The sequence below is a fragment of the Rhinoderma darwinii genome, chromosome 5, assembly GCF_050947455.1.
Source record: "Rhinoderma darwinii isolate aRhiDar2 chromosome 5, aRhiDar2.hap1, whole genome shotgun sequence".
Classification (NCBI taxonomy): domain Eukaryota; kingdom Metazoa; phylum Chordata; class Amphibia; order Anura; family Rhinodermatidae; genus Rhinoderma; species Rhinoderma darwinii.
This window is the reverse complement of record NC_134691.1, coordinates 194799184-194871272: the sequence shown is the minus strand read 5'-3', so window position 1 is coordinate 194871272 and position 72089 is coordinate 194799184.

Genomic DNA, 72089 nt, shown 5'->3' with positions numbered 1-72089 from the left:
CCCGATTACCTCAGCAAATTAACAGCTAGAATGCCAAAGGTCTGCAATGCTGTAATTGCTGCAAATGGAGCATTCTTTGACGGAAGCAAAGTTTGAAGGAGAAAATTATTATTTCAAATAAAAATCATTATTTCTAACCTTGTCAATGTCTTGACTATATTTTCTAGTCATTTTGCAACTCATTTGATAAATATAAGTGTGAGTTTTCATGGAAAACACAAAATTGTCTGGGTGACCCCAAACTTTTGAACGGTAGTGTATATATATATATATATATATATATATATATATATATATATATACATATACACTGTATATATACACACATATACACACACACACACATATATATATATATATATATATATATATATATATAGGGACACTTCCCTTTACAGCACATATATACACACAGGCACATATACACACACATGCACTATATACAACTCATAGGCACACATCCACACACTAAGGCACATATGTACATACAGACACATATACACACATACAGGCATATGTGTACAATACACAGGCATACATACACACACACACTTAGGCACACATATACACACAGGCACATATACACACACATATAGGCACTATATTCAACACATACACACAAACATACACACACTAAGGCACATATATACACACAGACATATATACACACACACTAAGGCACATATATACACGCAGGCACATATACACACATACAGGCACATATATACACTACACAGGCACACATACACACACTTAGGCACATATATAAACACAGGCACATATACACACACATACAGGCACTATATACAACACATAGGCACACATACACACACTAAGACACATATATACACACAGACATATATACACACACTAGGGCACATATATACACACAGGCACATATACCCAAATACAGGCACTATATACAACACATAGGCACACATACATGCACTTAGGCACATATATACGCACAGGCACATATACACACACACATACAGGCACATATGTACAACACATAGGCACACATACACACACTTGGGCACAAATATACACACAAAGGCACATAAAGTATATAGATCAGATAGTTAAATATACGCAATGAAACAACAGACAACTTCTACAGCAGGCACTTACCTCCTTTCTTGCTGCACAGGCTCATATTTTTCTTGCAGATGTGGATTGTGGGCAGAACCTCTCTCCTTCAAGAGTTTATGTTTTGCTGCCTATTCTGCTGTTCCCCTCATGTCTGGACAGGAGCAGTGAATATAGAAACTGTAGGAATATGTTCCTACCCTGGCCAGCTTGCAAAAAAGCGAGAGATGAACTAATGGCAGGGTCGGCCAGGTGGCACCCCTTTTATGCCGGAAGAGTGCATTGCCCTGTGCAGTTGCACAGGTCGCAAACCCCTAAAGCATTAACTTTATCAGCAATTTGTGTCACAGTAGCTGCTCTGTGGGGTGAGATTGGACCAGACGGCTTGCCTTTGGTCCCCACGTTCATTAATTAGCCTTGCTCACCGATTGTCCTTAATTGGACCACTTTGGTAGGTACTAACCACTGCATACCGGGAACACCCCACAAGACCTGCCATTTTGGAGAAGCTCTGACCCAGTCGTATAGCCATCACAATTTTGCCCTTGTCAAAGTCGCTGAGATCCTTACGTTTGCCCATTTTTTCTGCTTGCAACAAATCAACTTCAGGAACTGACTGTTCACTTGCTGCCTAATATACCCCACCCCATGACAGGTGCCATTACAAAGAGATAATCAATGGTATTCCCTTCACTTGTCAGTGGTTTTAATGTTTTAACTGAATGGTGTGTACAGTATAAAAATTCAATAAAAAAGAAAGTGAGCCCTCACGACACAAGCCTACCATCTATAGGGTAACATGGTGTTGTTAGCCTCCATTCAGTGATGCACTTGCTACATTGATGATTACTTGCATATATATATATATATATATATATATATATATATATATATATTTTTTTTTTTTTTTTTTATATATCTTTATATTTACATGTGTAGAATTTCTGGGTAATCAGCAAACTCTGACCTTTTTAAACTATGTTTACAATTTTTTTCCTCTCTCTTCACTATTACAACATTAATACGCTTGCACTTTACTGATTATCTAAAATAAGAAAGAACAAAAGCCTTTTTATAGGTAAAAATCATTATATCCAACTTATACATGAGTCATACAATAAATCAATAAAGTCTCATTTACCACGCAATTGTTTTAATTGTGATGTCCCTGAATGAATATTTAAAAAAAAGATGTCATATGATGCTCATGAATTTGTTGTATTCCAGACAGGGTTTTCTCATCTTTTTTTCATTATTGAATGTTCTGTTTCAGTATGTGCCAATTCTATGTTTTTCTGCTTCCTCTATTTGTAATGCACAATATGTTGGTGCGTTACATCTATGTTAAATAAAGGTTACTATTATTTTTATCCTCTTTGAGTTTAGAACAATTATTTTTGCTTGGATACACAGTCAATGGCAAGTTACTGGCTATTAGAAATACACTTCTTTATACTTTGTGGTTATTACCATCTTTGTATCTGTAAATGATGGAAACTTGCTATCTATCAGGTTGAGACATAATTCTTTGCTTATGAAAACATTGCATTGCCATCCCTATTTGGAATTACTTTTGCATGCAATTAGTAACAAAATCCAACAGGTGGCACAAATGTATTTGAATTTTACATCAACTCACAAAACCTTCCCAATAACAGAAAAAAGAATATATATTTTTTCTACTTTTATCCACCATCTGACACATTAAACTGAGCACAGAGTACAGATAATCTAACGACTTATATTCTAAACAAGATGTTCGTTTGTCTTTATTACATCTATGTTACAATTAACTACAACCCACATATTGAATAATGGTAGGAATTAGCATAAATTAAACTACATAAAGCATTTATGGGAATTTTTTCCTTTAGAGACAAATCAGGCTGGGTTCACACATTGCGAAAAACCCCATGTTAAAATCCCATTCACTTACATTGTATTGTTCACTGTTGCGGAATTTTGATGTGCGGACTCTGCAACCGAAATTCTGTAACAAATATGCGATGTGAACATAGCCTTATAGGTAAAGAATTAATCCCAATTGACTAGGTTTAGTAGTAACAATCTATTACATGCAGTATTATAATCAAACATAATACCTAAAAAGTATAAACTTACCACTTGCATAAATTGAGTGAAAACATAATTGAAACACAGACATTTTGATACAGCTGTATGACCTGTTTATGACAACCACATAATTCAATTACAGCTCAGGCGAATAAGTTTAGATTCCCGTGGGTATTGTTTTCTGCATTTACTTCATAGGTGGAAATTCAGTGACAGCTATGTTGTAATAAATAAATGCTTTTCATTTCCTATGATAAGCTGCATTAAAGTTTGTAGGGCAGTTATCCTAACTGTGCCTAAAAACCATAATACCGTTTAAAAGAAATGATGTGGATTGGAAAAGTGCAATTCAGACACATTTTCTAAAACCGTTATGGTATATTTCAGGTTAATTTATACATAAATTATGAAATTATGGATGAAATTGCAATTTGACAGTATCTAAATTAGAAATAATTCTATATGCTCTTTGTTCTGAAGCAGGTAAGTCTTGGGTTAAAAACTATAATTTGCTTCATTTCTTTATCCTAGTTGTGCATACGCCCTCTGGTGTTAGAATGCCAGACTTCACATGTTTGACATTGCTGGAATAATATTTTTTATCAGAGCTGAAGGATTTTTAACTCAGATATAAAAAGTTGGAATGTGAAGATTAAAAAAAAATATAAAGAAAAATCAGGTTTTTCTTATCTTTTTCTGGTCCTTGAGATATATATATATATATATATATATATATATATATATATATATATATATATATATATATATATATATATGTATATATATATATATATATATTTATATATATAGTTTGTTTTTTTTTGTCATGTTACAAAAACCAGTACTCAATAAAAGGTCAGTGGTAACGTACGGTGAAATGTATTGCATTAACCACTTCCAGTCAGTATTGCTTTAAATGCTTAAGCTGGAGTTAAGAGAACCAGAAAAATAAAAAATAAATAAATTATTCTTAGTGCAAATTATTCAATGATCCATATACCATGTGTATTTTGTCATTCTAATATATCTTACTCATTAAGCAGTATGCCTACTATTGCTCTCTCACAACCTTCCTCTCTCTGCCTCTTTTCTTTTTTTCTCCTCTTCTCACACCTCTTATTCTTTCTCTCACATCCTCCCTCTCTTTCTCTCCTTCTGCTTACTTCTCTTTCCATTCATCTTCTTTCTTTCTTTCTTTCTTTCTTTCTTTCTTTCTTTCTTTCTTTCTTTCTTTCTTTCTTTCTTTCTTTCTCTCTCTCTCTCTCTCTCTCTATCTATCATCTATCTATCTATCTATCTATCTATCTATCTATCTATCTATCTATTTATCTATCTATCTATCTATCTATCTATCTATCTATCTATCTATCTATCTATCTATCTATCTATCTATCTATCTATCTATCTATCTATCTATCTATCTATCTATCTATCTATCTATCTATCTATCTATCCAAGGCTGCTTTATCCATAGGGAAAACAGTGCAACTGTACAGGCCCTCCTGTAGTACAAGTTTTTCCAGTCCTAAGCATACCACACTCATAACCACTCCCAGCCTCCTCGCTGCTCTGCAAACTACAGATTAATTCTCCTCTCTGTTGCAGGCACCCTGGGGGGTGTCTGAGGCTAAGTCACTGTACAGGGGTATTTGAGTCTCTGGTGCTTATAACAATGAGAACATTTTTACGTTGAACTATACACATTATCTTGAACTATTATCTTACGCTATGTGTGCATCACATTTAGTAAGTTCTGGGTTCTAGATTTCTGGAAATGAATCGTTAATCTTGGAATTTATTCTGATTGATATATTTTGAGTCGGGAAGAGATTTTTTTCCATAAAATGAAGAAAATTGGCTTTTGCCTCATGGGGTTTTTTCTTCAACTAGATCAACATTGCAGTAAAAATAGATGAAACTAGATTGACTTATGTGTTTTTTCAACCTTACTATGTTACTACAGTATGTTACATAATGGACAATATTTTACCGTGGTGTGTATTTTTATGTGGACCTAATATAACATCTTATACAAATTCAATTTTTTCTTTTTCTTTTTAATTTACAGTAGGGTATATAAAATTAACAGCCTGAAAATTATTATTTTTTTCTAATGGGAAAAAATATCTTTATAATTTAGTGATTTTAGTAATTGCCATGTATCCTGTTTAGGGAAATTAAGTAGAGTAGGTGTCTTAAGGGTGGATTTACGCGTTGCAGATTTTGTAGTAGAAATTTCTGCGACTCAAAACCAGTTAAATTCATGTTATATGTGTGATAGCACTTTCAAATATCAAAATGACATAATATTGTAATGATGGGGGTAGGGAAACGGACAAGTGAGCCCTAATCTACCCGCCACTCTGTCCCTGCCTACATGCAACGACCCGCCCTAGGCGACGGGGTACAACTGGGCGGCGGTCCCTACGCTCAGTAAGTGCACGAGACAAACAGACAAGGGTACACCAAGCTAAGGGAAAAGGGCCAGGAGTGAATGAGGTACCAAACGCAGAGAAGGAGAGTAGTCAGTAAGCCAGGGTCAGTATGGAGCAGGAGCAAATAGTCAGAAGCTGTAGCTGGCCAGGAAACCACACGAGAAGAATCACAAGCAAAGGAGGAACAGGAAAGGCAGGTATAAATAGACAGAGGGCAGGAGCTAGCTCCGTCTGGCCAGGCTGCGATAGGCTCTCCCACTCCTAAGCCTGCCATCCTGAGTGGTGGAAGATGGAGTCAGTCTCAGAGGCATAGACTCAGGTGCAGACTGATTACCTCTGGGCGTATACACAGAAGTTGTGCCTGGCAGATCCTTTACAAATATATAGTGTAAACACTACAAACCCAGCGAGTCCACCCCCCTTAAACCCTCCCCCAACCAGAGAGAGGGAGAGAGAAAGAGAGATGAGATGAGAAAAAAAAAGAATGAAAAAAGAAAAACTGAGAATATTAACCCTATTGTATATTTTGTGGAGATCTTATAAAGATTTCAAATGTTAACATTATGCAAAGCTCAGGTAAACACTGTTGCACATCTAAAAAAAATGACACTTTTGTTATCATTTTTGTTAAAGAGACTTTTAAAATAATCTACGGTTGTTGATAGCATATTTGCTCAAGTATGAGCTCTTTTTCACCTTCCTCTTCTTCCCTGCTGGTGGCAGACGGCATACTTATCTGTAAAACGTTATAACTCTATTGCTGTAGAGAGTGTTTACTGAGGACAGATTTATACAACTTCTCTCTGTGGCGTTATTCATAATATTTAAAAAAAATTGTTTTGTTAATAACACATTCTGCATCATGGCACCCAAAAGGGTTCCAGTTGGGTCATATATGAACACATTCTGCATCATTTCACCCAAAGGGGTTCCTGTTGGGTCATATATAATGGGCCACATACTTGTGTGGCCGACATCGATCTCCTTGTCCCACCCCCCTCTCCATAGTGTTGGGCATGTGAGCACTGCTGCATCCTAAATGGACAGGCCTATGCCAGTTGATCACCTTTGATTATTTAAACCTACTCAGCACTGTCCTACTTTGCCTGAGTAACAAGGTTCTTTGGATCCTGTCCATTTGTGAAAGTGTTTGTTTTTTTGCTATTTTAAATTTGAACTGGACATTTTCCTGACTCTGCCTTGGTATTGCTTTCTTCCCTGATCTGTAACTGTCTTATCGTGTTTCTTGAACTATGCCAGTCCCCAACCCTAATCTCAGACCAAGCTTCTGATTATCGATTCTGGTAGCTCACTTCAGAAAAACCATCTGCAATCCATCAGCGGATACTATTGGAGACTAATCCAGGGACATGAGCTGAGTATATTCTGCACAAAGTCCATGCACCTGTGAGGGGTGTTTTAAGGTCAAGATTCAAAAATCACTTAGACTCCGCCTCCAGGTTTAGTCCAAGCCAAATCTCATAGTGACTCAGTGCGTTCATGCAGGGGAGTTGCTAAGACATGTCTTGGATTTCTTAACTTCTGCACCATTCAGTTCAAGGTTTTGCACAGCAGTTTGCCATAGATCAAGTAAAGGTGGCGTACATTGTACCACCCCTATATTATATTCACTCCTGTATCATATTCTAAAGTATGGCCGATTGAAGCTGTGGAAGTTTTTGAAAAGCTAAAAAAAAACCTTTGCTACAACCCCAGTTCTTCTGCTCCCTGACTCCAGCCATCAGTTCATTATTGAAGTCAATGTTTCATTCATGGGAATTGATGCAGTCCTTATGCAAAGGAACTCTTTTGGAAAATGATGAAACCGTCACTTCTGCTTGAACAAAATAATTCCATTGGTGATTAGAAGTTGCTCGCCATTAAATTTGCGTTACAAGGGTGTTGACATCTACTGGAGTAGCTATCTCCACTGATCACAAAAATGTATTGTACCTGCAAACTACCCGTACACTAAATCCTCGCCAGTCAAGATGGTCTCCAATCAAATAATCATGTGAGTAAATCTTCTTGGAAGTTCACCTTTCTACATTGTGGATTCACATTTGTTCTCCTTTGTCCTGCTTCTAAAGCACCCTTGGACAACACTTTGCATTCCCAGTATTTGAAGATTTGAAAACAGACACATCAGTAGCTTTTTCAAACCACCACTTGCTGCTAGAAATTAGCCAATAGGAAACGTTGGACTCCTCACTAGTATCAACCAGTAGACATTGTGAAAAGTGTGGCTGTTATCCAGGATACATCCATCCAGTGGCGTAACTACCGCTATGGGGACTGCGGCATGAGGGAACTGTGCCGCCCGCCGGGACAGCATATGGACATTATAGAGCGGAATCCACCACTCGGTAGTCCCTTCTTGAGCCAGAGCAGAGAGCTGCAGCAAAGAGCAATTCCCACTCTGGTGCTGGAGTACTCAATGAGATCATGTATTGCATGATTGCCCATTAATTTGAATGTGTGCCATGTAATACTTAATTTACCCTAAAATGGCCACATCGAGTTCCTCCTGCAATAACAGCTGATTGCTGGGGGATAAAGAAGCTGGACCTGCCCGGATCAGTGGATTATCAGGGTCTCTTTAGGCCTAATGCAAACAACTGTATTGGTTTTGCGGTTCTTTTGGACTGCAAAAAACTCCTGCTGTGCATCTGTGTGTCATCCGGACACACGGATCCACAACAATTCACCAGTATTGGTGAATCCGCAAATCCGAACCATAAGTCTTAGAAATGGTTGTCAAGATAGAACAACCCCTTTAAAGTAGATCTGTCTCCCAAATATGCTGACCTCTTTAAGGGTGGCATATTATAATAATAGGTCCACTCGACTATTAGACCAAATGGAACAAAACATATTGTGCTGATTCTTAAATAGCAGCCAAGATAGAATAAAGCAGACTCATAATATACTTTCTTAGGTGCTATTTTTGTGCCGTTTGTTCTTTTAGTCCCTATAACATGCTGCCCTTAAATAGAGAAGCATATTCTGGCGACAGATCCGCTTTGCTACAAAAGGGAAAATTCAGTTCTATACTACATATGAGTAAGGCTGGTAAAAACGCAAGCTGAGATAGAACTGACTTTTTAAAATCTAATATTTAATGCAATTAGATTCCACTAGTTTACTAGGACCCTACATAACGTACTTGCAAAAATGCATTTAAAAAAATGTTTGCACTCAGGACTTTATTTAATCTTTATCTCACACCAAGTTCTATCATCACAATGGAAAAATATACTAAAAGAAGATAATGCACTGATGAAAAGAAGCACCAATCTGCTTACTAAATATAATAAGGTTGCAATGTTAGTGCTTGTTATTGTTTATTCATTTTTAGTGTTTCAACGTAGATAATGAAATTTTGCAATTGTGCCTCCTTTTTGTGCTGAATTTAAATGGAAAATTCTGATGACATAATGATTGATGTTTCTTCAAATGACTGACAGTTAAAAAAAGCTTCCTCTTCATATCCCATATGGAATGATGATCAGTTGGTCTCCAGTATGACCCCCTATTCATTTGTTTAATGTATTTAAATGAAACACATAGCATAGCAGGGAGGGTTGTTTGTAAGTCTTCTTTGACTTGTACAGATGCTTAGAAAATATATCAAAGGGGGTTGTGTTTAAACAAGCAGGTTAGCTCTGACAAAATTATTTAATGTTTCTCAACATCCAAGTGTTATAAGAGCAAAAAATTTAAAGTACAAAAAATACCATGTAATTAGCTAAGATCAATCATTAAGCTCCAGCCGAGCAAAACATCCTCCAGAGCCAAAACTTTAAGAATTTGGAAATATGAGATGCAGTATTAAAACACCACCTTTTACCGGACTAAACCCAAATCTCGATATAACATTTAACAGAAGCATAAAATAATTATGTCCTAATAAGGTCATACATGGATCATGTGATTACAACTATTAATCAGTTACACATATGGGCTTTAAATACAGATGTAGCCGTCTTTATCTTGACTTTTAACACATTAAATACACAGTGGCAAGATCCTTTATCTTGACTTTTCCAATGACTTTTCAATGGCTTTTGTTGTGTGATATCACGCTGCAGCAAGTTATCAGAGTCAAGATAAAGATTGTTAAATCCGTAGCCCTGTAATTAGAAGGTTACTAAAATGTTGGAAACATACATTTTATATACCTATATTCAGCCATGTTCACATGTTAAGGCTGATCAAGTCTCTAATTCTGCATCAAATCCACTCTCAATTTGCTGGCATTACAAATTAATGGGGTTTTTGAAACCCCTTTCACATGCTCTGGAAAATATCTGCCAGGATTTTTCTCCGCTCCAAGGAAAAAAAAATCCAAGGCATGCTTATTTTTCTTAAGGATTACGCATAGGTTTTCTGCATATTTTCTCTATTGTGTTTAATAGAACCTCCAAAATCCATGGCTAATCTGCAATGGTCCCAAAAACATGCGGATTTACATCAGGATCTGTGAAAGAGAGGAACATCATCAAATGAGGAGGGAACTGTTCCTACACTGAGAGTGGAGGCCCCAGAACAAGGGAAGCTTCAAGGGTGGCCACACCACCTGCAGCAGCTCCAATGGACACCCAAGCTGTGCGTCCCGTCTCCTGCAACGCACTCGTCAACCCTGTACTCAGAGCAAAAAAAGAAACCCCAGGCAAGGGAAAGGCAACTCCTCCTCCAACCACTGCTGGTTCCCAATTTTTTCCCCCTTATCCCCCACCCCCCACACCAGCAGTTTGCCTAGCCAGCCCCCTTGCACCTACAGCTCCCATGATTCACGCCACCCATACTTTTCCCAAGTAATTTTTTTTTTTAAATTTAGCGTTAGTTTAGGTTTATATATATATATTTTTTTTAACTACATTTTTTTAAATATATTTTCAATATTTTTCTAGGGTGGGTGGCAAAGTAGAGGAGTTTACATAGGGCATTGACTGGTGGGAGGGGGCAACAGATATTTAATAATCATAATAATAATAATAATTATACTAATAACTAAAACAATAATTTATTCTAATTTTTTCACTTTGCATTTAATAAAATATTTTTTTTCGATTTGCAAACCTTGTGTGTATGTCTCTTTTTGAATATTTTTTTTTTTTTATTATAATGGGTATTAACAATTTTTCCATTGTCCATCAGCATACAGTTAGTCAAATGGACAATATTGACCAAGACCATACAAGGTGTAGCATACAGTAGGGGCAACACCGATACAAATTGTGTTGCCCCTGAGCTACTCCATGCATTTCATAACATTACAATTTAGTACCATTTATTTAAATTAAAGGAGGGACAAAAAACAATCCATTAGCAATTTAAAAAAAGTCTTGAGCAGCAAACTGACAATCATTGCAATTTATTGAATGCTAAAGAATGTATACTTCTCAGGGCATACTTTTTTGAAGTAATGTCTGTGAAATTATCGACTTTCACAGCTGTAATAAATAAAAGATAGACATTTGATTCAAGAGGCCAGTAGTAATAGTTCGATCATCATATAAGGTTGAATTATGATTTCTGGCCTCCTGCTATAAATGTCTATTTAGTTATTGTGACACCACATTTTATACATCTATCAAATAAAGGCAATGTTTTTTTTTAAACGGAAGAAAAATGGATACAAGTGTCTTGCTGTATAGTCTTGATGAAGACTTTAGTTCGCCGTCTTCATGATTCTGGATTACACAATTGTTTTTTCACATATTGCCAGGGCACGGCATATTTGGGACTCATGAAGTAGTTCCCAAAGGCTTCTCTCCCCTGTTCACCATGATTGGATGGCCCACCAGAGCCCCATTTGATGTCAGAGTTACCGAAAGCTAGCTGTGACTCCTATTTCATGTCAGGACTGTGTTATGTAGCAGACACAGACAATCAAGGGCCCCTGTGCAAAAACAGTGAGTGGGCCCCCTTCAACCATCACACTTGTAACTTATATCTTCTCATATTTAAATGAATAATGACTGCTGGGTTCCCTGCATAAAGCATAATGTTAATTTCCTTTCTAGTGATGGGTAGCATTCTTGGTTATCTTGGGCAGTAAAGAGGTTGATAATTCCTGGTGGTCTAGGACAGTGAATAGATTATTGATAATATCCCTGGTGGTCTAAAGCAGTGAAGGGGTTTATGGTTTAATTTCTGTTAGTCTAGAGCAGTGAAGGGGTTAACGGTAACATCCTTGAGCAGTGAAGGGGTTAATAATATAATTTCTGTTGTTTTAGGGCAGTAAATGGATCAATAATAACATCATTGGTGTTCTAGGGCAGTTAAGGGATTAACATCCCTGGTGGTCTAGGGCAGTGATGAATTAACTCCCTGTGAAGATGTTGACTACATGTACTGAAGGCTACAGGATTTCTTGCGCTTGCTTCTTTATCTGTGGTTGTAGACTACTCATAATCAGCTATCAGCCAATCACAGACCAGCTCAGGCAATAATAGAGTGTCTGAAATCGGCTGGCTGATATAATGCAGTGCAGTGTAATTAAGGGATAAGTGGGAGTAGGGTAAGGGGGCTAGATAAGCAGGATACTTGTTTTAAAACCTGCTGTTGCCAGAGTGGGCCATCTCCCCTGACTGGGTCCCTGTGCAAATGAACAGGCTGCTCAGGCTATATGTCTACCCCTGGCTGTCTATCAAGATCTGTAGAAGATTCAGAGTGCAGTGGCTTAAACGATTAGGCAGGAGGGTGATAATAGCAAGAGTAATCCAGTAACAGTACAGGTTCAGTACACAGAAAAGCATGAACAGGTTGTAGCATGAGTATGTAGCAGAGACGTGGTCAGGAAACAATCCAAGCTTGGTATGCCAATAAGCAGCAGCAGGTTGCAGCATGAGGCAGAGACGTGGTCATAAAACAATCCAATTTTGACACACAGATGACAAGCAACAGTTTGCAGAGAGGCAGAAAGGAACTAGACTACAGTGAGGATGCTCAATAGTCTTGCAATCAGGAAGTGAAAGGGCCAGTTAGCCAATGTAGTGAGACTAATCACGCAATCAAGGAAAGGAAGCCTTAGATGCAGGGACCAAGAGAACCTGGACAATAGATTCAGCAGCGAAGCTGGTCAGCATTTCAGATCCCTCAATGAGAAGAGCTACTGCCTGAGCCGTTCAGTACTTTGGCTTTGACGTTAAGTACCAAGTGGAAACCGCCTGGCAATACTGAGAGCCACGGTTCACTGGTGTGTAAAAGAGTCAGTTCTGCTATCCTTGCCGCTATGGCAAGTGCAAATAGGCATGCAAGTTTACTACCCTTATTCCTAAGGGAACATTAACTATTTGGCATAGTACTAAGGAACTATAGGAGGGGTTTCACCTTCGATGTGGCCGAGTACTTAGGAGTACTAGGTCCACCAGCAGATGTACCCTTGATTAGTTTGAGGTATACCTTGCTTTCTGTGAAATTTGGGATTAACAGGTTTAAGGCTGAGCCTAATGAATCGAATGTGCTGGATGCCATACCAGAATGGAATTTTTGTGCCAGAAATTATAAGGCTGCATTCAGCTTTGTTAGACTGTCTGAAATTCTGCAATGACCACCCTCTATCTGTTGCTTGTCTTAGGGTTGGTTGATAAGGTCATAGGTGTGCTCAGATAAGTTTAAGAATGACTAAAGCCGAAAAAAGCCACTTTCCATATTAATAGTGGCGGCTGAGGCAGTAGCTCCTGCAACCCTTGGAACCAGTCCACTGTCAAGCCAAGAGGTATCTTTATTTGTAGATCAATAAATACAACGTTCTGGAAGGACACACTGTGCAAAACTAGCACTATTTCCTCCACCTAGTCCACCTGGATCTGTGATAACAATAATAATAATAATAATTATAATAATAATAATCTTTATTTATATATATAGTGCCAACATATTCCACAATACTTTCCAATTTAGTAGGTAGATGTACAGACAAAATCAGACATTACATAGTGACAAAACTAATGAACAATTCAAGCAAGAGGAGTGAGGGTTATGCAAAATGAAATGAAGGAGGTGGTTTTCTTTTTCTCTTCATTTCTTGAGCAACTGTTGCGCGAATTACGCACAGCACACGGATGTGTGTCTGTGTGATGTCCGTGATTTTCACGCACCCATTGTCTTCAATGGGTGCGTGATGCGCAAAAAACGCTCAAGTATAGGACATGCAGTGAGTTTCACACAGCAGACACACGCTGCATGAAAAACACGAAATGTCTGAATGGTCCCATTGACTTACATAGGTCCGTGCGACGTGCATGATTTTCACGCGCCTATCACGGACGTGAAATACGTTAGTGTAAATAAGGCCTTAGACAGCATGAAAAGCAGAACACCAACTGTTTCTGTTATCTTTATCTGCACTTGTCTAAGTGTTTGGTCAGTAGCGTCATTGGTGTAACGGCAGCCGCTCTCCGTGCCCGCCATATACTTACCTTTTGACAGAGTTCTTTCACTACTGGCCATTCTTCTATCACTTCGGGCTGGTCACAGTATTTATCGCATGCACGCCAGGGCACTTTCTAGTGTGAATGCGCGCTGACCCTCCTAGTCTTAAAAGGTCAGTGCGTGCCTAATTATCCACTTAGCTTTTCCAGGGTATAAAGGGATCCTCCCTGATTTAAGCATTGCCCGAGCAATTTTGTTTCTTCTAGCTTGCTAGTGATATCATGATGATCGTTTATTTGTAATTCCTGTGTTTTACTCTGCCTATATCTTTGACTATCCTTGCCTCCCGCCTGCACTGACCTCTTGCTAGTGACCCGTGAGGATCCTCTGCTGCCTGCCCTGACCTTTTGCTTGACCAAACATGAGAATCTGAATGTCCACCTGCCCTGATCTTTGTTATACCTGACCCTGAATTCTGTCTGCCGATTTTAGTACTATGCTTGTTTACGATGACTGTCAACAATGGAGACTACTCTTGGGGTTAAATACCTGGGGTACCCCAAGACTCTGCTTCCTGGCTTAGCCCTAGATACAATCCCTTGGTGACAAAGTCGTTCCACACCATCCTTTGCAGGCTTGTGACAGTCTCTCTATCCACGGACCCTGTAACAGTTGGAAACGATCGTCCCAATAATAGAAAGCAAAGCCACGTCTACTTCTGGAACAATGAGGACTGGAACATCAGGAATCCCAATAAAACTTTTGAGAACTAAGTCGTCCTCCCTCACTAATGTTAAATGGAAGGCGAGCTGAGAGAATTCCCGCACTTCTGAGGAGTTCACTATTTAGATGGAGGGGTCCTGCCTGTGAGACCTACCCTCAACATTGTAGCTCATGCAGGGGCATAACTAGGAAACACTGGACCCCATAACAAACGTTTGACTGGGCCCCCCTCCCCTGGGTGCCACACACAGCCTGGCCTTGTAGATAGTGCTGCCCTGTAAATAGTGCCTTACAGCCCCCTCCTGTAGACAGTGCTATACAGCCCCCTGTAGACAGTGCTTTACAGCCCCCCCATAGACAGTGCTATACAGCCCAACCCGTAGACAGTGCTATACAGCCCCCCCTGTACAGCCCCCCTGTAGACAGTGCTATACAGCCCCCCTGTAGACAGTGCTATGCAGCCATCCCTGTAGACAGTACTACACAGCCCCCCCTGTAGACAGTGCTTTACAGCCCCTCCTGTAGACAGTGCTATACAGCCCCTCCTGTAGACAGTGCTATACACCCCTTATTGTAGACAGTGCTATATAGCCCCCCTGTAGACAGTGCTATACAGCATCCCCATACAGTGCTATACAGCCCTGCCTGTATACTGTGATATTCTTTCAAGTATCACAAAGAGGGACCATCGATGTGGCGCGCAGTGTCAATTTTTTTTAAGCCACACCTCTAATCCCACCCAATCCTTGCTCATGCACACCAGGTTCAGCCCACACAGTATAATGCCCCCATAGCTGCCACCATACGGTATAATGCTCCCATACAGTATAATGCCCACACAGATGCCCCATACAGTACAATGCCCACACAGATGCCCCATGCAGTATAATGCCCACACAGATGGCCCCATACAAAATAATGCCCCACAGCTGCCCCCATGCAGCATAATACCCCCATAGCTGCCCCACACAGCATAATGCCACCAAATCTGTCCACGCAGTATATTGCCCCCATACAGTATAATGCCATCCATAGCTGCCCCCACAGTATAATGCCCCCATACAGTATAATGCCCCAATAGCTGTCCCCACAGTATAATGCCCCATGCAGTATAATGCCCGCATAGTTGTCCCCACAGTATAATGCCCCCAAAGTATAATGCCCCCATAGCTGTCCCCACAGTATAATGCCCCAATAGCTGCCCCCCACAGTATAATGACCCCATACTGTATAATGCCCCCCATAGCTGTCCCCACAGTATAATGCCCCCATATAGTATAATGCCCCCCATAGCTGTCCCCGCAGTATAATGCCCCATAGCTGCCACCATGCAGTATAGTGCCCCATACAGTATAATGCCCCCCATAGCTGTCCCCACAGTATAATACCCCCTATAGCTGCCCCCACAGTATAATGCCCCCATATAGTAAAATGCTTCTATAGCAGCCCCTCTTCCCTACCCAGTATAATGCCCCATAGTGCCTAATAGAAAAATAATAACAGAATTTTTTACCCATCCCCGTTCCCACAACGGGTGACGGATCCGTCTCCTCCGGTCTGTGCTGTGAGTGACTCGGTGCAGACAGGCGATGACGCCACTACATTTTGCCTTCCTGCGACAAGCCCGGTCGCAATTACAACCGTTGCGATCCCTAGAGCTATGCCACTTTATACAGTAACCTATGGCAGAGCAGGGAGATAACTCCCTGCTCTGTCATAGTGTTCAATAGTATCTGCATCCGAAGGACGCAAACTATTGAATGTGGTGTCGCTACCGCTGTAGCAGCCATTGCGGCTGCTAGCAGAGCCTCCGGACATGGAGACCCGTAGCAACCGCTATGGCTGCTACAGAGGTGGTTACGCCATTACTAAGGCATAGTATTATTACACCGGTACCCACCGCCACCAGGACCAAGAGCCAGGTACAATCCAGTTCACTACAGGTCGGTATTATACAGGCTGCTATTATTAGCCTGGGAAATCCCAAAAACTGTGGCCCTTCCCACCCTGGTAATACTAGCCCATGTTGTTTTTTTTCAATTATTATTATTTTTTTCAAAATGACGTGGGGTCCCCCCCATTTTTTATAACCAGCCAGATGCAATAAAGCAGCAGCAGCCTAGCATTACCAGGGTGGGAGGGCCCATTGTTTTTGGGCTTTACCAGCCTAATAATACCAGCCTGCAGCTGCCCCAGTGCCCGGTCATCATTTCAGATGGTCGGGTACTGGATAGTACCAGGCTCTTCTCAGCACCCCTGGTGGCTGTGGGTACCGGGTAATAATGGAGGGATTAGTGCTAGCCTCTTCACCGGCTAACACTAAGCCCCGTCTTAGTAATGGACACTGTCTATCAGACAGGCACCATTGCTAAGGCAGTAGTAATAAAGTTAAAAAAAACAGACACACAGAAAATAATTTTTATTAAAATAAAAACCTCCACACAACCCTTTTTAACCAATTTATTGAAAAAAAACAAACGCCGTCATCGAAGTAGTCCTCTAATCTGACGTAGTCCAATGACCGAAAAAAAACACACAAAAAAACCATTAGTAAGACTAATAAGTAAAAAAGCAAAACCATTATTATACTTACCTTTCTGGGTCTGAGACAGTAAACTAAGCTCTAAGCTGTCATTAGTTAGTTTACATCACGTGGCCCCAGGTTACCTCAGTAAACTTGGCTAACCAGCCACCACGTGTAAATGTGTAAATTAACCATGTCACTGCTTAGTTACTGAGCCTTATAAGTGGCGCAGTATCACCCGAGATAAGCCAGAATTTTGGCGCATCTTGGGTGCGTGTGCCACTATAAACCTAGTGCAGGGACTCCTTCAGATACAAAGGAGTTCCCGCGCTAAGAGTTACTAGCATTGGCGGGGCTCATGATAAAGTTTTCGTTGATGCAGGCCTTGTCTTTTCTGATCAGGCCTGCTCCAGCAGAACGACGGCAGATGAGGAAGGGAACTAATATTTCTCTTGCTTCACCGGCGCTTTCAATTGTGTCAGCTTCCTAAGGACGCGGATACACTTGAAGATTGTACATTACATTACGGTTGTCACGATACCAGAATTTTGACTTTTTATACCGATACTTTGTGTAGTATTGCGATTCTCAATATCAAAACGATACTTGCAAACAATAATAATAATAAAAAGTTCTTCCGTTTACTGATGTGAGGCACGTGGTGTGATGAACTTTGAACCTCCATGTGCCTCACATTAATAGTAATTAACCCCATAGTGTTTCTAACAGTCATAATGGACAACATTAGGTTAATGTGTGAGGTACATGATGGGGTTAAATACTATTAATGTGAGGCACATGGAGGTTCAAAATTCATAACATCTTGTGCCTCACATTAACAAGTGAAATATAGCAGTTTTGATATTTTTTTTTAGTTTTCGCATTATAAATGCCGCTATAATTTTTTTGTGCAGGATATTACGGTCACGACAATACCGAATGTGTGTATATTTTATGTATTGAGACTTATTTTAATGTTTATTGTAAAAAATAGCTGTTTTTTTTTCCATTTTTTTTATTTACCATTACTTTATTTTCACTTTTTTTTTATCCCCTTCCATCTTTATCCACTTTTGACCTTCCTGACAGAGCCTGATTTTTCAAATCTGACGTGTTTAACTTTATGTGGTAATAACTTCGGAATGCTTTAACCTATCCAAGCGATTCTGAGATTGTTTTCTTGTGACACATTGGACTTTATGTTACTGGCAAAATTTGCTCGATACATTCAGTATTCAAATGTGAAAAACACCAAAATGTAGCGAAAAATAGCAAAAATTTGCATTTTTCTAAATTTAAATGTATCTGCTTGTAAGACAGTTATACCACACAAAATTGTCGCTAATTAACAACCCCCATATGTCTACATTAGATTGACATTGTTTTTTGGACATCCTTTTATTTTTCTATGACGTTACAAGGCTTAGAACTTTAGCAGCAATTTCTCACATTTTCAAGAAAATTTAAAAAGGCTATTTTTACAGGGGCCAGTTCAGTTGTGAAGTGGCTTTTATATATTAGAAACCTCTAAAAAGTCACCCCATTTTAAATACTTCACCCCTCAAAGTATTCAAAACAGCATTTAAAAAAGTTTCTTAACACTTTAGACGTTTCACAAGAATTAAACAAAAGTAGAGGTGAAATTTACAAATTAAATTTTTTTGTTGTTGCAGAAATTAATTTTTAATCCATTATTATTGTAACACAAAGTTTTACCAAAGAAACGCAACTCAATATTTATTGCCCAGGTTCTGTAGTTTTGGGAAATATCCCACATGTGGCCCTAGTGTGCTAATGCACTGAAGCACCGTCCTCAGAAGCAAAGGAGTACCTAGAGGATTTTGGGCCTCCTTTTTATTAGAATATATTTTAGGCACCATGTTGAGTTTGAAGGGCTCTTTCGGTGCCAAAACAGTTGAAATCCACCAAAAGTGACCCCATTTGGGAAACTACACCCCTTAAAGAAATTATCTAGGGGTATAGTGAGCATTTTGACCCTACAGGTTTATTGCAGAAATTATTGGAAGTAGGCCGTGAAAATGGAAATCTACATTCTTTCAAAGAAAATGTAGGTTTAGCTAATTTTTTCTCATTTCCACAAGGACTAAAGTAGAAAAAGCACCACAAAATTTGTAAAGCAATTTCTCCCGAGTAAAACAATACCCCATATGTGGTAATAAACGGCTGTTTGGACACACGGCAGGGCTTAGAAGCGAAAGAGCTCCATTTGGCTTTTGGAGCCCAAATTTAGCAGGAATGGTTTTCGGAGGCCATGTCACATTTGCAAAGCCCCTGAGGGACCAAAACAGTGGAAACCCCCCATTTTGGAAACTACACCCCTTGTGGAAATTACCTAGGGGTATAGTAAGCATTTTGACCTTATAGGTTAATTGCAGAAATTATTGGAAGTAGGCCGTGAAAATGAAAATCTACATTCTTACAAAGAAAATGTAGGTTTAGCAAAGTTTTTATCATTTCCAGAAGGACTAAAGGAGAAATAGCAACACAAAATTTGTAAAGCAATTTCTCCCAGAGTAAAACAGTACCCCATATGTGGTAATAAACGGCTGTTTGGACACATGAAAGAGCTTAGAATGGAAAGAGCTTTATTTGGCTTTTGGAGCCCAAATTTAGCAGGAATGGTTTTCGGAGGCCATGTCACATTTGCAAAGCCCCTGAGGGACCAAAACAGTGGAAACAGTGGAAACCCCCCACAAGTGGCCCCATTTTGGAAACTACACACCTTGTGGAAATTATCTAGGGGTATAGTAAGCATTTTGACACCGCAGGTTTTTTGCAGAAATTATTGGAAGTAGGCCGTGAAAATGAAAATCTACATTCTTTCAAAGAAAATGTAGGTTTAGCAAAGTTTTTATCATTTCCACAAGGACTAAAGAAGAAAAAACAACACAAAATTTGTAAAGCAATTTCTCCCGAGTAAAACAGTACCCCATATGTGGTAATAAATGGCTGTTTGGACACATGGCAGAGATTAGAAGGGAAAGAGCGCCATTTGGTTTTTGGAGCTCAAATTTAGCAGGAATGGTTTGCAGAGGCCATGTCACATTTGCAGAGCCCCTGAGGGGACAAAACAATGAAAACGCCCAAAAAGTGACTTCATTTAGGAAACTACACCCCTTGAGAAATTAATCTATGGGTGTAGTGATCATTTTGACCCAACAGGTGTTTCATAGAATTTATTAAAATTGGGCAGTGAAAATAAAAACAATTGTTTTTCCTCAATAAGACGTAGCTTTAGCACAAAATGTTTTTTTATCAACAAATAAAGGAAAAAAAGAACCACAACATTTGTAGAGCAACTTCTCTAGAGTACGGCTATACCCCATATGTGGTCATAAACTGCTGTTTGAGCACATGGCAAGGAACAGAAAGAGAAGGATTGCGCAAAATTTTTAATTTTCTCTTAAAATAAAGCAGAAAAAGAACCCCAACATTTGTTAAGCAATTTTTCCTGAGTATGGCAATACCCCATATGTGGTTATAAACTCATTTTTGGGCACATGGCAGGGCTCAGAAGGGAAGGAGTGCCATTTGGCTTTGCTGGATTGGTTTCTGGTCGCTATGTAGCATTTGCAACACCTGTGGGACCAAAACAGTGGAAACACTCCAAAAGTGACCCCCATTTTGGAAATTGCACCCCTCAAGGTATTCACCTAGGGGTGTAGTGAGCATGTTAACCCCACAGTTGTTTTGCATAAATTAGTGTGCACTTGATATTGCAAAGTGAAAATGGGATTTTTCAATAGATATGTCAATATGTGGTGCCCAGCTTGTGCCACCATAACAAGACAGCTCTCTAATTATTATGCGGTGTTTCCCGGTTTTAGAATCACCCTACATGGGGCTCTAATCTTTTGCCTGGACATTTGACAGGGCTCAGGAGTGAGAGAATACCATGCGAAATTGAGGCCTAATTCGGCGATTTACACAGAATTGGTTCACAATTGCAGAGGCTCAGATGGAAAATAATAAAAGAAACCCCCCAGAAGTGACCCCATTTTAGAAACTACACCCCCTCAAGGCATTTATTAAGGGGTGTAGTGAGCATTTTCATCCCACAGGTCTTTTCCATAAAAATATGCGCTGCGTATGGTGCAAAGTAAAAAATTGTTAAAAGGGTTCTCCTGGGTATGACAGTGCCTTATATATGGAAGTAAACTTCTGTTTAGGCACGCTGTAGGGCTCAGATGGCTGGGAGCGCTATTTGGCTTTTAAAGGGTAGATTTTGATTGGTAGTAGTTTTGTTTGAGTATTACTGGTGTTTCCGTTTATAATGTGGGGGCATATGTAAGCTGGGCAGAGTACATCAGGGGCATAGTCAGGTGGTATAATAATGGGGTAAACAATAAAATAATCCATAGATATGTGTTACGCTGTGAAGCATCATTTTTGCACAGGCCGGTGTCGCACTGATAAACGGTGTTTTTACTTACATAGTTACATAGTTAGTACGGCTGAAAAAAGACACATGTCCATCAAGTTCAACCAAGGGAAGGGAAAAGGGAAGGAAAAATTTCTACACATAGGAGCTAATATTTTTTTGTTCTAGGAAATTATCTAACCCTTTTTTAAAGCCATCTACTGTCCCTGCTGTGACCAGCTCCTGCGGTAGGCTATTCCATAGATTCACAGTTCTCACTGTAAAGAAGGCTTGTCGCCCCTGAAGCTTGAACCTTTTTTTCTCCAGACGGAGGGAGTGCCCCCTTGTTTTTTGAGGGGGTTTTACAAGGAACAGGATTTCACCATATTTTTTGTATGTACCATTAATATATTTATATAAGTTAATCATGTCCCCCCTTAGTCGTCTTTTTTCAAGGCTAAATAGGTTTCATTCTTTCAATCTTTCCTCATAACTTAAATTCTCCATGCCCCTAATTAGCTTCGTTGCTCTTCTTTGTATTTTTTCCAACTCCAGGGCATCCTTTCTATGAACTGGAGCCCAGAACTGAACTGCATATTCTAGATGAGGCCTCACTAATGCTTTGTAAAGTGGTAATATTACATCCCTGTCCCGCGAGTCCATGCCTCTTTTAATACACGACAATATCCTGCTGGCCTTTGAAGCAGCTGATTGACACTGCATGCTGTTATTGAGTTTATGATTTACAAGTACACCCAGATCCTTCTCAACAAGTGAATCCGCCAGTGTAGCTCCCCCTAGGACATATGATGCACGCAGGTTGTTGGTACCCAGATGCATAACTTTACATTTATCTACATTAAACTTCATCTGCCAAGTGGACGCCCAAACACTTAGTTTGTTTAAATCTGCCTGCAATTCATGAACATCTTCCATAGACTGAACTATATTACATAGCTTGGTGTCATCTGCAAAAATAGAAATAGTGCTATTAATCCCATCCTCTATATCATTAATAAATAAGTTGAATAATAGTGGTCCCAGCACTGAACCCTGGGGTACACCATTTATAACTGGGGACCATTCAGAGAAGGAATCATTGACCACAACCCTCTGGACACGGTCCTTGAGCCAATTCTCAATCCAATTACAAACTATATTTTCGAAACCTATAGTCCTTAACCCCTTCACGCTCCTTGACGTACTATTACGTCATGGCAGCTCTATCGTTCGCGCTCCATGCCGTAATAGTACGTCTTGCAGTTAGAACAGCGGTGCGCGCGCCCGGCGCGTTCATGCGCTGTGATAGCTGCTGTTTCTGACAGCAGGCTATCACGGCATAATGGGACGGGACCATTTACTATGGTCCCGCCTCGCCGATCGCCGCTATTGGCTAGTCAGTGAGTAACTAGCCAATAGCAGCGATCGGTCTCATTCAGCACAGCAGTGCTCGAGCCCGGCGTTCCTGAGCTGTGATAGCTGCTGTTTCTGACAGCATGCTATCACAGCATAATGGGCCGGGACCATTTACTATGGTCCCGCCTCGCCGATCGCCGCTATTGGCTAGTCAGTGAGTAACTAGCCAATAGCAGCGATCATTCTCGTCACTTCCTCTCTCTGACCTCACATCCTGCTGCAACCGCCCTGAACGCCCTGTTGGAGTTAGCGAGGCGTTGAGATCGGTTGTGAGCAGAGAGTCAGAGAGAAAAGAAGTGAAAAAAAGTGAAAAAAAGTTTCTAAAACAACGTTTTTTTTGCTTCCCACCACCCCATCCACTACCCACTCCTGTTCCCTTCCTCTTTGAGTTCTACCCACGTTTTTTGGTCAGTGATCTCCTATCACTGACCACTTTTCAGTCTTCAGGACCACATTTCTTGGTCCCTGGGGATTTTTTTTTCATTTTTTTCTATATAAAACATAAAACAAAAAAAAAAATATAAAAAGAAAAAAAAGAAACAAAAAAAAATAGTTAGTTTAGCCAATTTTGAAAATTTAACTGGTTAGTTTAGTATTAGCCCCTTCCCGCTCCTTGACGTACTATTACGTCATGGCAGCTCTATCGTTCGCGCTCCATGCCGTAATAGTACGTCTTGCAGTTAGAACAGCGGTGCGCGCGCCCGGCGCGTTCATGCGCTGTGATAGCTGCTGTTTCTGACAGCAGGCTATCACGGCATAATGGGACGGGACCATTTACTATGGTCCCGCCTCGCCGATCGCCGCTATTGGCTAGTCAGTGAGTAACTAGCCAATAGCAGCGATCGGTCTCATTCAGCACAGCAGTGCTCGAGCCCGGCGTTCCTGAGCTGTGATAGCTGCTGTTTCTGACAGCATGCTATCACAGCATAATGGGCCGGGACCATTTACTATGGTCCCGCCTCGCCGATCGCCGCTATTGGCTAGTCAGTGAGTAACTAGCCAATAGCAGCGATCATTCTCGTCACTTCCTCTCTCTGACCTCACATCCTGCTGCAACCGCCCTGAACGCCCTGTTGGAGTTAGCGAGGCGTTGAGATCGGTTGTGAGCAGAGAGTCAGAGAGAAAAGAAGTGAAAAAAAGTGAAAAAAAGTTTCTAAAACAACGTTTTTTTTGCTTCCCACCACCCCATCCACTACCCACTCCTGTTCCCTTCCTCTTTGAGTTCTACCCACGTTTTTTGGTCAGTGATCTCCTATCACTGACCACTTTTCAGTCTTCAGGACCACATTTCTTGGTCCCTGGGGATTTTTTTTTCATTTTTTTCTATATAAAACATAAAACAAAAAAAAAAATATAAAAAGAAAAAAAAGAAACAAAAAAAAATAGTTAGTTTAGCCAATTTTGAAAATTTAACTGGTTAGTTTAGTATTAGGGTTAGTTAGTGTCAGGGAACCGTCAAAAAGCGTAGTTAGGTATAGTGTCAGGGAATTTAGCGTCAGGAATCGGTCACCGTAGATAGGCTTAGCGTTAGGGATCCATCACCGTAGTTAGGTTTAGCGTCAGGGAAGCTCGGAATAATTAGATAGGTTTAGTGTCAGGCACCCGTCACCGTAGTTAGGTTTAGTGTCAGGGAAGCTTGAAATAATCTAGATAGGTTTAGTGTCAGGGAATCGTCGCCGTAGTTAGGTTTAGCGTTAGGGAAGTCCACATAAAATTTAGTTAGGTTTAGTGTTAGGAACCCTCGCCCTAGTTAGCTTTAGTGTCAGGGAAGTCCACTTGCTCTCTAAAAACAAAACACACATTTGTGCTAGTTGTGCTATCCTATTGCTCCCAGTTAGGGATTTATTTTTTTGCAGTATATAAATTTTGTCTTCGCACAACAAGCATGTCCCAACGGACATTTACTGCTGAAGAGGCGTATGCATTTCTGGCCTCCGACACAGACTCGTCGGATGGCGATACACTATTTTATTTGTCTACCTCCTCATCCAGCGATGAAGAGGAGGGACCCCCTAGGAGACGCCCCAGGACCACCACCATAGTAGAAATCCCTGAGAGAAGTGACCCCACAACAAGTGATACCCCTGAGCGAAGTGACCCCATTTGGACGCCCACACCAGACCATTATGAACCCCAAATCCCTGAGTACACGGGCAGCCCAGGCATCAAATTTAACACGGCAGGGTTCAGTGAGATGGACTTTTTCAAGTTCTTCTTCACTGATAACTTTATAGAGCTAATGGTCACCCAGACTAATTTATATGCCCAACAGTATATCACCAAGAACCCCAACTCATTTTATGCCCAATCCCAGAGGTGGACTCCTGTAAACGCAGCAGAGTTGGGCAAGTTCTGGGGACTGCTCTTGAACATGGGGCTTCTAAAAAAGCCATCCATTAGGACCTACTGGAGCACGGACATCCTATACCACACCCCGATGTACCGTATGGCCATGTCCAGGATGCGTTATGAGGCAATACTTCGCTTCCTACATTATGCCGATAATGAGCAGTGCCCACCCCGAGATGACCCCAGTTTTGACCGTTTATATAAACTGAGACCCCTATTAGACCATTTCAGTGCCCGGTTTGCCCAAGCATACACCCCCGAGAAGTGTATTTCCATTGATGAGTCCCTGGTACATTTTAAAGGGAGGCTTCAATTCCGCCAATACCTGCCAAGTAAGAGGGCAAGGTATGGCGTGAAGTTGTATAAGCTGTGCGAGAGTGCATCAGGGTATACATATAAATTCAGGATATATGAAGGGAAGGACAGCAGTATTCAGCCCCCAGAATGCCCCCCCTTACTGGGAATTAACGCAAAAATTGTGTGGGATTTGGTGCACCCACTGCTGGACCAGGGTTACCACCTCTACCTGGATAATTTTTATACCAGCGTCCCGCTCTTCAAGTGCCTCGCTTCCAGAAGGACTGCGGCATGCGGCACTGCTAGAAAAAATCTTAGAGGCCTCCCTAAAACACTGCTTGGGCAAACACTCAGAAGGGGTGAGAGCAGGGCACATTCTAGTAGCAACATATTGTGTGTCAAGTACAAGGACAAGAGAGATGTCCTTGTATTGACAACAATACATGGCCACACCAGTACCCATGTACCTGTACGAGGTACCAGTACAGAGACCCCCAAACCAGATTGCATCCTGGACTACAATAGGTACATGGGAGGGGTGGACTTGTCAGATCAAGTCCTGAAGCCCTACAGCGCTACGCGGAAATCGAGGGTGTGGTATAAGAAGCTGGCCGTGCACATCATACAGATGGCATTGTACAATGCGTACGTGCTACGTCGATGTGCAGGCCAGAGGGGAACTTTCCTGGAATTTCAAGAGGTGGTTATAAAGAACCTAATTTTTGGCGACCAGGAAGGAGGGGCACCCAGTACTTCTGGAAGCGAGGCCACACGCATCGTACCAGGGCAACACTTTCCAGGAGAAGTTCCCCAAACTGGCAAGAAGGGAAAAAGTCAAAAGAGGTGCAAAGTGTGCTATAAGAGGGGGATAAGGAAGGACACAACATACCAATGCGACACGTGTCCCGAAAAACCAGGGCTCTGTATGAAAGATTGTTTTAAAATGTACCATACATCCCTTGATTTTTAATTTACCCTGATGCACTCCGCACAGCTTATCCCCCTCATCTTTCCCTTTTGAGCCCTGCCATGTGCCCAAGCAGCAAATAACAGCCACATGTAGGGTATTGCCGTACCCGGGAGAACCCACATTACAATTTATGGGGTGTATGTCTCCGGTGGCACATGCTGGGCACAATATATCGGACACTGAAATGGCATATATGTATAGGAAATTGCAAATCTCACTTTGCACCATCTACTGCGCATTACCTTTTACACAATAACTGTTGGGTCAAAATGCTCACTACACTCTAGATGAATGTCTTAAGGGGTGTAGTTTTTAAAATGGGTTCACTTCTCGGGGGTTTCAACTGTACTGGTACCTCAGGGGTTCTGCCTACATGACTTAGCACCAGAAAAGCTCCAGTAGGCTAAATGGTGGTCCTTCCCTTCTGAGCCCTGTCGTGTGCCCAGGCAGCTAATAACAGCCACATGTAGGGTATTGCCGTACCCGGGAGAACCCACATTACAATTTATGGGGTGTATGTCTCCAGTGGCACATGCTGGGCACAATATATCAGACACTGAAATGGCATATATGCATAGGAAATTGCAAATCTCACTTTGCACCATCTGCTGCGCATTACCTTTTACACAATAACTGTGGGGTCAAAATGCTCACTACACCACTAGATGAATGTCTTAAGGGGTGTAGTTTTTAAAATGGGGTCACTTCTCGGGGGTTTCAACTGTACTGGTACCTCAGGGGTTCTGCCTACATGACTTAGCACCAGAAAAGCTCCAGTAGGCTAAATGGTGGTCCTTCCCTTCTGAGCCCTGTCGTGTGCCCAGGCAGCTAATAACAGCCACATGTAGGGTATTGCCGTACCCGGGAGAACCCACATTACAATTTATGGGGTGTATGTCTCCAGTGGCACATGCTGGGCACAATATATCAGACACTGAAATGGCATATATGCATAGGAAATTGCAAATCTCACTTTGCACCATCTGCTGCGCATTACCTTTTACACAATAACTGTGGGGTCAAAATGCTCACTACACCACTAGATGAATGTCTTAAGGGGTGTAGTTTTTAAAATGGGGTCACTTCTCGGGGGTTTCAACTGTACTGGTACCTCAGGGGTTCTGCCTACATGACTTAGCACCAGAAAAGCTCCAGTAGGCTAAATGGTGGTCCTTCCCTTCTGAGCCCTGTCGTGTGCCCAGGCAGCTAATAACAGCCACATGTAGGGTATTGCCGTACCCGGGAGAACCCACATTACAATTTATGGGGTGTATGTCTCCAGTGGCACATGCTGGGCACAATATATCAGACACTGAAATGGCATATATGCATAGGAAATTGCAAATCTCACTTTGCACCATCTGCTGCGCATTACCTTTTACACAATAACTGTGGGGTCAAAATGCTCACTACACCACTAGATGAATGTCTTAAGGGGTGTAGTTTTTAAAATGGGGTCACTTCTCGGGGGTTTCAACTGTACTGGTACCTCAGGGGTTCTGCCTACATGACTTAGCACCAGAAAAGCTCCAGTAGGCTAAATGGTGGTCCTTCCCTTCTGAGCCCTGTCGTGTGCCCAGGCAGCTAATAACAGCCACATGTAGGGTATTGCCGTACCCGGGAGAACCCACATTACAATTTATGGGGTGTATGTCTCCAGTGGCACATGCTGGGCACAATATATCAGACACTGAAATGGCATATATGCATAGGAAATTGCAAATCTCACTTTGCACCATCTGCTGCGCATTACCTTTTACACAATAACTGTGGGGTCAAAATGCTCACTACACCACTAGATGAATGTCTTAAGGGGTGTAGTTTTTAAAATGGGGTCACTTCTCGGGGGTTTCAACTGTACTGGTACCTCAGGGGTTCTGCCTACATGACTTAGCACCAGAAAAGCTCCAGTAGGCTAAATGGTGGTCCTTCCCTTCTGAGCCCTGTCGTGTGCCCAGGCAGCTAATAACAGCCACATGTAGGGTATTGCCGTACCCGGGAGAACCCACATTACAATTTATGGGGTGTATGTCTCCAGTGGCACATGCTGGGCACAATATATCAGACACTGAAATGGCATATATGCATAGGAAATTGCAAATCTCACTTTGCACCATCTGCTGCGCATTACCTTTTACACAATAACTGTGGGGTCAAAATGCTCACTACACCACTAGATGAATGTCTTAAGGGGTGTAGTTTTTAAAATGGGGTCACTTCTCGGGGGTTTCAACTGTACTGGTACCTCAGGGGTTCTGCCTACATGACTTAGCACCAGAAAAGCTCCAGTAGGCTAAATGGTGGTCCTTCCCTTCTGAGCCCTGTCGTGTGCCCAGGCAGCTAATAACAGCCACATGTAGGGTATTGCCGTACCCGGGAGAACCCACATTACAATTTATGGGGTGTATGTCTCCAGTGGCACATGCTGGGCACAATATATCAGACACTGAAATGGCATATATGCATAGGAAATTGCAAATCTCACTTTGCACCATCTGCTGCGCATTACCTTTTACACAATAACTGTGGGGTCAAAATGCTCACTACACCACTAGATGAATGTCTTAAGGGGTGTAGTTTTTAAAATGGGGTCACTTCTCGGGGGTTTCAACTGTACTGGTACCTCAGGGGTTCTGCCTACATGACTTAGCACCAGAAAAGCTCCAGTAGGCTAAATGGTGGTCCTTCCCTTCTGAGCCCTGTCGTGTGCCCAGGCAGCTAATAACAGCCACATGTAGGGTATTGCCGTACCCGGGAGAACCCACATTACAATTTATGGGGTGTATGTCTCCAGTGGCACATGCTGGGCACAATATATCAGACACTGAAATGGCATATATGCATAGGAAATTGCAAATCTCACTTTGCACCATCTGCTGCGCATTACCTTTTACACAATAACTGTGGGGTCAAAATGCTCACTACACCACTAGATGAATGTCTTAAGGGGTGTAGTTTTTAAAATGGGGTCACTTCTCGGGGGTTTCAACTGTACTGGTACCTCAGGGGTTCTGCCTACATGACTTAGCACCAGAAAAGCTCCAGTAGGCTAAATGGTGGTCCTTCCCTTCTGAGCCCTGTCGTGTGCCCAGGCAGCTAATAACAGCCACATGTAGGGTATTGCCGTACCCGGGAGAACCCACATTACAATTTATGGGGTGTATGTCTCCAGTGGCACATGCTGGGCACAATATATCAGACACTGAAATGGCATATATGCATAGGAAATTGCAAATCTCACTTTGCACCATCTGCTGCGCATTACCTTTTACACAATAACTGTGGGGTCAAAATGCTCACTACACCACTAGATGAATGTCTTAAGGGGTGTAGTTTTTAAAATGGGGTCACTTCTCGGGGGTTTCAACTGTACTGGTACCTCAGGGGTTCTGCCTACATGACTTAGCACCAGAAAAGCTCCAGTAGGCTAAATGGTGGTCCTTCCCTTCTGAGCCCTGTCGTGTGCCCAGGCAGCTAATAACAGCCACATGTAGGGTATTGCCGTACCCGGGAGAACCCACATTACAATTTATGGGGTGTATGTCTCCAGTGGCACATGCTGGGCACAATATATCAGACACTGAAATGGCATATATGCATAGGAAATTGCAAATCTCACTTTGCACCATCTGCTGCGCATTACCTTTTACACAATAACTGTGGGGTCAAAATGCTCACTACACCACTAGATGAATGTCTTAAGGGGTGTAGTTTTTAAAATGGGGTCACTTCTCGGGGGTTTTAACTGTACTGGTACCTCAGGGGCTTCTGCCTACATGACTTAGCACAAGAAAAGCTCCAGTAGGCCAAATGGTGGTCCTTTCCTTCTGAGTCCTGCCATGGGCCCAAACATCAGTTTATCACCACAAATGGGGTATTGCCGCACTCAGGACAAATTGGGCAACAAAATGGGGTGTTTTATTCCTTGTGAAAATAAGAAATTTTGAACAAAAATTACATCTTAATGGAAAAAAATATCATTTTTTTAATTCACAGCCCAATTCAAATAGGTGCTGTGAAAAAACGGTGTGGTCAAAATGATAACAACAACCATAAATGAATTCCTTGAGGGGTCTAGTTTCCAAAATGGGGTCACTTCTGGTGGGTTTCCATTGCTTTCATACCTCTGGGGCTCTGCAAATGCGACATGGAACCCGAAAACCAATCCAGCAAAATCTGGACTCCAACAAACACATAGCGCTCCTTTCCTTCTGAGTCCTCCCATGGGCCCAAACGGCAGTTTATCACCACAAATGGGGTATTGCCGCACTAAGGACAAATTGGGCAACAAAATGGGGTGTTTTATTCCTTGTGAAAATAAGAAATTTTGAACAAAAATTACATCTTAATGGAAAAAATATCATTTTTTTAATTTCACAGCCCAATTCAAATAGGTGCTGTGAAAAAACGGTGTGGTCAAAATGATAACAACAACCATAAATGAATTCCTTGAGGGGTCTAATTTCCAAAATGGGGTCACTTCTGGTGGGTTTCCATTGCTTTCATACCTCAACACCTCTTCAAACCTGGCATGCTGCCTAAAATATATTCTAATAAAAAAGAGGCCTCAAAATGCACTAGGTGCTCCTTTGTTTCTGAGGCTTGTGTTTTATTCCACGAGCGCACTAGAGCCACATGTGGGACATTTCTAAAAACTGCAGAATCTGGACAATACATATTTAGTAGTATTTCTCTGGTAAAATCTTCTGTGTTACAGAAAAAAATGGAATAATATTGAAATTCAGCAAGAAAAATGAAATTTGCAAATTTCACCTCCACATTGCTTTAATTCCTGTGAAATGCCTGAAGGGTTAAAAAACTTTCTAAATGCTGTTTTGAATACTTTGAGGGGTCTAGTTTTTAAAATGGGGTGTTTTATGGGGGTTTCTAATACATAGGCCCCTCAAAGCCACTTCAGAACTCAAGAGGTACCTTAAAAAAAAGGCTTTTGAAATTTTCTTAAAAATATGAGAAATTGCTGTTTATGTTCTAAGCCTTGTAACGTCCAAGAAAAATAAAAGAATGTTAAAAAAACGATGCCAATCTAAAGTAGACATATGGGAAATGTGAACTAGTAACTATTTTGGGTGGTATAACCGTCTGTTTTACAAGCAGATGCATTTAAATTCTGAAAAATGCAATTTTTTCAAAATTTTCTCTAAATTTTGCAATTTTTCACCAATAAACACTGAATATATCGACCAAATTTTACCACGAACATGAAGCCCAAAGTGTCACGAGAAAACAATCTCAGAATCGCTTGGATAGGTTTAAGCATTCCGACGTTATTACCACATAAAGTGAAATATGTCAGATTTGAAAAATGGGCTCTGAGCCTTAAGGCCCAAACTAGGCTGCGTCCTTAAGGGGTTAATTTACCCATTAGGCGTCTATGGGGGACAGTATCAAATGCCTTTGCAAAGTCCAAAAACACTAAATCCACAGCGGCCCCTCTGTCTAGACTTCTGCTCACCTCTTCATAAAAACAGATTAGGTTGGTTTGACAACTTCTGTCCTTAGTAAAACCGTGCTGGCTGTCACTTATAATGCTATTTATTGTCACATAATCCTGTATATAGTCCCTCAATAGCCCCTCAAACATTTTCCCCACGATGGATGTTAAGCTTACTGGTCTATAATTACCCGGGGAAGACCTAGAGCCCTTTTTGAAAATAGGCACCACATTTGCGCTGCACCAGTCCCTTGGCACTATACCAGTCACGAGAGATTCTCTGAATATTATGAAAAGGGGGACAGAAATAACTGAACTAAGCTCTTTAAGAATTCTAGGGTGTAACCCATCTGGTCCCGGGGCCTTGTGCACATTTATTTTATTTAATTTAGCTTGGACCATCTCTACATTCATCCAATTCAGTATATCAACTGATATATTAACAGCACTGGCACCGGCTACATCAGCTGCTCCTTCTTCTGTTGTATATACAGAGCGGAAGAACCCATTTAGTAACTCTGCTTTCTCTTGATCCCCTGTGATCAACTCCCCATTACCATTATCTAGGGGTCCTACATGTTCAGACCTTGGCTTTTTAGCATTTATATACTTGAAGAATTTTTTGGGATTTGTTTTACTATCCTTGGCCACCTGCCTTTCATTTTGTATTTTTGCTAATTTTATTAAATTTTTACAGATTTTATTAAGCTCTTTATATTTTACAAAGGCTACAGCTGTACCCTCAGATTTGTATTTTTTAAATGCCCTTTTTTTGTCATGTATTGCCCCTTTCACAGAAGGTGTAAGCCATGTGGGGTTTAATTTGAGTCGTTTATACTTGTTACCTATAGAAATACATTTTGCACTATAATAACTCAAAGTAGATTTGAAAATCTCCCATTTATCATTTGTTCCATTATTTGACATTAGTTCTTCCCAGTCCATATCCTGAATTGCAGCCCTCATCCTGGGGAAATTGGCTTTCTTAAAATTAAATGTTTTTGCCCTCCCACCCTGCGTTTGTTTTTTACAGTATAGGTAAAATGTAACTATATTATGATCACTGTTACCGAGGTTTTCACGAACATTGACATTCCCAACAAGATCTGCATTATTAGAAATGACCAGATCCAACAGAGCTTCACCTCTAGTCGGGTCTTCCACAAACTGGCACATAAAATTTTCCTGCAACAGGTTGAGGAAATGTCTCCCCTTTGTAGTTGAAGCTGAACCATGACACCAATTAATATCCCTGAAATTAAAATCTCCCATTATCACTACAGTACCCGCCTGTGCAGCCCGCTCCATCTGTTTATATAGCTGACATTCCATCTCCTCAGTTATATTGGGGGGTCTATAGATTACACCAAAAGTAATTTTTTCAGTGTTTACCTCCCTTTCTAGTTCCACCCACAAGGTTTCAACCTCCTCACAGTATTCACCCACTATTGTCTCTTTCACACTCGCCTTCATATCACTTCTCACATACAGACATACACCACCGCCTTTCCTATTTGTCCTGTCTTTCCGAAAAAGTGTAAAATCCTGTAGATTTACAGCCCAGTCATGTGAAGAGTCCAGCCATGTTTCAGCAACACCAACTATATCTATATTTTCTTCCAGTATCAAGGCCTCCAGCTCCCCCATTTTGCTTGCTAGACTTCTGGCATTTGTGAACATACACTTTAACTTGCCTGTCAGTTTTTCATTTTTATTATCAGAAATGTGATTTGACATTAATCGGGCCTTTTTATTTACACTGATGTTTTATAACGAAAGGATCTCCTTATCTTGTTGTCTAGTCCTCTCCCCACATTCTGTTTCTCCCCCCACCAATATAGTCTGACCCCTCTCTAACCTGGCTACCCCTTTCTTTCTACATTGACCTCCCTCCTCAGCCCTAGTTTAAATACTCCGCCACCCCAGCTAGAATTCTCTCCCCCAGCACAGCGGACCCCCTTCCATTTAGGTGCAAATCATCTGCAGAATACAGTTTGTACCCCAATGAAAAGTCAGCCCAGTGCTCTAGGAACCCAAATCCTTCTCCTCTACACCAAGACTTCAGCCATGCATTTAACTCCCTGAGCTCCCGCTGTCTTTTCTGTGATGCGCATGGCACAGGCAGTATTCCTGAGAATACTACTTTGGAGGTCCTTCCCTTCAGCTTGTAGCCTAGTTCTTTAAAATTATTCTTAAGGCTCCTCCACCTACCATTTATTCTGTCGTTGGTACCGACATGGACCACGACAGCTGGATCATCACCAGCCCCTCCCAGCAATTTGTCCACCCGTTCCACCACATGCCGAACCCTGGCACCAGGGAGACAGCAAACCATTCGGTTGAGGTGGTCTTGGCGACAAATTATTCTATCCGTCTTCCTGATTATAGAATCCCCTACGACTATCAATTGTCTTGGCTTACCTCCATTACCATCCCGCCGACTACTAGCTGAGCTGTTCTCCCGGCTGTTAGGGAGATCAGTATCCACTAGGGCTGCCATTTCTGAGACTGACACCCTCGCATCATCACCCAACTTGGCAATTTTGCCTGGAATGTCAGAAACTGGATCGGCCTTCCTTTTCTTTGACCCCTTTCTACTGCCCCTAACTACATTAACCCAGCTACTTACCTGATCCTGCTCACCCATGTCTTCACCCTCCAGTTGTAACCCACTAACTGCATGCTCCGTGAGCAGCAAGCTCAGCTCAAGATTGTCTATCCTCCTCAGTGTTGCATGCTGCTCCTCCAGATCTCTAATACGAGCTTCCAGGTGAACAACATGCTCACATCTGCCACAGAGATATTCACCCTGGAACTCCGGCTCCAGTCGTGCATACATATGGCAAACTGTGCACTGAAGAAAACCTCCAATCTTGCTATCCATTATCCAAGTTACAAAAAAAACAGCGAACAGTTGTTAATCAAAAAGAAAAAGAAGTAGAAGAGCACTTACTGGGGCTTTAACTCCTCTTTTCAACTCCGGTTTTTGGAACTCCACTTGATCTACAACCCACTTGTTTTTTCAAGCCACTTATCCCCCTTTTGGCCCACACTCCGCACCTTTGCAGTTTGGGGAATTTTGCTAGGAAGTGTTGTCCTGGTATAATACGGGCACCCTCGCTTCTAGCAGATATGTTTGGGTCCTCCCCTTCCTGGTTCCCTAATTTTAGGGACATGATAAATCGCCTCTTGAAACAGACGAAATGTTCCCCTGTGATCTGCACAACTGCATATTTTTTATTTCCTGACTTATGGAAGCCTTAACTAATTTAATTTTTTCATAGACGTAGTGGTATTAGGGCTGTTTTTTTGTGGGACGAGCTGTAGTTATTATTGGTACCATTTTGGGGTACGTGCGACTTTTTGATCACTTTTTATCCTATTTTTTGAGAGGCAAGGTGACCAAAAAACAGCAATTCTGGCATCGTTTTTTTAGGGTTTTTTTTATACAGCGTTCACCATGCGTTATAAATTACATGTTAACTTTATTCTGTGGGTCAGTACGATACCTAATTTATAGAACATTTTTATGTTTTACAACTTTTTGCACAATAAAATTACTTTTGTTAAAAGAATGTATTTTTATCCAGCGATCGTTTTTGACGGCTGCATTTAAGGGGTAATGGCGGGGATTGAAGCTAACTTCGATCCCCGCCGTTACAGCAGGATGTCAGCTGTCAGATACAGCTGACATCTGGGGATAATGGCACAGACTCAGCTTCTGAGCCGGTGCCATGCATTTGTCGTATGTATACGACATTTTGCAGGAAGCACTGGCTTTCCATGTCGTATACTTACGTCAAATGTCGGGAAGGGGTTAATGTACTGTCATATATCTATTTGCCAGTACTTTAGCCTGTGTACTGATATCTCAGTATGCCCTAACAACAGGAAATATGGTTAGACAGCCTTGTGGTCCTTCAGTGGACCCTGGATTGTCTGCCCATATAAGGTTTGATCGAAGCATTCAGGGGAATAATGGCGGAGATCAGAGGTTGCCCCGCTGCTGACCAACAAGTGGCGGTGCTGGCACTGAAGACAGAACATGAGGGTATTTTGCAGTGCGCCCACCATGTTCTGTCTTCAGTGCCAGTGCTCATTAGTGCAGCGCTGGTCTCATCACATCATGCTGCCCGCGCAAGCACACTTGTCAGGACTCAGGAGCTGGGCAATGGCTGTATTACACAGCTGCAGCCCCGCTGACTATATTCATGCATTTCCATACAAAGCTGCGCGACTGCACAGCTTAGTATTGACATACATGATGCAAAAGAAGAAAAATTTCGAATTTAAGCAGGTAAAAGTTCTAGTGTTGATTCCAGGTGTGACATTTGCATTTGGAAGCTGTTGCTGTGAACCCACCACATGAGGTCAAAGGAGCTCTCAATGCAAGTGAAACAAACCATCGTTAGGCTGAAAAGAATGAAGAAATCCATCAGAGAGACAGCACAAATGTTAGGAGTGGCCAAATCAACAGTTTTTTACATTGTTGAAAAAAAAAAAAGAGCGCACTGGTGATCTCGTGGACGTCCACAGAAGACAACAGTGGTGGATAATCGCAGAATCCTTTCCATGGTGAAGAAAAACTCCTTCACAACATCTACCCAACTGAAAACACTCTCCTGGAAGTAGGTGTATCAGTATCTAAGTCTACCATAAAGAAAAGACTTCATGAGAGCAAATACAGAGGGTTCACCACAAGGTGCAAACCATTAATCAGCCTCAAAAATAGAAAGGCCAGATTAGACTTTGCCAAACAACATCTAAAGAAGCCAGCCCAGTTCTGGAACAGCATTCTTTGAACAGATGAAACTAAGATCAACCTGTACCAGAATGATAGGAGGACGAAAGTATGGAGAAGGATTGGAACGGCTCATGATCCAAAGCACACCACATCTTCTGTAAAACATGGTGGAGGCAGTGTGATGGCATGGGCATGCATGGCTGCAAAAGGCACTGGGTCACTAGTGTTTATTGTTGATGTGACTGAAGACAGAAGCAGCCGGATGAATTCTGAAGTGTTCAGGGACAAACTTTCTGCTCAGATTAAACCAAATGCAGCAAGGTTGATTGGACGTCGCTTCACAGTACAGATGGACAATGACCCAAAACATACTGCAAAAGCAACCCAGGAGGTTTTTTAAGGCAAAGAAGTGGGATATTCTGCAATGACCAAGTCAATCACCAGATCTCAACCTGCTCGAGCATGCATTTCACTTGCTTAAAGAGGCTCTGTCACCACATTATAAGTGGCCTATATTGTAAATGATGTGATCGGTGCTGTAATGTAGATTACAGCAGTGTTTTTTATTTAGAAAAACTATCATTTTTTACGGAGTTATGACCTATATTAGCTTTATGCTAATGAGTTTCTCAATGAACAACTGGGCGTGTTTTACTATATGACCAAGTGGGTGTTGGGGAGAGAAGTGTATGACGCTGACCAATCAGTGACCGATCAGCGTCATACACTTCTCTCCATTCATTTACCCTGCAGAGCGCTTTAGCTATATCGCTATGTGCAGCCTCATACACACACACTAACATTACTGCAGTGTCCTAATAATGAATATACATTACCTCCAGCCAGGACGTGATGTGTATTCAGAATTCTTACCACTTCTGTAGTGTCTCTGTGATTTACAGCACAGCACAGCGAGATCTTGCTGTGAATGACAGCTTACAGCGTAATCTTGCGAGACTACGCCTGCTATGCTGTAAATCACAGAGACGTGCAAAGAAGTGGTCAGGATTTTGAATACACATCACGTCCAGGCTGGAGGTAATGTATATTCAGTGTCATGACACTGCAGTAATGTTAGTGTGTGTGTATGAGGCTGCACATAGCGATATAGCTATATCGCTATGTGCTGTGTAAATGAATGGAGAGAAGTGTATGACGCTGATTGGTCAGCGTCATACACTTCTCTCCAGAACGCCCACTTGGTTATATAGTAAAACACGCCTAGTTGTTCATTGAGAAACTCATTAGCATAAAGCTAATATAGGTCATAACTCAGTCAAAAATTATCGTTTTTCTAAATAAAAAAGCACTGCTGTAATCTACATTACAGCGCCGATCACATCATGTACAATATAGGCCACTTATAATGTGGTGGCAGAGCCTCTTTAAGACAAGACTTCAGGCAGTAAGACCCACAAACAAGCAACAACTGAAGATAGCTGCAGTAAAGGCATGGCAAAGCATCACAATGGAGGGAACCCAGGGTTTGGTGATGTCCATGAGTTCCAGACTTCAGGCAGTCATTGCCTGCAAAAGATTCTCTACAAAGTAATAAAAAAACCATTTTATGTATGGTAATGTTAACCCCTTTAGGACCAGGTCTATTTCGGCCTTAAGGACCAAGCATTCTTTTTTGTTTTGTCCTACCCAATTTTTGTGTGTATATATTATATTGCTAATCTTTTATTCATTTTATTAGGGAATGAACAAAAAAAAAAAAACAGCTATTCCAGCATTGTTTTTCACGTTATAAATTTACGCAGTTTACTATGCGGTGTAAATAACATGTTAACTTTATTCTGTGGGTCAGTATGATTACGGTGATACCAAATATGTATAGTTTTTTTTACATTTTACTACTTTTGCATAATTAAAACACTTTTAAACAAAAATTGTTTGTTTTTGCATCGCCGCTTTTCAAGAGCTGTAACTTTTTATTTTGTCAGTCGATGTCGCCATATGCGGACTTGTTTTTTGCGGGATGAGATGTGGTTTTCATTGGTATCATTTTGGGGAACATGGGACTTATTGATTAAGTTTTAATACATTTTTTGGGGGCAAGAATGGAAAAAATATATTTTTGCGCCGTGGTTTTTGGGTGTTTTTTTGTACCGCATTCATCCGGCAGCTTAATTACTGAGTTAACTTTATTACTTGGGTCGTTACAATCGCGGTGATACTATATACGTGTGTGTTTTGTGGTTTTTTGCACTTCTAGTAAATAAAACCACATTTTATGGAATATAAGTTTTTACTGTAATATTTTATTTTTTATTTTTAATAAACTCTATTTAACTGTTTTAATTATTTTTTTTATGAGTCCCAATAGGGGACTTTACCATGCAAAATTCTGATCGCTTATATAATGCTTTGGTATACTCAGTATACCAAAGCATTATTGCCTGTCATTATTGCCTCTGGCACGGCCTGATAGGCATACAGCCAGGGCAGGCCTGGTGGCCTTTGTTAGGCCCCCGGCTGCCATGGCAACCCGTCGGCGGTCGGCAAATGCATTCGCGGGCTACCGATAGGTGACAGAGGGAGCTTCCTCCCTATTGGCGCGGCATTTAAGGTTTCAAACTGCCAGGATTTTAGGTTTCTCCAATCCTAGCTGTTGCAGCGGGAGCCCGACTGTCAGTCACATCCGGGCTCCCACGGCAATCGTGCGGGCTTAGCTTCTGTGCCCTCACTATCTCCTACACGCACATGCACGGCGGAATGCGCTAACGGCTGGATTCTATGCCGTGCATGTACGTGATTCTGCGGAATAATTTTTCCAATTACTTTTGAGCCCCTAAAATGAGGAGGCTGTGTATAAAAATAGTTGCAATTCCTAAATGTTTCACAAGATATTTTTGATCAACCCCTTGAATTAAACCTGAAAGTCTACACTTCAATTGCATCTCAGTTGTTTCATTTCAAAACCAATGTGGTGGCATACAGAGCCCAAATCATGAAGATTGTGTTACTCTCCAAATAATTCTGGACCTAGGTAGTTCACCCTCAGTACATAAAATCTTTCAATAGATTTTGATTTTTCGAAGTATTCGCTGATTATTTGCTTATAATGTTTTTCATTGCACTTTCTTTTAAATTATTCATTGTTAGGTACTTCCTTCTCAGTTTAAGGTGGTACTATCTAGATATTTGTCACAGTATTAGAGACATTTATTATGAAATGTCTCTTTAATAATATATTTTAGAGATCAAAAAAATCAATGGTAATTTGACATAATGTCAAGATTCCTCCTAGAGACATTATTGAAACATGAGCCCCACACTGCAGGGGGTAGCTAAAGGCTCATTGTGAAAAATTTAGCTTGGACCCCACCCCCGTGCAAGTTCTCCTCATGGACATGGGCTGCAGCCTCTCCGTGATTTTCTGCTGCATCGCTGGGTCTCTTAAGTGACCCATCGATACAGCACTAGCAGCCATGGTCTTAAAAAAACAGGGGCACTAGTTCAGCATATCTATGAGACTGCGACCTCTATGGCTACGCCACAGGATTGGATTAGATACAGCGGCTCAGCATACAGCCTCAAACATAATCGGCTTAGGTACTGCGTCTCGCCAGACAGGTGCACACACATGCCTCCCAACATTCAAGTATCGCAAAGAGGAAATTTTCTTTGTTTCCTTTTAAGCCACACCTCTAACCTCGCCAAATCCCCGCCCATACACACCCGGTTCAGCCCACACAGTATCATGCTCCTATAGTGCCTCCCCTCGGTATAATGCCCCCACAGCTAATAATGCCACTGTAGCTGCCCCCCACGCAGTATAATACCCCATAGAGCCTCCCACACAGTATAATGCCCCCATATCTGCCCCCATATGGTATAAGCCCCTCATACATGTACCCATACAGTATAAAACTAACAGATGCCCCATAAAGTATAATGCCCACACAGCTGCCTCATACAGTATAGCGCCCACACAATTTCCCCAGGCATTGTAGTAACAAAGGCTCGTGTAGTTTCTCCTATTAGAAACTACATATGCCCCAGTAACTACAGCAACTGTTGATAGACGTGGTGCAGTGGGCCACGGCCCCCCTGGTTTCAGGACCTGGTTACAAAAGCGATGACTGTGACTACTCTAGCTACGCAATTGCCATGCTGTCTTTATTTGTTGGCAAAATCTAATTTTCTTCCAAAAACAAATTTTTATATGCGTCTAAAGCAAATTCAGAAGATTATCCAAGCATCTTTTAAATAAGAATGACAGACATTTGAGCTTTATGATATTTTCAGAAATGTCAGGTCTATGTACTGATATTTAGATAGTTGTTCCTTGAGAGAAAAGCATTTTATATCTTGTTTCAAACTCCTTATCCATATGCCAGCCTTACAGGATGGATTTTGTTTACATCATGTAACTATGTAATGTGGGTAAGATAAAAGCAGTAGGTATAGTTAACTAGAAAGTGCATTAAGTGACAAGACAAAATATATTATTAATCAAAATTATGTGGACACCCCTGCAAATCATTGATTACAGGTGTTTTAAACAGGTACAAAAAGAAAAGAAGCACACAGCCATGTAATCTCTACAAACAAACATTGGTAGTAGTATAGTTTGTACTTGTTGCACTGTCATAGGATCTGCTCTTGTCAACTATAGTTGCTATTATTGTGAAGTAGAAGTGTCTAGTAGTAACAGAAGCTCAGCCCCAAAGTGGTACACCATTCAAACTCACAGAGTAGGGCTGCCAAGTTCTAATATATGTGGCCTACCCTCTATTACATCACTCACTAAAGGTTTCAAACTGCCTCTGTAAGGGTCCGTTCACATATATCCATTGCCCCTGTCAGTTTCCCTCTCACCGTTGCAGAAATGCCGAAGGAATACTGATGCTAGAATTGATCCCATAGCTTTCTAAGGAATCTGTTCCAGCACATTAGACATAAGTTGTGGTGTAGTATGGCATCAGACCTGTGCAGGAGCCAGATTCAAAAACGTTACTTGCAACATTTTTGTGACCGGCTCCCTGGGAGGTCCTACTCCATATTCTATCTTAATGTAGTGTCCACCTTCAAGCAGCATCCGGCATGGGAACCCCCGACCAGAGCATTGCTGACGCTCTGGCCGGGGGTTTCCACTCCTGGAGGAGCCCCTGACGTCAATGTCAATATATAATCAGTGACATCAGGGGCTCCTCCAGGAGCAGGATCCCCGGTTAGAAAGTTTCCGTCCCTGTCCATATATGGACAGGGATGTCAGGAGTCCTCCTAGACTGGAATCCCTAGCCAGAGTGTTGTCAACACTCTGGCCAGGATTCCGTTCCTGGAGAACATAGTGCCATACAGCCCCCTGTAGATAGTGCCACCAACGCCCCACCTGTATATAGCGCCATTGGGGCTCCCTCTAGTAGCGGAATCCCCAGCCAGAGCATTGGCCATGTTCTGGCTGGGTATTCCACTCCTGGAGGGAGCCCCAATGGCTCCATATACATGGAGAAATGCGATATCTACAGGGGGAGCATGGGTGACACTATCTTCTGGGGCATGTGTGACACTATCTACAGGGGGGCGTGGGGGGCACTATCTACAGGGGGAATGGGTGGCACTATCTACAGGGTGGATGTGTTGTGCTATCTGCAGGGGGAGTGTGGCACTATCTACAGGGGATGTGTGGCTTTATCTACAGGGGGCTATGAGGCGATATCTACAGTGGGATGTGTGACCCTATCTACAGGGGTCTGTGAAGCACTATCTACAGGGGGTTGTGTGGCGCTATCTGCAGGAGTTGTGTGGCGCTATCTACAGGGGGTGTGTCTGGTGCTATGTACAGGGGTCTTTGGGGCACAATCTGCAGGGGCTATGTGGCACTATCTACAGAGGGCACTGTGGCATTATCCACAGTGTGGTGTGTGGCACTATCTACAGAGGGCACTGTGGCATTATTTACAGGGGGTGTGCGGCACTATCTACAGAGGCCACTATCTACAGAGGGCACTGTGGCATTATGTACAAATGAAATTTATATGCTTTTAAAATGGACAGTGAAAAACGAATGCAAAACGGGTCACAATCGGCCGTCAAAAACGGAAACACGGACATGGAGCGAATGCAAAATAGATGCAAAACAGCCGTCAAAAACCGACCAAGACCGTTTTTAATGACCGACACCAGACCCTGTCAAGTGAATAGAAACACCAGCAATCCCGGCATGGTGTGGGGTGGCTAGGAGATGCAGGGTGGGATTGGGTACCTGGAAAGGCGCCAAAACCTAGATCCTCCCTGTAGTTAGGGCTAGTGTTTGGCACCTTTACAGGTTCACAAGGCTGCTTCGAACATCTGATCTAAGGTGAGGTCAGTGGGCAGCAGCTGCCTTCTGGGCGCTCCCTCTTGATACTGGCCTCGGCACTGCACTGAATATGACATACGTGACTTTACAATGTATGTGTCAGACTTCAGTGTAGCACTGAGGCCGTCGCAGAGAATGACAGTCCAGATATGCCAGGATAACGTCAGAAGTTTTGTGAAATGACAAGTACACAATATGACTCTAATCTATAATGTATCCAATCTATCGCAAACTATGCACCACTCTGATTAAATTGGCACATTTTTAGACCCTAGACTACCTTTGTAATGGACCATTAAAAACGGATGGTAAAAACTAAGGACAACTAACGACAGACGATGACAACTGATGGTGAATTGTGACAAAAGCCTGATAGCAACTGATACATTTTTGCATTAGTTTTTGCAGTAGTTGTGATCACTTGAGAGACAAAAAAAACTGATGCTGAGGCAACTGCTATATGTGACATCATCACATGTGTGCCTGTAGCTTCATGAAATAGGTTTCCATTGCTGAGCAGCTACACACCCGGCTAAGATCGCCATTCACAATGCTATGCGTCGGCTGGAGTGGGGTAAAGAATTCAGCCACTGGACTAGTGAAAACATGTTCTCTGGAGTGATTAATCACATTTGACTATGTGACAGTCTGATGGCCAAATTTGGGTTTACTGGATGTCAGCAGAATGCTACATACTGGAATGCATAGTGTCTATTGTAAAATTAGGTGGAGAAAGCATGATAGTTAAGGCTGTTTTTCCAGGGTTTGGGCTAGGCCCCAATTTCTGATGAAGGGTAATGTTAATGTAATAGCATACAAATAATTCTTAAGACAAGTGTATGCTTTCAATTTAGTGACGACAGTTTAAGGAAGGGCCTTTCTTGTGTTCCACCATGACTGTGGCCCCTTACAGAAAGCAAGGTCCATAAAGACATGGTTTGAAGAGTTTCGGTGTGGAGGAACTGTAGTTGACTGCACAAAGCCCAGACCTCAACCTCATCAAACACCTTTGGGATGAATTAGAACCCCGATTGTGAGCCAGACTGTCAAGTTGGGTGAGTGGACCCACTGGGCCGTACCGCCTTAACGGTATGGCAGCTGGCCAACAGGACACAGGTTAAAGTCTATAGTTCAAATAGATGTACCTGTGGCAACATCGGACAGCAGCAAGACAGGCTCGGATGAGACTTTGGCAGCAGGCAGACACCAGGTGTGGTGTAACAGGACAGGCATAGTACTTTGCGCATCTCGACTCCAACTCTATTATGGCACTTGGTTCAGGATAGCACGGGACACAAGATACAGGTAGCAGGAATGGGAACACTGGGAACTAGGAAACACTAAGGGACCATTTGCAGAGACAAACATAGGTAAACGACAACAGCACTCAGGCAATGCAGGAAGGGGCTGGGTACCTCTTATAGTCCACGGTGCTCATGGGCAAAGTAGAGTGAAGCGGAAGTGAGCGCTGGCATCTCCTGAGGAGGAGATGGGTACCAGCGCTCAATGAATCCATGGCTGCGGCTGTCAGGAGGCACGTAAACCTGGTGGCCTGCGGCCATGGGCATTACAGTATCCCCCCACTTATGCCCCCTCCTCTTGGGGCCAGAGTGAGAGAGATACCTCTTCATGAGATTAGGAGCATTGAGCTTCTCTTCTGGCTCCCAGGACCTCTCTTCAGGACCAAACCCCTTCCAATCCACCAAATAAAAGGTTATCTCACCCACTCTCTTGGTGTCCAGGATCTCCTTAACCTCAAATGTATCTGATGAACCTCTAGGAGCCACTGCAGGAGTAGGAATCTTGGACCAGCGGTTCAGGACCACAGGCTTCAGAAGGGAGACATGGAAGGAGTTGGGGATCTTCAGGGTAAGAGGCAGCCGAAGCTTGTAGGAGACCGGGTTGATCTGTTGCAAGATCTCGAAGGGTCCGAGAAACCTGGGAGCAAACTTGTATGATGGCACCCTCAGCCGGATATTTCTGGAGGACAGCCAGACGTTGGTACCTGGAGAAAATTCCTTGTGTCTGCCTTATGTTTCATGCGGTCCACCGCCAGCAGAATAGAGGATCGGTTCTGCGGCCAGATCTGCAGGAAGTCCCTAAAAGCAGAATCAGCTGCGGGCACTTCGGACATAACGGACACCGGGAGAGGAATTTGTGTGTGTTGGCCATAGACTATGAAGAACGGTGTATTTCTTGTGGACTTGCCAGTATCATTATTGTATAAGAACTCGGCCCAAGGAAGAAGCTGCACCCAGTCATCATGCTGCTTGGAGATAAAGTGTCGTAGATAGTTCTCCATGATTTGGTTGATCCTCTCGACTTGACCATTGGACTAAGGATGGTAGACTGAGGAAAAGTCCAACTTTACATTGAGGTGTTTACAGAGGGCTCTCCAGAACCTTGAGGCGAACTGAACCCCCGATCAGACACGATATGCCGAGGCAAGCCGTGCAGGCGGAAGATGGATGAAGAGGGCGGCCAATAAAGAAGTATAAGGTAGACCGGTCAACAGAATGAAGTGAGCCATCTTCGAAAATCGATCCACCCCCACCCAGACCTCACTGCATCCCGCAGAGGGGGCAGGTCCGTAACAAAGTCCATTGCTATATGCTGCCAGGGAGCATTGGGCACAGGCAGTGGCTGGAGCAGGCCAGCAGGTTTGGAGTGAGCAACCTTGTTAGCTGCGCTCACAGAGCAGGATGAAACAAAGTCCATGATGTCTTTGGGCAGCGTGGGCCACCAGAAATGATGGCCAATCAGTTCTCAGGACTTACGGTTACCCGCGTGACCTGCCAGTCTGGAGCTGTGTACCCAGCGGAGGATTCTCCCTCTGTCTGCCAGCCGCACAAAAGTCCTCCCCGGAGGGATGTCTCTAACTTGCAGAGGGTTGACCGAGACAATGCAAGACGGGTCTATAATACTTAGAAGATAGGTGAGATTCTTGTGGTCAGTGAATATCAAGATGGGATGATCTGCACCCTCTAGTAGATGTCTCCACTCCTCCGGGGCCAATTTGATGGCCAGTAACTCCCCATCCCCAATTGAGTAGTTGCATTCTTCAGAAGAGAAGAGTTTAGAGTAATAGCCACATACCATTGTCTTGCCCTTGGAACCTCTCTGGAACTGGAGTGCACCAGCACCAACAGAGGAGGCGTCCAGCTCCAACGAAAACTGTTGAGATATATCTGGATGATGGAGGATAGAGGCTGACATGAAGGCACTCTTCAGGCTATTAAATGCGGATTCCATTTTTTCTGGAGTCCACACCTTGGCGTTCATACCTTTCTTGGTGAGGGTAGAGATAGGAGATGTCAGTGAGGAGAAGTTTGTAATGAACTGTCTGTATATGAACGCTGTATGGACCTAAAGCCTTGAGAGCGTGGCCATTCCAGGACGGCCTTTACCTTCTCAGGATCCATCTTGAGGGCTTGATTCGAGATGATGTAGCCCAGGAAGGGTAGAGCATATCTCTCAAACAAGCACTTCTCCAACTTGGCGTACAGGCCCTTAACCGCAGCAAAACTTGACGGACATGTATCTTATGAGTCATTGGATCTGGAGAAAAAATCAAGATGTCATGAAGATAGATCACAACACAAACATAGAGGAGGTCACCGAAGATGTCATTAACTAACTCTTGGAAGACCGCGGGAGCGTTACACAGGCCGAAGGGTATTACTAGATATTCAAAGTGTCCATCACGGTGTTAAATGCCGTCTTCTATTCATCACCCCGGCGAATCCAGATTAGGTTATAAGTACCCGCAGGTCGAGCTTAGAAAATTTTGTTGGCTCCTTGTATGCGATCAAACTGTTCAGGAATCAATGGCAATGGATATCTATTTTTTACTGTGATCTGGTTGAGACCCCGGTAGTTGATGCAGGGTCACAGAGAATCATCCTTTTTCTTGACGAATATAGGCAGACATGGACTGAGTCTCTGGCAAGGAGAGAGGATATACCCTACCATGGGGAAGGGATGCACAAAGAATCAGCTCAATAGGACAGTCAATCGCCCGGTGTGGTGGCATCATCTCCACCTCTTTCTTGCTGAAGACATCCAAGAATGCAGAATAATGACAAACCAAATCCTGCCAAGGACCGAGGCAGAGGAGACTGGACCGAATGAATCTGTACTAGACAGCGGTTGAGACACTAGGGTCCCCACTGGAGGACCTCTCCTGAATTCCAGTCCAGAACTGGGGCATGTAGTCGGAGCCAGGGCAGGCCCAGCAGCACAGGGTTGACGGCCGTAGACAAGACAAAAAATAAGATGAGAGCTCGCAATGAAGGGCTCCTACTTAGGGCCGGCCTTAGGGGTGTGCGACCTGTACCTTCGCACAGGGCGCATCACACCAGCAGGTGGAAGGGGGCGCTGCGCTGGATCCCTTCGCCAGCCTGTTTTGCCTTTCTGCCCGGGCGCTTCTTCACTCACTGCCATCGCTAGTGCTGTAGGTCAAAGTCAAAGTCTATAGTTCAAATAGGTGTTCCTGTGGCAACTTCGGACAGCAGCAAGACAGGCTCGGATGAGACTTTGGCAACAGGTAGACACCAGGTGTGGTGTAACAGGACAGGCATAGTACTTAGGGCAGCTCGACTCCAACTCTATACGGCACTTGGTTCTGGATAGCACGGGACACAGGATACAGGTAGCAGGAACGGGAACACTGGGAACTATGAAACACTAAGGGACCATTTGCATAGACAAACATAGGTAAATGACAACAACATTCAGGCAATGCAGGAAGGGGCTGGGCCCCTCTTATAGTCCAGGGTGCTCATGGGCTAATTTGGTCTTTAATTCAGGTGCGTGCGCTGGCCCTTTAAGAACGGACACAAGCGTGCGCGCGCACTCTACGGGACATAGCAGAGTGAAGCGGAAGTGGGACTCCTAGCATCGTACATAACTATGATGGCTCCCTGCAGTGTGTTCGGTCCGGGATTTGCGGCCAAAATACTTTCAGTCCTTTACGGACGTAACATGCTCGTGTGAACCCAGCCTTATAGCCGCAAACTGGGGACCAAATTTCAGATTTAGGCCTCATGTACACGAGCGTGTGCGTTTTGCGCGCGCAAAAAACGCAGCGTTTTGCGTGCGCAAAAGGCACTTGACAGCTCCGTTTGTCATCCGTGTATGATGCGCGGCTGCGTGATTTTACACGTTCATGTATATTGGAATCGGAAGTCACTGTCCATGGTGCTGAACCAGTTTAAACTCTTTCAGCACCCTGCACAGTGACTGTCTCCTGCCGGGTTCGGTCAAAACTAGTTCGGCCGAACCCGGTAAAGTTCGGTTCTCTCATGTCTAAGACACTCCGTTCGGATGTTTGTAAACAGAAAAGCATGTGGTACTTTTCTGTTTACATTCAGTTTGACAGCTCTTGCGCGAATCACGCAGTTCGCACGGAAGTGCTTCCGTGCGACCTTCGTGGTTTTCACGCACCCATTGACTTCAATGGGTGCGTGATGCGCGAAAAACGCAGAATTATAGAACATGTCGTGAGTTTTTTTCAGCGCACTCACGCTGAGCAAAACTCATGGACCGTCTGCATGCCCCCATAGACTTGTATAGGTCCGTGCGACCCGCGTGAAAAGCACGCGCGTCGCACGGACGTATATCACGTTCGTGTAAATGAGGCCTAACTCCCATGGTGTTGGAATGGGATGTCCAACAAGCTTATATACTGTAGCTTGTACACATACTTTTGGTCATATACTGTATTTCATATGAGGGGGGCGCTGAGAAGTTATCAGTGAGTTACACACTTGACACAAATAGTTTATTTAATATACTCCCGACTTATTCCCCGCAGCCATTTTTAGTTTTTACAGTTTTTGTTTTATCCTCCCTGCATTCTAAGGCTGGGTTCACACGACAGGGTCCCGCCCGAGCCCGAGTGTCGGCCGGTAAAATCGGCCATTTTGCCCGGCCGGTTTGCATAAAGTTTTGCATCCGTTCCGGGCCGGGCAGATCTGGACAGTGACATCAGCGGCAACTCCTGAAGGGGAATCCCCATGTGTTCGGGGATTCCGCTTCAGGAGTTTCCCCTGATGTCACTGCCCAGATATGGACAGAGACATCAAGCGCTCTGTCCAGGAGCGGAATCCCCGAAAACACTGGGATTCCGCTCCTTCAAGGAGCTTAAGTGGGGCTAGCACATAGCAGAGCGGAGAGATACCTCCCTGCTCTGCTATAGTGGTGTCGCTACAGTAGTAGCAGCCGCAGCAGCAGCAGCTGCTAGCAGCGCCATGGAAGGTGTCGCCGGGCCGGGGCGCTTTTTAAACAAGCAGGGGAAGGGAGCCAGCGCAGCACTCCCTCCACCTGCTGTACACCCTGGCCCTGCCACACAGTGTACAGCGTACAGCCATTCGCCCGAATGGCATCAACTCCTCCTCCTCACTCTGCGCTGTGAGGAGGAGGAGATAGAGCGCAAGCAACTGAAAACCCGGCCATCACTCGGGACACATTCCGGTGATGGCCGTGTATTACCCGGCCCCATAGACTTCTATGAGAGCCGGGCGGCCGGGTACCCGGCCGAAAATAGAGCATGTCCCATTTTTTGACGGCCGGTTTTCCCGGCCGTCAAAAAATCGGTCGTGTGAATAGCCCCATTAGGGGTCTATTATTCCTAATGCAGCTGGGTGCCGGCCGATTTATGAACGGTCAGCACCCGGCCGGGAAACCCTGTCGTGTGAATGAGGCCTAAGAGTTATAACTTCGATATAGCCATATGAGGGCTTGTTTTTGAAGGACAAGTTATAGTTTTTAATGGCACCATTAATTGTACCATATAATGTACTGAAAAATGGAAATAAAATTATTTGTGGGGTGGAATGGATAAAAAACATTGATTTCTCCATTGTTTTTTGCTTTTGTTTTAAGGCGTTAAGCATGCGGTAAAAACGAATGTTCACTATAGTCTGTAAGTCAATATGATTACTGCAAAACTAAATTAATATTTTTTTTATGTTTTACCAATTTGGTAAAAAAAAAAAAAGATTTGTGTCGCCATATTCTGAGCTATAAAGGGGTTTGTGGAAGTAGCCGTAGATAACTTTTTCATGTATGCCTGCAAACCGGGGCCTCACTGCGCTCCTATCATATGCACAGTCCAGCAATCAAATTTGTAGGAAGATATGCACAACAACAACAACACCTTGATCGAGCTTGAAAGTAATGAAAGACGTACTCAAAGATGTAAGTCGCTTCAAACGGATAGGTTTAAGTCCTTTTCATTTTTATTTTCTCTCTTAATTCTTTAACCTAGAACGCTGAGTGCCACTTTTCATTCCTCCTCACCTCACTGCGATGTTTTGGGAGACCACACCCACTTATTTGAGTGGCTTAAAGGGAAGGTGTCACGAAAAAAAAAAAAATCTATGTTTTTGCTTTTAGTATTTTATTAAAATACATTTTATTTATTTGTGTTTTTGTGTTTTACTTTTTTCTGTCTTTTACTTCTCTATGGGGGCTGCCATTTTTTTTTTCATCTCTGTATGTGTCGATTAACGACACATACAGAGATGGAATATGGCACATACATCCCCATAGTGAATGCGAACGGGAGCCGTTCCATTCACTATAGCGTACGCCATCTGTGTGGGAACGGCGAATGCGCCGCTCCCACACAGTCCAAAAGGAAGGTCTTCGGCCGAGCGACATCCGGCACCATTTTCATGTGGACTGAAAGCCTCGGCCGGACGGTAAGATGACTACTTCCAGTCGCGGCTTCAGTCCAGAAGCAAGGACTAGGAGCGGAGGGAGCAGAGGCAGCGGAGGGAGCGGCGGCGGCAGGAGCAGGTAAGTTATGTTTGTGTATGTTCGTGTTATACTGTGATTACCACTGTATCTAAGCCTCCTACACTGTGCACTCGCTCAAAAAATGGCGGCACACTGTGTAGGAGGTTTGAACATTCAACCCCCTCCTTTCTCCTGGCACTAGCCAGGAGAAAGGAGGGGGATTGTTTGAGCACACTAGAGCGAGTGTGTCTTCTCCAATTTTGCAGCATAAAGCAATGAGGTTGCTTTACCACATGCCAATGCTGAAAGTTTGGGAATTGCTCCCTCTAGTGACCAGCACATGGAAATGTTATAAATTAGAATCTAATTTATAATATTTCCTGAAATGTGAAAAAATTAAAAAAATTAGAACAATTTGTAATCATGTATGTACTAACTGTTTAACTAAAAAAAATAATGATAATTTTCTAGCGAAAAAATTCCCTTTAAACTGTTGAAACCATGACACACATATACAAAATATATGCATAAGAACACTCACAGCTCATTTAGTCGCAAAGAGCATGCAATTTTCATATAACCAATAAAATACTAGAATATTCGTTATTGCTCACAGGAACACTTTAAAACTACAGGCTTCATTTAATCCCTTCAGTTCCAATGTCTCTAACCTAGTAATCCAAAATGCCTCTTTTTGTATTAATAATCTCCTATTCCCATCATGTTTTTTACCTCCAGTTGTTCTAGTATTTGCCACCTCAGGTCACTTGTCCAATTAAAGCGACTTAAAGAGGCTCTGTCACCAGATTTTGCAACCCCTATCTGCTATTGCCGCAGATAGGCGCTGCAATGTAAATTACAGTAACGTTTTTATTTTTAAAATACGAGCATTTTTGGCCAAGTTATGACCATTTTTGTAGTTATGCAAATGAGGCTTGCAAAAGTCCAAGTGGGTGTGTTTAAAAGTAAAAGTCCAAGTGGGCGTGTATTATGTGCGTACATCGGGGCGTTTTTACTTCTTTTACTAGCTGGGGGTTCTGATGAGAAGTATCATCCACTTCTCTTCAGAACGCCCAGCTTCTGCCAGATCACGCTGTGACGTCACTCACAGGTACTGCATCGTGTCAGACGAGCGAGGACACATCGGCACCAGAGGCTACAGTTGATTCTGCAGCAGCATCAGCGTTTGCAGGTAAGTAGCTACATCGACTTACCTGCTAAGTAAAAGTATTAAAAACGCCCCGATGTACGCACATAATACACACCCACTTGGACTTTTACTTTTAAACACACCCACTTGGGCTTTTGCAAGCCTCATTTGCATAACTACAAAAATGGTCATAACTTGGCCAAAAATGCTCGTTTGAAGAGGTGTTGAGGTATCGAAACAATGGAAATCCACCAGAAGTGACCCCATTTTGGAAATTACACCCCTCAAGGAATTCATTTATGGTTTTTGTTATCATTTTGACCGCACAGTTTTTTCACAGCACCTATTTGAATTGGGCTGTGAATTGAAAAAAATGATATTTTTTCCAATAAGATGTCATTTTTGATCAAAATTTCTTATTTTCACAAGGAACAACATACCCCATTTTGTTGCCCAATTTGTCCTTAGTGCGGCAATACCCCATTTGTGGTGATAAACTGCCGTTTTGGCCCATGGGAGGGCTCAGAAGGAAAGGACCACCATTTGGCCTACTGGAGCTTTTCTGGTGCTGTCATGTATGCAGAAGCCCCTGAGGTACCAGTAGAGTTGAAACCCCCGAGAAGTGACCCCATTTTAAAAACTACACCCCTTAAGACATTCATCTAGAGGTGTAGTGAGCATTTTGACCCCACAGGTACTGTGTAAAAGATAATGCGCAGCAGATGGTGCAGAGTGAGATTTGCAATTTTATATATATATATGGCATGTCAGTGTCCGATATATTGTGCCCAGCATGCGCCACTGGAGATATACACCCCTTAAATTGTAATGTGGGTTCTCCTGGGTACGGCAATACCCTACATGTGGCTGTTATCAGCTGCCTGGGCACACGGCAGGGCTTAGAAGGGAAGGACGACCATTTGGCCTACTGGAGCTTTTCTGGTGCTAAGTCATGTATGCAGAAGCCCCTGAGGTACCAGTACAGTTGAAACCCCCGAGAAGTGACCCCATTTTAAAAACTACACCCCTTAAGACATTCATCTAGAGGTGTAGTGAGCATTTTGACCCCACAGGTACTGTGTAAAAGATAATGCGCAGCAGATGGTGCAGTGTGAGATCTGCAATTTTATATATATATATGCCATTTCAGTGTCCAATATATTGTGCCCAGCATGCGCCACCGCAGATATACACCCCTTAAATTGTAATGTGGGATCTCCTGGGTACGGCAATACCCTACATGTGGCTGTTATCATCTGCCTGGGCATACGGCAGGGCTCAGAAGGGAAAGATGAGGGGGGTAAGCTGTGCGGAGTGCATCAGGGTAAATTAAAAATCAAGGGATGTATGATACATTTTAAAACAATCTTTTATACAGAGCCCTGGTTTTTCGGGACACGTGTCACATTGGTATATTGTGTTCTTCCTTATCCCCCTCTTATAGCAGACTCTGCACCTCTTTTGACTCTTTCCCTTTCCACCGGTTTGGGGAACTTCTCCTGGAAAGTGTTGCCCTGGTACGATGCGTGTGGCCTCGCTTCCAGAAGTACTGGGTGCCCCCCCTTCCTAGTCACTAAAGATTAGATCTTGAAATTCCAGGAAAGTTCCCCTCTGGCCTGCACATCGACGTAGCACGTACGCATTGTACAAAGCCATCTGTATGATGTGCCCGACCAGCTTCTTATACCACACCGCATGGCGCTGTAGGGCTTCAGGACTTGATTTGACAAGTCCATCCCTCCCATGTACCTATTGTAGTCCAGTCTGGTTTGGGGGTGGCCTTTCCTTCATATATCCTAAATCTGTAGGTATACCCTGATGCACTCTCGCACAGCTTATACATCTTCATGCCATACCTTGCCCTCTTACCCGGCAGGTACTGGCGGAATTGAACCCTCCCTTTAAAATGTACCAGGGACTCATCAATAGAAATACACTTCTCGGGGGTGTATGTTTGGGAAAACCGAGCACTGAAACGGTCTAATAGGGGTCTCCGTTTATACAAACGGTCAAAACTGGGGCCATCTCGGGGTGGGCACGGCTCATTATCAGTATAATGTAAGAAGCGAAGTATTGCCTCATTTATTTATTTTTTTAGGTTCCAGTTCAGTTCTGAAGTTGCTTTGAGGGGCCCATATATTAGAAACCCCTATCAAACACCCCATTTTAGAAACTAGACCCCCTCAAAGTATTCACAACAGCATTTAGAAAGTTTATGAACCCTTTAGGTGTTTCACAGAAATTTAGAGAAAAGTAGAGGTGAAATTTACATTTTTTTTTTGTCAGAAAATCCTCTTTATACCATTTTTTTTATAACACAAAAGGTTTTATCAGACAAAACGCAACTTAATACTTATTGCCCAGATTCTGCAGTTTTGATAAATATCCCACATGTGGCCCTAGTGGGGTAATGGACTGAAGCACCGGCCTCCGAAGCAAAGGAGCACCTAGTGGATTTTGAGGCCTCTTTTTTATTAGGCACCATGTCCGGTTGTGGTGCCAAAACATTGGAAACCCCCCAAAAGTGACCCCAATTTGGAAACTAGACCCCTTGAGGAATTCATTGTAGTTTTCTTGGGGTGCATGCAGATTTTTGATCAGTTTTTATTCTATTTTTAGGTGGCGTGGTGACTAAAAAACAGCAATTCTACTATTTTTTTTTATTCTATTTTTTTTACAGCGTTCACCGTGCGCTATAAATGACATATTCACTTTATTCTGCGGGGCGATACGATTACAGCGATACCAGATGTTTATAGTTTTTTTTATGTCTTATGGCGTTTGCACAATAAAATACGTTTTGTAAAAAATCATTGTTATTGTGGTACGGTTTATTATTTTTTTTTTTTACGGCGTTCACCGTGCGGGATAAATAACAAAATAATTTTGTAGTTCAGGCCGTTACGGACGCGGCGATACCAATTATGTATAGTTTATTTGTTTGTTTATATATTTTTATTAATAATAAATGACTGATAAGGTAAAAAGGGGGATTTTTACTTTTAATACTTTTAAAACTTTTATTTTCTTATTTTTACACAACTTTTTTTAACTTTTTTTTACTTTATTACTTTGTCCCACTAGGGGACTTGAGGGCAGGAGGCCCTGATCGCTATTCTAATACACTGCACTACATGCGTAGTGCAGTGTATTAGAACTGTCAGCTACTCACTGACAGCAAGCATAGTGGGTCCTGACGTTGTCAGGACCCACTAGGCTTCCGTCTATGGCATAGCCGGACGCCATTGTTTGGTGTCCGGTTGCCATAGTCACCATCGCCGGCCGCTATCGTGTAGCAGGCCGGCGATGGCGGATTAACCCCTAAGAAGCCGCGATCGCTATTGAACGCGGCTTCTGAGGGGTTAATCGGCGGGGGAGCACCGCGATCGGTCCCGGCACATTGAGCAGTGATAGTCTGCTGTCGGAACAGCAGCTATCACAGCTCATGAACGCGCCCCGCGCGAACGGCGCCGTGTTTACTCCATTAAATACTATTATGTCATGGAGCGCGAACGATGCACTTACCATGACATAATAGTATGTCCTGGAGCGTTAAGGGGTTAAAGTATTTTGAGCTTTTCCCGCTCTCCTATTAAGAATGCCAAGCTGCCATGTCACTTCATCGGCACATTGCGATTGTGTCGTGTGGAGTGAGCGATGGGATGATGGAGGGAATTCCCACCACTTTCTAAAGGCTTAGATGCCGCAGTTGCTACTGACCACGGCATATAGGTGCTTAAACAATCGGGATCAGAGTTATCTCCGATCCCGACTCTTACAGGGATGTTTCGACTGTAACATACTGGGATCCCACTCCATACTTCCTTTTCCGGCCATGACGTATAGTTATGTAATAGGTTGTGAATGGTTGAAGCCAGCTGTATACTTAAAGGCTATTCAAACCTTTGAATTTTTTTGTGATTTTGTTTACTAAAACAGTGTATTTTAGTGTTGTGTGCAAATTTGTAATTTGCTTTTATTGAAAAAATGTTTAACTTTTTCAAATACAGCTGTTATGCATTCTGGAAACATAGTTGCTGTATACTGCTCTGATACCCAAATCCGTCAGGTCTCTATTCATAACTTCAGATGTGATCGATAACAGGTAGAACCTGCGTCACCAAAGCCATCACTCCGACTGACGGATTCGGGTTTCAGCACACGATACAGCTTCTATGTATGCAGGACAAATATCTCAAAAAGTAAAACTATTTTTTTTCATAAAAATAAAAGACAAAGTTGCACAAAACACTAAAATACACTGTTTTAGTAAAAAAAAAAAAAAAGGATTCCATGGCTTTAACAAAGCCTTTAACCCCTACTGGACAAAGCCAATTTTAGTATCAATGAGTTTTGTTTTTGCCTCCTCCCTTTCTGTGATCCATAACCAGGGCCGGTCCTAGGATAGATGGTGCCCTGTGCGAAATGATCTTTTGGCGGCCCACCCCATCATTAAAATAAAATGCCCCATAAGAAAATTATAATGCCCCTTTAGTGCCCCCATACAGTATAATAATAATATTTAATAATATAATATATTACAACCCCTTCAAGGACACAGTATTTTGTCCTCTAATTGTGCCCACAGTATTATGCCATCTCTAGTACCCCTACACAGTATAATGTCCGCATAGTGGCCCCCACACAGTATAGTGCCCCCTGTAGATTTTTCCATAATCCCCCACCTCATTTTTGTAGATCGTGCCATACAGCCCCCCACACCTCCCCCTTGTAGACAGTGCCATACAGTCCCCCACCCCCCTTGTAGACAGTGCCATACAGTCCCCCATCTCCCCCTTGTAGATCGTGCCATAGAGTTCCCGCACCTCCCCCTTGTAGACAGTGCCCCCAAACAAAAACAAAAATTGTACTCACCTAGGCCCAGTTCCCACAACGAACTGAGCTGCTCCATGATGGGATCAGTACAGTACAGCCTAGTACAGAGTTTCCCAACCTTTTCGGACTCGAGGCAGCACTGGAAAAACAAAATTTACTCAGGGCTCCCCTACCAAAAATTGTTTTGAGAAATACAGAAAAATCTGTCTCAAAATTCCTTCAGCTACTGACAGCGTTGTGTGACCTTTTTTTTTGTGTTCAAAAGCTCCAAACAGGCGCCGCAGGTATTTTCTGCCTCCTATTAAATTCAATTGGAGGTCAGAGGTGGAAACCACTAGAAGACCATCAGCCCCCCACTCACAGTAAAATGACCATCAGCCCACCACTCACAGTAAAATGACCATCAGCCCCCCACACACAACAAAATGACCATCAGCCTGCCGCTCACCGATTCCCCCTGTAGGTAGCGCCACACAGTCCCATGTAGGTAGCGCCACACAGCCCCTTGTGGCTAGCGCCACACAGCCCCCTTGTGGGTAGCACCACACAGCCCCTTGTAGGTAGCACCACACAGCCCCCTTGAGGGTAGCGCCAGACAGCCCCCTTGTAGGTAGCGCCACACAGCCTCCTTGTAGATAGCGCCACACAGCCCTCTTGAAGATAGCGCCACACAGCCCCCTTGTAGATAGCGCCACACAGTCCCCTGTAGGGAGTGCCGCACAGCACCCTGTAGGGAGTGCCGCACAGGCCCCTGTAGGGAGTGCCGCACAGGCCCTTGTAGGGAGTGCCGCCCAGCCCCCTGGTAGGAAGTGTTGCAAAGACCCCTGGTAGGGAGTGCCACACAGCCCACAGCCCCCTGGTAGGGAGTGCCACACAGCCCCCTGGTTGGTAGTGCCCCACAGCCCCCTGGTTGGTAGTGCCCCACAGCCCACTGGTTGGTAGTGTCCCACAGCCCCATGGTTGGTAGTGCCCCAAAGCCCTCTTGTTGGTAGTGCCACACAGCCCACAGCCCCCTGGTTGGTAGTGCCACACAGCCCACAGCCCCCTGGTTGGTAGTGCCACACAGCCCACAGCCCCCTGGTTGGTAGAGCCACACAGCTCACAGCCCCCTGGTAGGTAGTGCCACACAGCCCCCTGGTTGGTAGTACTACACAGTCCACAGCCCCCTGGTTGGTAGTGCCACACAGCCCACAGCCCCCTGGTTGGTAGTGCCACACAGCACACAGCCCCCTGGTTGGTAGTGCCACACAGCCCACAGCCCCCTGGTAGCTAGTGGCACACTGCCCACAGCCCCCTTGTAGGTAATGCAAGGACTACGAAATGACCCTGATAGCTGGCAGGCAATAGACATTCAAAAAAAGACAACTGTGCAGGAGCACACAAAATACCCAGCTTTCCCAGCTATAAAATAAATGTGTGCAAATAAACGAAGATATAACTTTTATTTAGTCTGAATGAAGGATTAATCCTTTCAGCTAGATTAAATAAAAGTTATATCTTAGTTTATTTCCACACTTTTTTTTGATACCCGGGAAAGCTGGGTATTTTGTGTGCTCCTGCACAGTTGTCCTTTTTTGTAGGTAGTGCCAAAATGACCATATATGGACAGTGACATCAGGGAAAACTCCTGAAGCGGAATCCCCGGTCACAGCGTTGCAGACGCTATGACCGTCGATACCACTCCAGGAGAAGCTCCTGTCGTCTGTGTCCATGACGTCATTGGCTTCTCCTGGAGTGGAATCCCCGGTCATAGAGTCTGCAACGCTGTGACCAGGGATTCCGCTTCAGGAGTTTCCCCTGATGTCACTGTCCATATATGGACAGAAACATCAAGCAGCGCTCCAGGAGCGGAATCCCCGGCCACACAGGGATTCCGCTCCTTCAGGGAGCTACAGTGGCGCTAGTAGACAGCAGAGCAGGGAGATACCTCCCTGCTCTGCTATAGTGCCGTCGCTACCGCTATAGCAGCCGCAGCAACTGCTAGCGGCGCCACCGCCCTTATACCCGGTGTCACCGCTAGCAGCCGCTATGACTGCTACAGCGGTAGCGACAGCCACTAAGTGAAGAAGTGCCTGGGTGGAAAGGAGACTGCAGTTAGTGTGTGTATACCCGCTGGTAGTTGCAACGGCGCGGGGATACACACACTCGCTGGCGCCCCTCTTGCGCCCCTCTTGCGACCCTCTTGCAGTGTGGCGGCTGGCACCCTGTGCGACCGCACTGGTCGAACATATCTAAGGCCGGCCATGTCCATAACGTTTTTATTTTTATGGCTATGTAGCTATTTGAGGCCTTGTTTTTTTGGGCTGATTCTTATATTTGTATGGCACCCCTTATGTGTACATTATTTGTTATTGTTTTCTATGAATTTTGTTTTTTGCAGTGTTTACCATTAACCCCTAAATCTGTCTCTATGTCACGTGGTACCATACGCCAACTATGAATACATATCAAAGGGATACAAAAAATTATTTCCACACTTAGGGCTTATTTAGACGAATGTGATATACGTCCGTGCAACGAGCGTGATTTTCACGCGCCTCGCCCTGACCTATCTTAGTCTATGGGGCCGTGCAGACTGTCCGTGAGTTTCACGCAGCGTGTGTCCGCTGCGTAAAACTCTCGACATGTCCGATATTTGTTCGTTGTTCGCGCATCACGCACCCATTGAAGTCAATGGGTGCGTGAAAATCACGCACAGCACACGGAAGCACTTCCGTGTCACGTGCGTGATTCGCGCAACAGCAGTAAAAAGTATGAATGAAAACAGAAAAGCACCACGTGCTTTTCTGTTTAAAAAGATACAAACAGAGTGTCATAATGATGGCGGCTGTGCGAAAATCACGCAGCCACGCATCATACGCTGCTGACACACGGAGCTGTTAAGTACCTTTTGCGCGCACAAAACACTGCGTTTTTTGCGCACGCAAAACGCACACGCTCGTATAAATCCAGCCTAACTTAGTTGGTTCATCAGGGATCAATACTGGGGAATATGTGTGTATTTTAAAACCTGTGAAGGTACAGATACAAAAACAAGGTCCCAGACATTTTAAAATATTATTGGGACGTTCATCTCTGCCGTTTCCCTGCGTGGTCATCTTATCTGTTTGATGACGTATAGACACAAATTGAGAAACTTTGGATGTATCTGGTTCACCCCAATTGTCTCCTTTGGACTAAATCCACCCCAATATTGCTAGCTCCCTGTTGGGCCGAATGCAGGAGGCGTTTTCTCTCTCATCCCCTTCCTCCCCAATTATATTGTTTCTGTTTCAACCCCTTATTCCGGACAGTATGACCTCTGTAATGGTTTATCCCTTGGCCTCAGCTGGTCTTTTTCGACTAGCAGATATTGTTGATAGTGGTGCATTGGAATTTCATAAGTTTTATGATTTAATGAGAACATTTCACCTCTGGGACTGGGAGTTTTATCATTATTTGCAAATTAAACACTTTGCTATATCTCTCTTTTTGATTCAACTCGGGTCTCCTTCCCCACAGATTTTGAGTGACTTTGTAAACGTGGCCCCTCTACTGAGGAATTGATTTTTGATAAAACTATATGGGGATGGGCAGCCAGGACTTCTATTTGTATGCTGTATAAGGGAAATCAATATCAAATAATGATGTTCTGGTACCACACACCAGAGCTTCTTCATAAATTGAACAGCTCCACCATTCCTTTATTTTGGCCTTTGTTCTACCTCCCCCGGGTCCCTTCCTCACCATTTCTGTGGGTGTAGGGGGATTGCTCTGTTTTGGGTCATTGTAAAAAAACTTGATTAATTCAGTTCTACATTTTTACTTGTTAAATGTCCCACCCAAATATATGGGAAGGAGATCCTCTAGGCTGCTTCTTCATATATTGATGGTGGCTCAATGCCCTATTGCTTGTTCCTGGAAGCAAACCTCTCCGCCCATGAGAGCCAACCCCTTTTTCTGTACTTGCGAAATTTGAAGACTTGTACATTTGATCGCTACCATTATTGATCAACTTGATCTTTTGAGCTCAGAGAAGCATCTGATTCCCTATCCCTCCCCTCTTGTGTCTGTCTATGTCCTGTTGAATGGTATGATATACAGTGACTTATACTCTTTCGCTCATGTGATGCTCTTTTAATGATTGAGATTTTACTCTGCTTTATGAGATATTGTCACCTAAATCTATACTAATGTACCAATATACATTTTTGTTTTAATTAACCATTTGATGGGACTTATGTGTGTCATTTTTTTTTTGTATCTGTATTGGCGTAAAAAAAAATGTAACAAATATTACAGTTATGAAAGAAAAAAAAAAGGGTTGTACATGACTAGAAAAAAAATGACTGCTTTCTTCTAGCAACAGTGCCACTCCTGTCTATGACTTGTGTATGGTGCTACAACTCTGACACATATCTGGCTTAGCTGCAATACCACATTCAACCTGCAGACAGATGCACCACTTTTTTTTTAGAAAGCTGTCACGTTTCTCTTTAGTTCTATACAACCTCTTGGGTTTATTTCTAAAAAGACCATTCAGATTTCAGGCTGTTGCCAGATCAGGTAACTTTGGAATTATATTTTGTAAAGGATTTGCCAGACACAGCTTCTGTGTCGACGCCCGTTGTTAATCAGCCTGCATCTGTGCCTAGGTCTGCTGGAGTGACTCGATCTGCTACCACTCAGGCTTGTAGGTTGAGAAGTGGGAGAACCTATCACAGCCTTGCCAGACGGTTCTAGCTCCCGCCCTTGGTCTATGTATACCTTCATCTGCTGCTTGTCCTTTGCCTGTGATTCTCCTGTTTCCTGGCTCTGCTGTTCCTGCTATATACAATTGACCTCTGCTTCATATCGACCCTGGCTTGACTGACTACTATTCTTCTGCTCTGCTTTTGTTACCACGCACTCTCCTGGTTTGACTCGGCTTGTTCACTCTCCTGTTGCTCATGGTGTTGCTGTGAGCAACTACCCCACTTCCCTGCTTCAGTGTATCCTTGCCCTGTGTTGTCTGTCGTGCACATATTGAGTGTAGGGACCGTCGCCCAGTTGTACGCCGTTGCCTAGGACGGGCCGTGCAAGTTGGCAGGGACTGAGTTGAGGGTAGATTAGGGCTCACCTGTCTGTCTCCCTACCCCGCCATTACAAATTTATTTCAAGATTTGTTTTTCTTAATATTACTTTCAAACCATTGATTTCCTAGCTAAATGTTACTTTATTTGAACACTGAAAGATTTTCACTTTTCATTTACCAGAATACTGCTATCAGTGGACATCATTCCATACACTCTCAGTAACCCAAATGTTTAACAGTTAGGAAGGATAGAGCTAGAAGTGGCATCATATGCATTAAAAGATGGATAATTAATAAAATGTTAATGTTGGAATTTCAGTGTTTTTAACCATATTCCGAGATTATTTATATATGTTCCCACTGACATGTAATTATATAATGTACTTCTTTTGCATCTAGTTGTTGCCTAAAATAAAATCACAAGAATAAAAATCACAGAATTGCTATTTGGTACATACCTTAACATATCAAGGTGGTATGTTAAGATAAAGCGCTAATGGTGAGTGTGGCATCTGGGACAATCTACGATCAATAATGAAATGAGTAGAACCCCCAATTACACATATTTCAGCTTGTCATGCCTGAGAACTTTCATGGGGATTAATAACTCTAACGAGTGACTCTTCTCAGTGCATTTGAAAGGAGTCTTTTCTCTAGTGACTTATAAGAGCTCTGTTGATCTTGTGATTGGCTAGAGCTTGTGAAACCAAGCACTAAAACAGATTGTCCACTAAGGGATGAAATCCCCAAGTTGCTCTTTAGATTTCAAATTCAATTTTGCTGATGTATAGATCTCCAGTTAATGACTTTCCATGGAGAATTTTCTTACGGAAACTCACACATCAAGCTTAGGTTGTGTCTGTTATTTTGTTAATGTAAATTTAAAATTTTTGTTTAAAAATCTTGAAAAAAAATTTAAGTTTAGGAAAAAATAATAATAAAATAAATAATAATGATAATAATAAGAATAATAATAAAAATTATATATATATATATATATATATATATATATATATATATATATATATATATATATATATATATATATGTATGATTACTTCATTTTTTTCTCTCTTACAACTAGTTATAGTACTAGTACTATCATACCTATCATACCTTTATTATTATGAATATTATAAATGCAGACAAATATTGCTAATTTTGCTGTTAGAGTAAAATAGATGACAAATATATTTATAATAACAAGCACTTTTCTAGTTAGAAATTTTAAGCTTACCATCTAATTATCCCCTTGAGAACCTCTCAAATCTAGCTACTATGCATTTATCTCCTAAAGCTATATTGTGAACTATGTGACTCCTACTGCATAAACTCCCACCCTTAGTATACGTCTCTTTACTCCGACTTTATATATATACCCATTCCCAACACTGATATGCCAGGTTTTCTTTAGGTATTCTTTTTTCTTCTTAAAGACATGGCAAAACCCAATCTAAGAAAAGAGACTAAATATCAGACTCCTGTATACTATTGATATTTTGAAATGTAAAATACCTTTGTACAAGTCATTCTTATTCCAACTTGTGCTGCCATCATTTTTTTACTGATCTGCAATAACAGGCATGATTTCCCCTATTACATACAAATAAAATGTACAGTCTTAAAGCTTGAAAGATATCCTATTATAAGGCTCAAAATGTGAAGAAATCCAAGGTGGAGCAGCACTGTGTAATCGGATCTCGTCCCAGTGTGGTTTCAACGGACCTGACTCTAAGGTCCAAATAGGTAAAAGCAATACAAAGGAAAAAGGAAGCAGCACTCCAGGTAAAGTGGTCATTCGGCTTATGCATTGGCATAACTGCTATTTTGTGGTATGAAAAAGCATACTAAACTATGCTACTTCACGGAAATACATACAGTAAAAAAAGTATTCCATGTGGTATACTCTTTTCTTACTGTGCGGTCCTATTGGCGACTAATGCCAATGTATACCTATACACTGGCATACCTCGCAGTCTTCCGTCGGAGATATGTCGGGAAATCCTTTCGATGTATACCTCTGACGGAAGGCTCAAATTACGTGTTAAAAGAGCATTACTTTACATGTGAAATTATTATTAACATTTCTTTGACACTAAGGTATATGATTTGCCATTAGTCTTGGAAGATTTTGTTCTATGTAATACTGCTAAACTTTTAAATAATGATGTTTTGTGCTATAGCATATGCTAATATAGCCAAGTCAATGCCTATCCGTTTGATATTTCTGTATTATTTAGATGTACTGGTTGGATGTGTGGCTTTGTCATGCATATTGGAGTAGTCCTGCAGTGATGTGTTATTAATAATTATGTATTTTTCCCATTTTTTACATATTGAATGTGAATGTTGAATGAACTCCAGGTGATCTCATATATTTGAAAAATATACTAGCTCAAATTGATTTTGCCTGTTGAAAATTTACTTTCTGCTTAATTAAGGACAACAACTTTTTTGCATTTTTTTATGTCATTTTTAACTTTTTTTTGCTTCATAGTCGGCTATTCTTTATTCTGCTGTAAAATGTTACTGTTTATTAAAACTAGATTTTCATTGTTCTGAAACACATGTTGAGAATAAACAGAAATATCTTATGGAAATTGTAATTGTTTCTCATTCGGCTTTTCTTTTCTGGTCAAAGCAAAGAATTACTTTTTGTGATTACTTTTCAAGGCAGAGTACATCTAAGTGGTCTATGTAGTTTATGCTGTAAATTGAAAATTTCACACAGATAATGAAGAGTTATGGTTTTAGCTCCCATGTGTAAAACTCCAATTCCATTTTAAGAGGTTAATGCGTTCCATATTAGGTATAATGTGTCATGGACAGCAAGGTGGCTGATTATGCAAAATGTACATAGTATCTGTATATTATTTGACTCATGGCTCAAGCAGCCTTCATTCAGCATTTTTATATCATACTTTACACAGTGTAAAATAGTTAACCTCATACCTACAGCTTTATGTTTAGTACTGAACAATTTTTTTCTTAATATATTTTCTTATTCTTTATTCTTATTTATAAAAAAAAAAAATGCTGCTTTGTTCTGTATACCAATGAGCACATTTCACACTTCACAGTCAGGCACCGTACATCTTACAGGGAGATTACTTGAAATTCATGTGAGTATTGATATTATGCCATAGTCTTGGTATATTCTTACATTATGCACTGTTTTTTCATATCAACATCATTTGCCTTGATATAAATACGAAAGAGAAGGGTAGGATAAGTTAGATGTGAGTAGGGGCCTTGACGTAAAGGTATCGGTAATTACTAACAGATAGATAACAGGAAATGTGACGTTAATATAGAGTTACATCCAAAGAGTAAGATCGAATTTCAGACAGAGGGACGGTATTACATAAAAGACAGCTGAAAGACATTCAGACTCATTAGTCATAAAAGGCAGGAATTAAAGGGTTGGATTTCATCAGCATGGAGACCATACTGAATATCAAACCTCCTGATATTTTGTAATAAATGAAATAAGTAAAGAGAGAGAGAAAAAAATGACATGCTAACATAGTGTCTTTATGACTCATCTTTTAAATCAATATTTCTAAGATATTTGATATGTAAAGATATCTTTTTAGGTATCCAAATGTACCTCCTTCTTGGAGACAGGTTGCCTGATTAATAAAAATGTAATTGTAATTCAACAATGTAATTCAAACGCTATGTACTTCTGTTTTCCAACTAAGTAAGAGAGTAACTTTTCCGACAAACTAACATTGCTCTACATAGGAGCAATACATCTCTACTTAATATAAGGATATAGATTGCCATATGGTTCCAGCCACTCTGCATTACAGAAAATAAAAACTTCCCAGCCTCAGCTACACTGCTTTATTAATGTTTATAATTCTTATAAATTGTTATAAAGGTTCATCAGCTACATATATTTTTAGAAAAAACTTGATTAATACCACATGAATACCACAAACTGAAATAGATGAAATTGGCAAATCATTATTCTCTTTCTCTGCGGTCAGCACAGAGCCAATTCACCTTTTAGCTAAACAGCAGAGCAGGACTACCAAACTCTCTTTTTTATTTATTCCTGGGTAATTTAGTTAAAAATCAAAGACTTATTTCTATGAAAATATTGGTAAACAAAAAAAGAAAGAAAAAAAAAAAAGATTAAAAAAGAGAAATGTCTTCAGGGAGAACTTGTGAGTGGCACCCCTTAATATATAGGCCACACAACCAAAATGCCTCCCAAACACCCTTAAATCATGAGTAGTGCCCATGAACTGTATCGAAAGACTTGGACAGTTGGTCTTTCTGCAAGATATCAGACCATAGAACCGGCACCCAGACTTTCCTAACCCCACCCCAGCATGCAGACTTCATCAACACCACCCCAGCATCCATACTTCACCAACACCCGTACAGTACCCATGCTTCATTAGCACCAACACAATGCCTGTACTTTACCAACACCACCCTATCCCAAGACTTCTCAGCCATCCTTGCAGTCAAATTTAAGAAGAGTACTAGTACCAGAGTCCAGGAGACTCCAGAGCCCAGACTTCAGTATACCCCAGCATCAATTTCAGATTTCACCAGACCTCAGACACTCAAGACTTCAAAGTCAACTCACCACTTAGTAGAACAATTGCAGGCTGAGTTCCTACACTATGATAAGCACTCAGCGAGGAGGAGTCTGTAGCCTTGACAATCAGAGGAGGCATATCAGAGAAGGCACTGCATAATGTGTTGCACTGCAGCCCAACCATGTTGCTCAGACCCCATCTACTTCCAAATCACCTTGTTCAAGTCTATTAGGTAAACGTTTTTTGTGGTTCCACTGGAACGGAAAAAAAATCTAGATTACCAAACAGACTCTTATTTATCAATCCTTCCTCAGGTTGTATGGGCCACCCACTACTCTATTACTGAGCTGTCCACGTAAGCAGGTGGGTAAAATGTAGATAGAGCCCTAATAGAACCAGTCTTAGAAGCTCAACTTTGGTGCTCATGTATGAAACCCAAAAATCTCATAAGATCAGCTCTGTTACACAAGGCACCATTAAACGAGTCCACCACTTTCTATCCTCAGCAGACCCTACTAGGTAAATTTCCCCCTTACACCTCTATGCCTAATTTCAGTAATAACAAAAAAGTTAAAGCTCTTTGCTGACTTTAATAAGGTTGAGTCTTTTAAACAAAAGTCAGTTCCTGATATCAAGTCCCTTCTACTAAATCATAACGCAGCTGGTCTTAGTTTCCTACTTGTGAATTTCAAAGAAACATGGAAGCATCTTGGTTAGAAACTATATTATTATTACCCTAAAGGACTTCTCGCTAAGATATACTCAGGCATGATTTTGGACAAAATACGTAATAAACCTAGTTATCTTAAAGCATGGAAGAGGGAATCAGGGACAGCTTTCCCTAGAGAAAACGCAGCATTCATGCTGAACACTCACATGGCTTCTCTAAATGTGTTAAAATACAAGAGAATTCTTTTAAAACGCCAGACTTTTTATACAAAATTACCATTGTGCAATCTGACAATTGTTGGCGCTGTTGTTCCACGCAAGGAACAATATTTTTTCTCATAATATCTGTATATCCTTACTATATACATATAGCCTGCCAGGTCCTGTGTGCTCTCTCTCAATATATTATGTGTTTTAATAAAGGGAGATTTAAAAAAAGAAATAATAATAATAATACTAATATAAATACCTTAACATTATGAAAATTGTGAAATGATTATTACTACAATTACAAAAACTTATATAGACCCCAGCTCAAAAAACTATCAGAGACATATCTATTTTATATTTTAGGCACTGGCCAAAAGCCGCAGATTTTAACATATTGTCCATTTATTTATGGATGGTTGGCAACCATACCATCTGCAGTCATGAATGGTTATCCTTAGCAACTTGTGTGTATCAAATTATTACAGTCTTCAGCTGATTGCAGAATTGTCACTGTATTAAGGAAGAATCTGATGTTTTCCTTCGAGCGTTATATTTTTCAGTGCTTCAATTAAATTATACTAAATTAATTGCCCACTCTCATAGCAATTAAACAGAAAAATAATAATATCATTTTGTGACAATAGATTGTACTCATTTAATTTATTATTCATACATTTTTATTCAAGTAATATGAAACTTTTTTTTTTTTTTTTTAGTTAACTGGATATGATAAAAAAATAAGTGGTGGTCTAACTTCTGGGACCACTGAGGTCTTGGGAATGGGGTTATCCGGCCTCCATTTTTTTTGCAGGGACGCTGCAGTGCATAAGCAGTCACTCTTCAATAAAATCCGTGGGAGATATGATAACAACACATTGAGCGGTCAGACCCCCACTGATGAGACTTTTATGGCATATCCAATTGATGTACCTTATAAGTGATGTTGGAAAACTCCTTTAAGGTTAGCTAAAATAAAAAAAATATATATATTACATTAAGTAGTGAACATTTACTAAAATTCCTTTAGTTATAATTTAGGAATTCAATGATAATAATATCTATATTTAAATATTATATATTTTTGTGTGTATATATATATATATATATATATATATATACATATATATGTATTTTGGGGTAAGCAATACAATAACACATAATGACATCAAATAATTAAGTCATAAAATAGTAATACACGAAAGCTTTAAAAATGCATAAAAATACTAGAAATATTTTATGTCCTAAAAATATTTCCTCATAAATCAGCACTGAACAATCTATTGCTCTTAATAAAGTGAGGTCAGACATGACAAGAAGGATTTAATTTGATCTGACTGTAAGATAAAACTTAGTATAGCTGAATGATCCCAAGTGGTATCTTCTGCTTTACATTTCCTATTGTTAAAACCTCTGGGATTAACCTTTCTTGCCATTTCAGTTACAATTTGAAACCATCAACTGAAAAAGATGGCTAAATTGGTGCATTATTTTGTCATGGAGTATCATTCAAATAGTTTTTCTAATCAATAGGCAATTCAGGCTCAAACTGTCCTAAGTAAATGTATCTACTGAATTTTAACAAGTATTGATGAGTAGAGACAGATTGGAAAATATGTGACCTGCATTTGGGTTTCATATTTCTTTACAATTTACAACACATGGTCATAAAAAAAACAAAAAACAGCCAACGGTGAAAGCCTTTTTTTGTTCAATTCAATTGTCATCGTTTGTTAGGTAACCAAGGACATTGTAGTACAAGTTTCTCTTTTTGCTTTGAAGCACAAAGTAGTGTTAACTGCTTGTAGTTTAAAACAATTTACATAATACAACACATTACTTGTTCCGCAATGATTTAAAGTAGTCTTACAAATTTTCTGTTAACACGGTCTAATGATGTTACTAATTATTTTTCTTAATTGGTATCCATTGGATATAATTGTACAATGCCCATTATTAAATTCACTTAAAAATATTTGTATTAAGTATTATTAACATCGTTTTATATATAGGAACACAGTTATCAATCTTGTAGAAACATTCTAAAGACAGATATGATGCAATTATTTATTAAATATTAAAAGTGTGAACTATTAAATACAGCAAAGAATAATAGGTTGAAAAATTACCCTCAGCAGCAGTTCTAATCAATGAGTGTTTTTTGTTAACCCGTTATGGCCTTGAGGACCAGAACAATATTTTGATTTTTTTCCTTTTTGCATCCTGGTTGTCCTAACTTTTTTTTTTTGTTCGACGTAGCTATATGAGGCTTTCTTATTTGCAAATTGACTTGCACTTTATGTTGGTGTCGATGTTTGGTACATATATATTATTATTTATTTTATATTATTTTTTATTTTGGTTCTGCTGAATTTTAATTTCTTTTTGCAGCATAAAAATACTAAAAATGTATTGTTCATGTAGTTGCCGTCGTAACGATTACAAATACGTGTATATTATTTTATGTCGTGGGACTTATATATAACGTTTATTGTAAAAAAATGTATATTTGTGTGTTTTTCTATATTTAACATTACTTTTTTTTATCCTATTTTACATTTTTATCTTTATTCTTTACTGTAATGCCCTGGCATACATCTATAAGTCAGTGCATTAGTTTATGTATTGATAGTCCACAGTCAGTTGTTAGGTCATACCTAAGTATGCCCTAACAACAGGAAATTGTATGGTCAGACAGCCCTGGGGTCCTTCAATGTACTGGCATATATCTATATGCTAGTACATTATCCAGGGTATTGATAGTACACAGGCAGTTGTTAGGCCATACTTGAGTATGCCCAAACAACAGGAAACTGTATAGTCAGACAGCTTTGGGATCTTTCAATGGACATTGGACTTTCTGTTCATATAAGATATATGCCTTGATCATGTCACAGGGATTTCCTGGAACATAATCAAAGGGGGACCCCTCTCACGCTTTCCCTTTGAATGACGCGATCAGTGTTGATCACTGTATTCAAATGGTAAACTACGTCGATCAAATGTTCCTCTAATCTCTGCCATTAGAGTGGGGATACGGTTGTGTATTACAGCTATTGCCCTGCTCCTGATCCCACGAGCACACTTGTTATGCCCACACAATCAGCCGGATGCTTGTCCTGATGCGGCAATGTCCTGCCTCTCATAACGAGCAAACTCGTCATGGGTCGGCAACTGGTAAAATTTTATAAAATTTTTCTTAAAACTATACCTTCTATTTAATGTTAGGGTATATAAATGTATGCAAGTGCATATATTATTTAAGGTACTGCCACTATGTTTGTGGTCCAAATTGACACTATCACATATCTCAAGAGGTGGAGGAAAATGGCATAATAGTGACTCTTAGCAAAATTATACTTACATATGTTGACTCTCCAGGAGTTGAGCGAGTCGGACAATATGCTGGTAGTTGATAGAAAGAATGGTGGCTGGAGACAGACAGAAGCTGCTGGTACTACTTGAGTAGAGTTCAGTGACAAGAGTATAGTCAGATTTAAGCGGGGTCAGTAACAGGAAATCTGTCTTAGAAATCAAGAAACACCAGGAACTCAACACCAAAGGGCTTGTAGAGTCGAGCAAAGAACACTGAAAAGGTTCATTTTAAATTTGCAGCATCTTTCAGACTCCCAATGGACACACATGTCCTCAATAACCTCTCAATGGACTTCTTCTGGATTGGGTCTGTGCCTTTCTCTCATAGCTGTGGTGGTGCTGGATTACGGACAGGTACTATAATAGTCACATTATGACCTTGCTTTTTTTCTATTTAGTAACTCAAAGGATTGCTGGTGTCAAAGATTATTGTCCTAATTATTCAGTTAAGGCCATGATAATGTGTAGGTGGACTTTATTACTCACTGAGCATTGCAATGAAAGAATGCAGACATCTATATCTGGTGCTTTTATTCTGCTGACAGAGCCATTAGAACAATAGAGGCATTGCTAGTCGAAATTCATTAAAGAGGACCTGTCACCTCTTCTAACATGTCTGTTTTAGAAAATAATTGTATTCCACATGAAAAAACAATTCTAGAACATCTTTTCTTTGAACTCTACATTGTGCTGTTCCCCTGATATTTTCCCTAAAATTTTATGAATAAATAAAAACTGGGTGTTACCAGTTGGGGGCGTGTCCCTACAAGACTGACACTGTCCAATCAGTGCTGACAGAGTGAGACTGTGTAGTAAGACGCCCCTTTAATAAGGGTAATGGTAACACCCAGTTGTCAATGCATTTATACATTTTTAGGAGGAATAACAGAGAAATGGCAATATGTAGAGTTCTAAGAAAACATGTTCCAGAACGGATAATTCAAGGGGAATTCATAATAGACATGTCAGGAGTGGTGACAGGTCCTCTTTAATGTAATCTTTCATAATTATTCTAAATGTCAACAGTCACTAAAATGATCATGTTAATTGATTAGTATGTGACTGATATCATATCTTTTTTTAAATTCTTCAAAATATGCAAAGTTATCGTTAATCATTAATAAGGGGATGAATTTGTAGTTGACTATTTAACAATGATATATTCTAAATTAAAGCTGCTGTCTTTGAAATATAAGTTTACTAATACATTTCAAATGATGGTTCATATATCCTTATTTTGTTTAGGTTTACATTTAAGAAGAAGCGGCAGGAGCTGCATAAAAAAAACAAACGTAATTGATTTCCTGAAAGGCTTTAAGTCTGGGAGTGATTTTGCCTTAGTGCTATACTAG